The sequence below is a fragment of the Euprymna scolopes genome, chromosome 39 (assembly GCF_053919585.1).
Source record: "Euprymna scolopes isolate OS-2025 chromosome 39, ASM5391958v1, whole genome shotgun sequence".
NCBI lineage: Eukaryota > Metazoa > Mollusca > Cephalopoda > Sepiida > Sepiolidae > Euprymna > Euprymna scolopes.
In genome coordinates, this window is record NC_136520.1 from 26,733,133 (window position 1) to 26,805,221 (window position 72,089).

The following is a 72,089-nucleotide window of genomic DNA, read 5'->3' on the forward strand; positions in this document are numbered from 1 at the left end:
ACACACCCACACACGTACTCGCATACATCCACCGCTAACAATTATTTTTATTTTTTATTTTTTATTTTATATATATATATATATATATATATATATATATATATATATATACTTTTTTTTCCAACCAAAACACGCATGTATATATGCGCTTAATCATTCAGACATACGTACACGCACCCACACACACACAAGTAAGATGGAGAATAGGTAGAAGATATATATACACACACATACACGCACATACACACATATATGTACACACATATATGTATGTGCACATACACTCACAAACATCCACATACTATGTAGGCACACACACATACACACACACATGCACACACACAGACATATGCAGGGGCTCACACATACGCGTATATCCATATCCACACGAACACATTTACCCACTCATACATGTGCATACATATGTATATATATATACATACACACACATACATACGGGTGTGTATACACTCATCCACCCATATATATATATATGGGCACATGCACTCACAATCACACACACACATACATATTCATACATTCCACCTTATGTATATATTGGTTGAAGTTTCCTTTCCAATCCATGCACATATGTATACATGGATTCGGTCACCCAAACATAAGTGCACGTATACATACAAACAAGATGTAGCATAGATAACAGATGATATATAATTATACACACACGCATACACAATCATATGTGCACACCCACGCACACACACATATACACACGCACACACGCGCGCACATACACATACATACGTTTAATTTCTAGTTGTTTGTTTAGTTAAGAGAAATGGTACTGTACTGGGTATGGGCGCGCGCACCCGCGAAAGTGTGCGTGTGCCTTATTGTGCTTTTTTGTCGTTTCGTGTGTGAGGGTGCACACCTACCCAAGCATGCATGCGTGTAAGTGTATTTTGTGTTTTGCCTATTTATGTGTATAATTATGGAGAGATGTTTAAGGCGGGGTTAAACTTTGCTATGAAATTTTTTTCTTGAGTTAGCAAGTAGAAGTAGTTGTCAGTTTGGAAGATGGACATTATCTCGAATCTGCCTCCACTGCATGTGTGTATATGTTGTGATACATGTAGGTGTCTATTTTCCGCGATTTTGATGTTGGATCGGTGTAGGGCTACTCTATTACTAAGGTTTTTTGTAGCGCCTATGTAGGATTTATCGCATGCTGGACATTTTATTACATAGATCACGTTTTTTGAGGTGCAATCTAGGTTTTTTTTTAATTTTGAATGTTTGTATGGGGTTCGTAAATGTGTATGTGTTTCCCTCTAATATTATGTTGCAGACTCCACATCGTTGTTTGTTGCATTTTATGACTCCTTTTGTTGCGTCTTGATTGAGTTTGGATGAGGTAAGAATGCGTTTTAGGTTTTTGGGTTGGCGTTTGCTTTTTATTATTTTTGTTGTTTTAAGGAAATTGTTTAGTTTGCTGTTTTGGTTAAGAAGGACGAGGTTTTTCGTTATCTCTGTGAAAAGCTCTGGGTTGTTTGTGTTGTGTGTGAAGACGTATGTTAGGATTTGTTCTTTGTTTCGTTCTTTAGGGGTTCTCAAATCTTCTACTGGTATATTTGTCGCAAGTTGGATCCCTTTTTCTATAAGTTGTGATGGGTATTTTCTTTTTCTTAAATTTATTCGTAGTTCCTTGAGTCGGATATATGTGTGTGTGCGTGGGTGTGCACATATGATTGTGTATGCGTGTGTGTATAATTATATATCATCTGTTATCTATGCTACATCTTGTTTGTATGTATACGTGCACTTATGTTTGGGTGACCGAATCCATGTATACATATGTGCATGGATTGGAAAGGAAACTTCAACCAATATATACATAAGGTGGAATGTATGAATATGTATGTGTGTGTGTGTGATTGTGAGTGCATGTGCCCATATATATATATATGGGTGGATGAGTGTATACACACCCGTATGTATGTGTGTGTATGTATATATATATACATATGTATGCACATGTATGAGTGGGTAAATGTGTTCGTGTGGATATGGATATACGCGTATGTGTGAGCCCCTGCATATGTCTGTGTGTGTGCATGTGTGTGTGTATGTGTGTGTGCCTACATAGTATGTGGATGTTTGTGAGTGTATGTGCACATACATATATGTGTGTACATATATGTGTGTATGTGCGTGTATGTGTGTGTATATATATCTTCTACCTATTCTCCATCTTACTTGTGTGTGTGTGGGTGCGTGTACGTATGTCTGAATGATACATGCGTGTTTTGGTTGGAAAAAAAAAGTATATATATATATATATATATATATAAAATAAAAAATAAAAAATAAAAATAATTGTTAGCGGTGGATGTATGCGAGTACGTGTGTGGGTGTGTAGGTGGGTATGTATATGTGTATATATGTATGCTCCTACATATATTTCTATGTATGTACGTGTGTGTATGTGTGTGTGCCTGCGTACGTGTGCATGTGCATGTGTACATGTACATGAATGTATATGTATGCGTATGTGATTGTGTGTGAGTGTATGCTATACATGGGGAAAGAAAGTCTTTAAAAAGAACCCTAAAAAAGCCATAAAAACCTTCACCATATGGACTAAAAAACACTCTTTGAAACTAACTTTGACCGGTCACTGTGAACAACTTACAGTTGGAGACAGAATGTCTGAACACTGAACACACGCATCGCATCACTATGAAAAACATATTTAATATCAGCGGAGGCATATCTACAAACTCCCATTTTGAAGAAAAACTTTTTACGAAAATATCTGAAGAGAGCACACCCTAAGCTCGAAACGCGTTATAAAAATATTTTAAAATAAAAATATGATGAAAACCTTTAAAAAAAACCCACAATTGTTGATGGCTACACTCTTTTAAATATACATTTTTTCTCTCGTTGGAACTACACAACCATCACTTTAAATATATATATATATATATATATCTGTCTGACGTAATGAACATTTAAATTAAAATGTTTAAAATTCAACGCTATTTCACACGGTTAATGGTAGCCGAATGGATACGGCCTCCGCTAATCGAGCCAAAGATGTCTAGTGTCGCGGGGTTCGAATCGTTCGACTGGTAGTAATCGTGACACCCTGCACTGAAGAATCCCGAAAGGATGAAACACTAGTGTCTGTAGGTATTTAATTATTATAGTAAAAAAATAATTATAAATAATTATATATATATATGTGTGTGTGTGATAGTGTATGTATATGCATGTTTATTTATTTGTGTATTTTCTATTGTTATTGTTAGTTTTAAAATTATTTTGTATCTCTATCCTAGAGTAAATTTTATCCTGTGAACACAGTTGTTCGCTATTTCTCTCCTACAGTTTAATAGATGTTTAGGTTCTTTAAAGTATTGGATAGCAAATTTTTCGTTAAGGCATAATCTACATGGATCGTCTAGATCTCTACATGTGTTTGCTTGTCTTACTATTTTCCATTCGATTACCGCGAACGTCCGCTTTCCTTGAGTTCCCAATATGTGTTTCCTTGAGTTCCCAATATGTGTTTTCTAGCGTTGTTTTCATACGGTGTTTTTTATTATTGAATGTAGTTTTGTGGAACGGGTCAACCGGAGGTCAAATGGACCTTTATCTTGTAAGTGTCTGCTCATTGGCTGATTAGGAAGGGTGAGGTGGATATTAGAAAGCTGATTGGTTAACAAAAAACTCAATAGAAGGTGCGTATATAAAAACAGAGACAACCACAAAATTCTCGCATAAGCCTGAATAATCCTAGAGTGGATGAAACGCGGAATATTCAGTGTACGAGGGGCGTGCAATAAGTAATGCCCCTGACCCACTTCCAGTTGTCTGATCTAGCTGAAATTTTGCATGTGCAATGATTTATATCTCGACGGGTATGTGTCAAATTACAGCTCTGAACTGATTGTGGTTTCTGTTTTATAGGTGTTTGAACTGAGTCAGGTGTGAAATGGAGCCTGTTGAATGTCGAGCAGTGATCCGGTTTTTGTATTTGGAAGGACGCACACCACAGGAGACTTTTGATGAAATGAAAGAAACTTATGGTGATAATGCCCCATAATATGACCTTGTATATAGCTGGCATCGTGGATTCAAACATGGCCGGAAGTCTGTGGAAACAGGTCCCAGACCTGGTCGCCCCCTACTGACATTGATGAGGCATCTGTCCGTCAAGTTGAGGCTGCCCTTTTGAAAGATCGGTGCATTACTATTCGTCATATAGCCCAAGATGTCAAGATTAGTACAGGGTCTGTGGAAACTATCATTCATTAACATTTGCATATGCATAAGATGTCTGCCAGATGGATTCCCAGGTTGCTCACACCATTCAAGAAGCGAGAACGCGTCGAGTGCTCGAGGATGAATTTGGAGATGTGTCAAAAAAACGAGTCAAAGTTTTTCAAAAGACTGATTACACAGGATGAAACCTGGGTCCATCACTATGATCCAGAGACAAAGTCCAGTCAATGCAGTGGAAGCACTTGGACTCTCCAAAGAAGGCAAGGATGCAGCTCTCCGCTGGCAAGGTCATGCTCACAGTCTTCTGGGACCACGACGGAGTAGTGATGATAGATTTCCTGGCAAAGGGTATCACGATTACAGGAGCCTATTATGCTTCACTTTTGAGGAAATTAAGGGAAGCTATCAGAAGCAAGATCAGCAAAAGTACCCTCCTCCTGCAGGAGAACCCTCCGGTCCACAACTCGCATGTCGCCAGATCAGAAGCACGGGCGTGTGGTTATGAAATCCTTCCCCATCCTCCCTACTCTCCTGACCTTGCACCCTCTGACTTTTACCTCTTCCCGACCATAAAGTTGTTTTTGAACGGAAAGCGTTTCTCAGATGATGCAGCCTTGATTTCTGAAGTCATGTCGTGGCTGGAGGACCAACCGACCAACCTGGGGTGTCCTACAAAAACGGTCTCCAGAGCTGCATCAAACGATGGGAGAAATGCATAACTCTGGGTGGTTCCTATGTAGAGAAAGACTAATAACTGTGCCAAGTTTCGTTGCTCCACTGCTATCGAAAGTGGGTCATGAGCATTACTCTCGTAGCTTGATCGCCATATATATTTTATAACTTATTTTATAACAATATATATATATATATATATAGGTAGTTGCTTGTCTAGCCGCCGCACTGATGAGGTGTGAAACAGCGAAAGAGTACTGTATGTGGATGACTATATATATATATATATATATATATATATATATATATATATATATATATATATATATATATATATTTAAAATAAAAGGACTATCCACTTATTAAGTGTTTCCTTTCAGATTAAATATGTTTTTAACTCTTTTTCAAAGTGTTTTTAACGTGTTTTATTAACTATTTGCTCTTATATATATATATATATATATATATATATATATATATATATATATGTATATATATTGTGTATTTAAGCAGCATGTTTTCATTCAGACAGATATTGTTGAATAGCACAGATTGTTTTTGCTTTTAGCATTTTTTTAATATGTCCAAACTGGAGAATAAAATATATTATACTCATAAAAACTATTTACATTAGGTACGTCGACAATATTTCTATTCTTGCTGACAATAATAACGAAATAGAGAAGCTAAAGGATAATTTTCAAACAAACTTTGGACTTGCTTTCACTTATGAATAAAATATAAACAATAGTATTCCATTTCTTGACATTCTCATAGACTAAAAAAATGAAATCATCACTTCTCCGTTTAAAATGAACATTTGAAAAATGGAAACATTACAAAAAAAGATCATTAAGCAAAAACACTACATGCTATGAAAAAAAAAAAAGATATATATATATATATATATATATATATATATATATATATATATATATATATATATATATATATATATAACTCCTTAATTTACTTACATAAAATTAATATACGAAAGTATAGATTTATGAGTAAACGTTAAGTATTTACTTCAAAAGTGCTCAATACGTAGGTAGAGCAATTTAGTAATTTATAAAATATATATGGCGATTAAGCTACACTGAATATTCTGCGTTTCATTCACTCTAGGGCTCTTCAGGCTTATGCGCATAAGCCTGAAGAGTCATAGAGTGGATGAAACGCGGATTATTCAGTGTAGCTTAATCGCCATATATATTTTATAAATTACTATATATATATATATATATATATATATATATATGTTTATATAATCTGATGTATTTGTTTTAAGTACCTAATGAAATTTTACGAGGTTAATACAAGAGTGCTCAATACCGAAGTAGAGAAGAGTATGCTATTTATTTGTTTTTCCATAAGCAGTAATATTTTGCTATACAGCCATAAGCATGTTTTGGTCAGCTAGTTACCACCTATCTTTTCAGGAGATACAGCTTATACGAAAGCAAAGTATGCAATGAAACTCTCACGTCTTACTCGTAACAGGGAGTTAATATCAGGTTTGTGGATTTGAGTCTGTGTTTAGATGTAGGACTGAATGGGACTCCATTGGGTCTTATTTACGTACAACCGAATTTTATTTTTCAAAACATTTGACGGAACCTCGTGATATTAACTTTCTGTGATGAGGAAGACCTGGTATTGTCATTGCAAACTTTTCTTTCGTATAAGCTGTATCACCTAAAGAGACCACTAATTACTGGTAACTAGCTGACCAGAACATACTCATAACTGTAGCAATATATTACTGCTTATGTAAAAACAAATAACGATTATATATATATATATATATATATATATATATATATATATATATATATATATATATATATATAGTGGAGATGGTAATTAATAAAAACTGGAGAAAATGCTGAATGCTGTTGTAGAGCAAATATGCGTTTTATTTTTTATTACTGTATCTTTCTGTTAAGTTACATTATTGTTTCAGCTATTGGCCGGTTTTTTTTGTCGTCTGTAAAAGTCTGAGGAAGCTACAGACGGCAAAAAGAAACCGGCCGAGTAGCCGAAACAATAATGTAACTTAACAGAAAGATACGGCAATAAAAAATAAAACGCATATATATATATATATATATATATATATATATATATATATATATATATATATATATATATATATGTGCATAAATTAAAATATCATATTTAAGCGTACGTTACGACTGGGCAATGTTGAACAGCGTGTTAATTTCATATAATCAAATCGTTTTATTTGCCCAAAGAAATGTTTCTATTGTCCTCGATAGCCGTGCATCTAAACAACATGACATTAATGTGGATGTGCCTCAGGTATTGATCTTTAGAGTTTTATGAACGACCTTGAAAATTCAATTGTGTTTGAGATGAACTTGCCGATGCTTTATTAACATGTCAGAAACGAATTTAGAAATTGACCTTCAGTCCAATTCAAACATATGCAGATGGCAACATAAAATTCTAAAACAAATTACATTGTCTTTAAGAATTATAAGAAGACTTTTCAATTAACGATTGCCGTGGTTGATGCTACCTTAGTTGAGATTCCTAAATTCATTCACAGATAGTATGAATTAAAACATTTTTTATGTAAATTGCTTGAGACAAGGCAGATAACCACTTGAGCAGAGCCATTCATTAAAATCTCAGTAAAAAAAGTTACACGCTTCGGAATAGCTTAATTGCCATAAATATTTTCAAAACTTATAACCTAGATCTACTCACGTATTGTTGAAATAAATACTGAAAATAAATACATAAAATTATGTAGATACATGAAATACTTTTACTACTACTACTACAAATACTACAAATACTACTACTACTACTACTACTACTACTACTACTATTACTACTACTACTATATATATACATATTTTTATGTGATAATATGTTTCTTTAATTATATTTCACTTTTTATTTATGGCAATCATTTAATTCATGAGGGTCGATATAATTACAGAGAATATAACAAATAAATGACAAAAATCTTAATTTTAAAATGTTGAACATCTTAACATTTATTCCTTTAATAATTGGCATGCACAATTCTTGGCGTAATAAAATGAAATATAAAAAGATAACTTATTTTTCAATTTTCGGATTTTGTAATCACGTCCATGTGGGTTTATTTTATTTTTTTTTTAATTTGATGTGTGCTTTTCCTTCTGGTGAATTAAGGGCGAAATAAATTAATTAATTGATATAATAATTAAAAGAATGATTTTGCCCTACGAAAAAGGTGCTATCACGTATTGTGCATATCAACTCACTTAAAGAAATAAACAGTAAGATGGTCCACATAGAATTTGTCATTTACTTGTTTATATATATATATATATATTTATATATATATATATAGTGATTTATAAAATATATATGGCGATTAAGCTACACTGAATATTCGGCGTTTCATCCACTCTAGGATTCGTCAGACTTATGCGCGAATTCTGTGGTTGTTTATCGTTTTTATATGGTCCTCTTCTGTTGACGATTTTAGTTAGCCAATCAGCTTTCTAGTATCTACCGCGCCCCTTCCTATCAGCCAATGGGCATGCATTTTATCGAACAAAGGATCTGTTTTAAAACTAGTTTAGTGGTTTAAGGCAGACATTTTTTATATAAATATACATATGTGTACATACATATATTCACATATATATACATATATATATACATACATATATTTGTGATCGTTTATGTATATTCATGTTTATTTATTTGTTTATTTTCTATTGTTTTTGTTAGTTTTGAAACTATTTTGTATCGCTATCCTAGAGTAAATTTTATTTTGTGAACAGTTATTTGCTATTTCTCTTCTACAGTTTAATAGATTTTGGGGTTCTTTAAAATACAGAATAGCAAATTTTTCATGAAGGCATAATTTACATGGGTCGTCTAAATGTCTACACGTGGTAGCGTGTCTTATTATTTTCCATTCGACTACCGGCGAATGTTCGCTTTCTTTGAGTTCCCAGTATTTATTCGCTAGTGTTGTTTTTATACGGTGTTTTTTATTGTTGAATGTACTTTTATGGTCATAGTATCGGGTTTTGAAATCTAAGGAAGTCATGCCTACATAATATTTCTTGTTATTCGGGTTTTCTTTCGCAAATATTGTTGCCTGATAAACTATGCTTTTTGTTAGACATTTATTTTGAACTGGGCAAAGTGTGCAGTGTCTACAGTTGCATTTATTTTGTTCGTTATTATTATTATTTTTATTTATCGTATGGTTGTTCTTGTCCGGGGTTGGTTTGTTATTATTATTATTATTATTATTATTATTATTATTATTATTATTATTATTATTATTATTATTTCTGCTAGTGTTAGTTTTATTTTTATCATGGTGTCTACTTTTTTATTATTTATTTTGTTGTTTGTTTACATTGTTTTTATTTAGTATTTTGTTATTATGTGCTTTAATTATCATCTCTAAATTTTCGCAACAACTGTAAGATAACTTCAAGGTATTTTTATTGAAGATTTTGTGTAAGGGGTTGGTTGCGGGAAAGTGTTTTTCAATAAGATCTAGAAATTTCTTGCCAAGTTTTGTTTTTAACATTTGATTGTATTGGGCCGTATACCCGATTATAGTTCTTTTTCTTCTATTTTTAATTTTATTATAGTTATTGGTGTTTTGTTGCTTATATTTGATATCGATATTTTTGTATCCACTATTTCTAGGGCTGTTTCGTAGATATTATTTCGTAGAATTTATTTCACCACATTAAAAATAGATATGGAAAGAGTTAATTTCGAAACATCGCTAAAAACATCCCCACACCCAGCAAGCATAGCTATATTATTAAATTAATCCAAAAAACAAATGAACTAATACGCCGATGGCAAGCTGGAGGTCTTTCTGTGTTGCTCGCTCAAACGCCTACAATGGCAATTGTAGGCCTAGACTTGGCAAAAAAAAATAAATAAAAATAATAAGGTACCAGTCGGGATGATGAAAGGTTCGGCATGTGGTAGCCTAACTCCTCCAGGCATAGCTATCGCTTACCTTTCCTTGTCCACATGATGCACAAGTTTTCGTCCGTGCCAGTAATTTTTTTCTTGACAAAAGTCGAGGACTCCAGTTGGTGTTTTCAGCTGCTCACTTAACGCTGTAAAATTCATGTTTTTTGTTGTTTTTGCCGACTTTAAAGTACGAAATGGTGTGCTTTTTTTTACTAATTTCTTTTCTTTTCTTCCTCTTCCAAATTTTCGTCTGCTGCTTTGAATTTTCAACTCGTGCCCATGCGCGTCGCGTTGAAAACCATCACGCTATATTATCATTGGTTCAGCTTTATATTTCGTTAGACGGCTTAATTTTCTCGGCGACGCTCGGCTTACTCCGGCTGTTGACGTCATGTTCCGAAAAAAACCGGGCGTGCGCTGAGTTACGTCTGGATCACTCTCTGCATGAGTACAAATCTTTTTTATTTTTTTTGTTTAGTTATCCGGGTTTTTTTCCACTGTATTTAGTAGTTTTACGCCGATGTAAAAAAAAAAAAAAAACAATTGGGACGCTGAAAACGTACACAGTAAAACAATACGTTGTAAAATGTTCTTATGGTTGTCAACGGGTTAATGTAGATTTATTTGTAAGAAGATTTCGTTAAAATAACTTAACCGTAATACGGAAATGAACGATGTAAAAAAAAAATGCAGAAAGTATTAACAATTTTATATTTGGATAATTTAAACGCGACTCCCCCCCAAAAAACAACTAGGACCTTGAAAACGTACACAGTAAAACAATACGTTGTCAACGGGTTAAAGTTGATTTATTTGTAAGAAAATTGTGACAGTATAGTTGTAATACAGAATAGTGGCAAAACATCCCCACCCTTCCCATATTGAATAATAATTTCTAAATAATAGCGTTAATATTTTAGTGCGCAGGTCAAATTCTGTAAAAGTAACGATTTATGTTTATTTGTTTACCTTGTTATGGGTTTATGTTTATGTACGCATACGCAACCGGAAGTCGTAAACCGAATGTTGGGTTACAATACCTGTTACAAGGTCATTTGAGTTTTATAATTATATAGATTTAATATAAAATATAATTTTTTTATCATATATGCTATCACATACATCGCTATGGTATAATTATTACCACAAATCGGTATTTTTTTTATTTTGCGACCCCTCGGCATTCACCTTTGAATTGTCGACTTATTGAGGTTTTGGGGGACGCTGAGAACGAATATTGCACTTATTTCTTGCGCAAACGAGTAGTTATTCATAATTGAAGACATTTAGTATCCAACGTAATTACTACAGTTTGGCAAGCAAGATGGCCGCCCGTGCATTTACTAAAAAACACCAAACAGAGCCAAACGAGCCGAAAAAATGACCCCAAGCATCCTTTCACTTTCTCATGATTGGACAAATAATTATTTTTATGATAAAAAAAGGCATTTATTTTCGTTTTTTAATACGAACCGATTTTTTCTTCTGACACCAAATCTGATAATCAAACCCGTCGCAAATTTACCGTTTGCATGGTATGAACTCCTTGACCCTGGGACTTTTTGAAGAAATGTTAGTTTCAATAAAGTGGGGGATCACTTTTGTATGATAATTTAACCTAACATGAGCACCCACACGTTGACCCCCCCCAAACATTTTGTTTATATTGGGGCAGGGGGGGTGTCGGCGGAGGCCGGGGGATGTTGTAATTGTACTATCTAGAAATGTTTCCTTTGAAGGTGTGTTTTGCAATGAGCATAAATAAAAGTCAAGGTCTGATGTATAAAACCTTTGGCGTAGACCTGACATCAGACTTCTTCAGTCACAGCATGTTCTATGTCTCCATCAGCTGGACAGGAAGTTCAGAAAAACTCTACATTCTGACTTCAAATCAAAGAAGCAGAAATGTGGTTTACCACGAGGCTCTTCAATGAAAAGTTCTACAAAAGGATATGATGAAAAACTGATATGATCTGATTGTGGTATGTTTCCAGTATTCAATGTGTTAGATAAGATTTAAGCATCGTGTTGAAATTTACTTCCCTCTTACAACATCCAACATTCACTTACTGGAAAGGTGCCCACAAATCGCGTACCTGAGTGTGCAGCAAAGTCCCGTGCGATGCGCGGGTATCTTTGCTAGTATATATATATATATATATATATATATATATATATATATATATATATATATATATATATATATATATATATATATAGTTCAAATAATAAAAAAACAAAAGAAATGTGAACGCTATATATGCCCACCTACTTTAAAACTACCCAAAATCTATTATCAAACATTTCCTTTAATTTATTAGTAAAAGATAAATCTTTTTATCTAATAGTAAATATAAATTTATAATATAATTTATAAGTTTTTTTTGAAGGTTTATACTCCCGCTTCTTTTCAGAAATCTGTATTCCCACTGTATCTACTGTTAATGTTACTATCAGGAATGCCACTATAATTTTCTTATCTCTTTTCTAATTATCTCCACTTAATCCGTATGAATTCCACATTAAATCTTTATGTACCGAGATTCGTTACAGCACATCACCACTAAAATACTTTATCTGTCATTCTGGTATCTTACTAGTTTTATACTAATCTTTTTTTCCTATTTTTATTCTTTATTTTTATTACTTATCTATTTTTTATTAATTAAATTTAATTATGTAATTCTTTCTGATATATATATTTTTATATAATTTTCTATTTCTGATATTTATATTTTTATATAATTTTCTATTTCTGATATTTATATTTTTATATAATTTTCTATTTCTGATGTTTATATTTTTATATAATTTTCTATTTCTGATGTATATATTTTTATATAATTTTCTATTTCTGATATTTATATTTTTATATAATTTTCTATTTCTGATATTTATATTTTTATATAATTTTCTATTTCTGATGTTTATATTTGTATATAATTTTCTATTTCTGATATTTATATTTTTATATAATTTTTTATTTCTGATGTTTATATTTTTATATAATTTTCTATTTCTGATATTTATATTTTTATATAATTTTCTATTTCTGATGTTTATATTTTTATATAATTTTCTATTTCTGATGTTTATATTTTTATATAATTTTCTATTTCTGATATTTATATTTTTATATAATTTTCTATTTCTGATATTTATATTTTTATATAATTTTCTATTTCTGATGTTTATATTTGTATATAATTTTCTATTTCTGATATTTATATTTTTATATAATTTTCTATTTCTGATATTTATATTTTTATATAATTTTCTATTTCTGATATTTATATTTTTATATAATTTTCTATTTCTGATGTTTATATTTGTATATAATTTTCTATTTCTGATATTTATATTTTTATATAATTTTCTATTTCTGATATTTATATTTTTATGTAATTTTTTATTTCTGATGTTTATATTTTTATATAATTTTCTATTTCTGATATTTATATTTTTATATAATTTTCTATTTCTGATGTTTATATTTTTATATAATTTTCTATTTCTGATGTTTATATTTTTATATAATTTTCTATTTCTGATATTTATATTTTTATATAATTTTCTATTTCTGATGTTTATATTTTTATATAATTTTCTATTTCTGATGTTTATATTTTTATATAATTTTCTATTTCTGATGTTTATATTTGTATATAATTTTCTATTTCTGATATTTATATTTTTATATAATTTTCTATTTCTGATATTTATATTTTTATATAATTTTCTATTTCTGATGTTTATATTTTTATATAATTTTCTATTTCTGATGTTTATATTTTTATATAATTTTCTATTTCTGATGTTTATATTTTTATATAATTTTCTATTTCTGATATTTATATTTTTATATAATTTTAAAAATCATTTTTATTTGATGTTTATTTTATATTTTATTTTATTATTTGTTTATTCATACTCTTATCTTACTTATAGCTTTACTATTTTTCTATTCTTTGCATTCATTTATATATCTACATCATTTATATATCTATATCATATATATATCTATATCATTTACACGTCTGCATATTTACTTTAACTATTTACGCCATTATTATATTATTATAAGTCAATTATTATTTCATATTATTAACGTCCTATCACCTTAAATCAATATGTTCATTATCATTTTTTACAGTTTTGCTTAAAGTTTAAAATTAATATAAATTCCTCTTAGATATAATTGTTTATATGATTCCGAGCCAATTTAAAAAATGTCTTGTTTTATACCTTTTAAATCTAATTAACTTTTAAATTTAAAATCTTCAACTAATGAAATAAAATAAAAATAAAGTCGGTTGAAATACAATAAAATAAAATATAGCATATTAAATATTTACGTTGTTTTATCAGACAGAAAAAAAATGAACATATGAATAAAAATAAAACGCATAGGTTAAATACAACCCTTACTCCTTTATTATAAAAACGAGTAATTTGTAAGCATTAACCTCAATTGTCTCGTCTTGATACACGTGACTATTTAATCTCACGAAAGATCATGTGACATACTGACTCACTTTCTTGCTGTTCTTAACTTATCTCCTATTTATTTTTTTTCATACTTAAACACGTGACTTTTCCAGCTTTCAATGTTTTGCACGTTTGATTATTTTCGTTTTCATATGAGAACATGACGTTTTAATTAAAGATAAAGTGGCGCAGGTTATCTCAATATTCCATAAGAATTTTTCATTTAGTGATAAAAACACCAAAAATTGGCACAAATGACATTCAGAACATACATTTTAAGAAAAGGAGGTTAGCCATCAGAAAATTCAAGATAGCTGCCAGTTTTCAAGATGGCTGCAGAAGCAAACCTGACAAATTTAAATTTTGGTGCTTGCATCACCAAGTGAAAGATTGTTGCAGCAATCTGCCTCACCTTTAAAAAAAAATGTCTGTCGCCTGACGAGAGTCGGTTATCTACTCTTATAATCAATTGGACCGAAACATGATTTTAATAGTGTAGCGACGATAAAATATTTATTTGAATATAGATAAAGGCCACTTTGTTCATACTTATTGAGCACTATATTAAAAACCTCGTCATATTCACTGTCAGGGAATTATATATTATATATATATATATATATATATATATATATATATATATATATATACATTTATATATTATGAAGTAAAAGATGAGAATTAAACGTTAACAAATTTATATCATTAGATCAACAAGTAAAAAGGAAAAATAATCTCATTAGGCCATAACACTTCGAAACTAAATGCTTCTCATCAGAAGAGAATAAAAAGACAGAAAGAAAAAAATTATATTCGTATATATATATATATATATATATATATATATATATATATATATATCATATGTAAATATATTTTACGACCCGGCAACACCGTGCAGTCTGCTAGTATATGCAATAGAAATTATATATATAGGGTGACCCCCCCCCCAAAAAAAAACGGGCACCGTGTACACTTTATGTGATATTTCCATTATTTATTCACCGATTGCTCTTATTTTACAGGACATGGCAGAATCAACAACCGTGAGTACACCAAGACCCCAGTGGGAGAAGGGACAAAGAATACGCTGTGTTAAATTTTACTACAAGACAGGATCGTTTAAAAAAACCCAGGACAGTTTTATGCGTCTGTTCGAATGTGAAAAGGCTCCACCCAAAAGCAGAATTCAGAACTGGGTGGACCACTTCGAGAAGTATGGGTCCGTGGAGAACCTTAACGCTGCCAGAGAGAACCGTCCAAGCCACTCGGGACGTCCCAAGAAGCGAACAGCCGAGCTGGTCGAAAGAGTGAGTGAGTCTCTCCAGCAGAGTCCGAAACGCTCTGTGCGTAAGCGAAGTCAGTCCTTCGATATGTTCCATGAAACTTGCAGGAGAGTGCTGGTGAACGATATCAGGGCTTAGCCATACAGAATACAGACGCTGCAGACCTTTACAGCCTCAGACAAGAAGCAGAGGAGGGCTATGGCAGTCAAGATGCTCGAGAAGATCGAGGAGGCACCAAGTTTCCTTAACTTCCTTTGGACCTCAGATGAAGCCCACTTCCATCTTGATGGAAAGACGAACTCCTAGATAAATGTCTTCTGGGGGTCCTCCAGACCATATGAAGTAGCCACCAAGCCCCATGCACTCTCCTAAGTGCACGGTGTGGGATTTAATCTCGGCCAGAGGAATCATCGGACCAATCTTCATCGAAGAATCTAGCGCAGCAGTGACAGTCACCAAGGAGCGGTAAGCGGAGGTCCTCAAAACCTTCAAGAGTGAGCTCCAGACCATCTACCCGTCGTTCATGAGCAAGTTCTGGTTCCAGCAGGACGGAGCAAGTTCTCACACCCCAAACCTCTCGAGATTATCTGAAAGGCCGAGTGATCAGTCTCAAGACTGATTTTAAGTGGGCATCCCATAGCCCGGACCTAAGCCCCCCCCCCCCGATTTTTTTCTTTGGGGCTATCTTAAGGACAGATTCTAAGCAGGGAAACCCAGAACCATCACGGAACTCAAGAAAGCCACCAGGGATGAGGTGAGAGCCATTCCCAATTCGGTCTGTAAGAACGTCATGGACAACTTCGTGCTGCGCCTCAAGAAATGCACGGAGCTAAATGGAGGCCATCTAGAACATATGCTGTAGAACGGAGAAAAAAAGGCCAAAGATCCGAGTGTTTTGATGCGATGTTTTGGATATAATAAACTAGTTATGACCAAAGTTTCATTTCATTCGGATAAAACCCTAAGAAAACGGGGCCTAATTAGAGTTGGGACCCGTTTTTTTTTTGGTTACCCTATATATATATATATATATATATATATATTAGTAGTGGGACGATTATTCTGAATTAGAATCGGGAATCGGAAAAATCGCAACTTTTTTGGGTATTGGAATCGGGAAAATTATAGTCTAATTTCCGATTCCAAACCGATTATTTAAAATTTTCAAATAAAAAATAAAACATGCGCATTTTTTTTTTTATTAGAAGTTGTTCCAGAATGAGTTATAAATCTCATTTACCGATTAAACATTGATTAGCAGAGTTTAATTTATTTTATTTATTGGTAATTTATTAAGAGATAACTTGCCTATTGCCTTTGTAATCGTTTTGCATCTATTCGCTAAAATATCTATGTGCCCTCATCCGAGGGAGTTTATATGATTATTAAAAAGTTGTCAATGCTCTGGGCGTCGGGGGGGGGGTTACATTTCTTTGGCGCCAGCTGTACATTGTAGTGTCTATCGTCGGCTTCTTCTGAAATAAGTAAAATTTTATGGCACCTCTTTGGACACAAGGAAATCCTTCGCGGCTGTAGCAATTGTTATTTCAAGCATATTTGAAAGCCCATTCCCAGATGTAGACTCTCTAAACCTAATTTAAGCAGAGTAAATATTTTGAGTTCACTTGCCTATTCAATATCACAGATTTTATTAAGCTTTTCGTATTTGATAAATGGCCATACTGTGTCTATTAGAGACAAACTTTAGACATTAGACATCCAAACATTAATATCAAAGATTCAACATGCTTGGATTTTTTTTCTGGCGCTGGTTTTGTCTGATAACCACATTCTTTGAAATATTTCATGTTTTCTTATATTTTCTTTGGTTTTGGCACAAGTGAAAATATACATGAAAATCTTACAAGTTTATCAAAACTTTGGAAGAGCAAACACTGTGAAGTTTGTTAACTTAAAAAAAACTTTCATTTACATTTAAAATACCCAAAACATATTAGATTCTACTTTTTTAAGCGATTGTGTTAGCACACTGAAACGTTATTTAGAATTTAGAATGGGTGTTCAGTGATGCATATAAATATAATGTAAACTGATCCTATTTCGGTACATTATAACTTTTTAAGCAGTTAAGTAATTTTTTGCCGATAAATTCTAAGGCCGATCAGCAAAATTGTAAAATCACATGTAATTTCTATATTTTTCGTGTTGCCACCCGTACTTATGGTTAGTAATAGGAAAGGAGCGTGGTTTTTATGACTTTTAACAATACTATATATCAATACGATAGCGTGTGTGTTATTTATTTTGTGTGTCACGATTACATCCGAGTGACTGCTGTTTAATTGTTATAGATTCCCATTTCTGACAATAAATAACTTTATCAAGAATTCTTCATAAGTTTTGTTTTCAGTTTAAATTATAGCTGATGACACTTAAGTCATCTATTTTGTTTATAAATAATTTTACCAAGAATTTTTCATAAATTTTGGTTTCGATTTCGATTATAGCTGATGGAACCCCAATTATCCATTTATTTTTATAAATAATTTTATCAAGAATTCTTCATAAATTTTGGTTTCGGTTTCGATTATAGCTGAACGAACTCAAGCTGATGCACCCAAGTCATATGGGTATATTTTATTTTTGAAATCGCAGCTTTATAATTTATAAAAATCGATAGAAGATTAACTCTAATATAATATATACGAAATCTGCAAGAATTAAATTATCATATTTAAGCGTACTTTACGACCTGGCTACGCCGGGCGTCCCTGCTAGCTTAGATAAATACTCTTGCAGTTTTAACAAAAGTTACAACATCGAAGCATCTCTACGCCATGAATACCAAGATTAATATATTACATATGGATGAGTCTCCTTTGGAAGTTCAACAGGTTCCGCGAGTTGTTATTATTATTTGCATCTCGTTTTTTTTTTTTTTTTTTTTTTTTTACTGCAAAGCAAATCAATATAATAGCCCACCAAATTTATATAATTAAAATAAAATTTAAACATACATAAAAGGAGGGTACATAGTAGTTAACGAAACCCAACGCCCTCTCCATGTTAAAAATGGTTTTCTAAATAGTAACATTTTTATTTAGAAACTCGTTCGTAACAATATTTTGTTCTTACATCGTTTTTTCATTTTACCTACCAATCTTCGACTATTTTCAACTGTTTATGAAAACATTCAAGTAGCATGTTATACACTAACGACGAACTGATACAATTTGGCTTTGTTTAAAATCAAAATAAACGTTTTATTGTCTTTTAATTTGCAATACATTTCAAGGAAAACATTTGAGAAAAAATATATCTGGAAATTATCTGGTTTTTATGCAATAATTTAAAAATTTACAAAAAAAAAAAAAAGAAAAAAGAAAAGAAAAAGAAACAAACTAAAAAAAACCCCAATAAATCTCTAATTAAATATTTATAAATATTAAAAGAATCAGAATTAGAATCGGTAATCTAGAACAGAAGCGGTAATTGGATCGGAATCGTGAAAATTTTTGGAATCGTCCCATCACTGATATATATATATATGTGTGTGTGTGTGTGTGTATGCATATATATATATATATATATATATATATATATATATATATATATATATATATATATATATATATATAAGTGAACGCGTCTGTGTGTCTGTGTGTCTGTGTGCATTTCCCTACGCAATAACTATCAATTTTTAGTCTACAGACTCGAAATTTGATATACAGGGTACTGAGATTTGGGAGAATCGATGTGATTGGTTTTTGGCCAGAAATTTGGCGATTAAGGGGTCAAAGTTCAACGATTTGACCTTTGAGAACTCTACCAAACTCCTCCGACAATTTTTGGTCTACGCAGTTGAAATTTTAGATATAGGTTCCTTGGACATGGATCTCACTTAATAACTTGATTTGAGCCCAAAACAATAAGTTTTAAGGGGTCATAATAGGGGTCAAATTTAAAAAATTGACCTCTGCGGTCTCTTCCAAATTATTCAGACAATTTCTGGTCTAAATATTTGAAATTTTACATAAAAGATATTCAGAGATAGGGCAAGCTTTTTCATCAGTTTGGGTCGAAAATTTTCAGTTACCAATATATAAATGTATGTATGTATGCATGTATGCCTGTTTGCATGTCTGCCTTAAACTTTCAATAGAGGCAACGGATTTTACCAAGATCAGTATCGTTTGAAAGTTCGACCTTTCATACGACAAATATCGAAAAATTGGCTAAAAACATTTATATCTTCCCCTTCAACTAGGCACTTTTCTACAGGGGGGGGGCCACCTTTTTCGCCGATATTTTAAAAAGTTATCCTCTCCTTTAGATTGTCTAGTCTTAATTTTAAACAATGTCGCTTCCGGTTTGGCGGTGGTCGTAACAGCATACACGTTATGTTTTACCCTGTTCTTTTCCTCCTTTGCGGCATGGGTTCGAACCTGCCTTCCTACTACCACTTTTTTTTTTTTTTTGCTCAACATACACATCCAAACACCCGGGCAACGCCGGGCGCCCATGCTAGTATATAATATATCTGTCTATGATAGACATTTTATGTAATATATATAATATAATATAATATAATATAATATAATATAATATATATATTTATTTAATATGTATCATATATATTATATATAATATATAAAAGACTATATGTATGTCTGTTTGTCCATCTCTCTCTCTATATATTTCCAAATCTATCTCCCCCGAAACTTAAAGTCGCTGAGCGGCCCTAGTTGTATCCAATAATTGGATATTTTTCGGAGCGTTTTTTTATGGGTTTTTGCCAGTTAAAATAGTTTTTAATAAGTAAAAATGAGTCATAATTGGAAAAAGCGTTATGCATTTTGTACATCATAATAGTTTATTTTTAATTTTTAATTTTTAATCAGTTCCCATGTGTACCAAGGTGGTACAATTGCAGTTTCGATTCTGGCTGATGGTACCCAAATACTTTTTTTTTATTTTTGTAATCACGACATTAATATAATATATAACAAAATCTGGACACATTAAAATATCATATTTAAATGTATTTTACGCCTGGAAAATTCGGGCACCCCTTTTTCCCGGATAGTATATATATATATATATATATATATATATATATATATATATATATATATTATATTTAGCTAATTGTATATAGAATATGGATGATGGGATAAGATAAACGAAATGTATTCTTCTACTTATAATCTATTTCTTCATCTTTACTTACCAGCCGAGATGAATGCCGAAGTAAATGTAATCTAATAATGTCTGTGACTTTCCCCAAGCCAGACGGAGATGCTCTATTCAATGATTCGGTTAGAGGATAAGTGGAGGGAACAGGAAGAGGAGACGAAAGCGAGGAAGGTGGAGCGAGAAACCGCCCGCTTTTCGCAGTTTATTACAACTGGGAGTAAACGGTAATAAGAATGAAACAAAATGTCAGATGATATGCGAATTGTGACAATCGAAACCGAATTGTTTCATTGTTGACAATAGCGATTAGAACAGAACGGGTGGCGGTGTTGTGTGCGACATGGGGTGGTTTCAATTGATCTGTATTAAGGATTAGCTAACTTACATATCTACGCTGGGTGATCCCTACACGCCAAAATGCTTTCCCCGCGTTTCCGATGTAAAAACAATTTTTCTTCCTTTAGTATTAAATATACAATATGCTTTCTGTGAAGACAATCACCAGTAATTGGATGATTTCATTAGCGGAACTTGTAGAAATTCCACAGTGGACAACCTCACGATTTATTGTACTACATTTGATCAGACTAAAACATACTTATCTTTCTGAATTTTTTAGATGAGTCCGCAAAGACCCGTGACGCAGTGATTAGGGTGATTGGGAAAATCAATTGTAAAAGTGATATCCTGAAAGTTGAAGGTATGGGCGACCGAAAACTACAATTGCGAATTACTCAGAACCTCTATCTAATCATGGCTGACAGAACGAGAACATTCTACTCCCAATAAAATAATGAAATACTGAGAGAGAAGAGCAATTACAGAAAAAAGATAGATAGAGCCTTGATTCCTACGAGTTTTGTCGAATAGCAAAATATGGTACTTAACAAATTTCTAGTATCGGAACTAACCCATGCATCAAAGATGAACTCTTCCGAACTGTATAAATTATCTGAGAGTTATGACTCTCAGTGTGGTCAGCGTACTTTCACAGTCTGCCATCTTGGCGGTACTTACTACGACGTTGCTCTTTTTATATACTGTTTTTGTATCTATATATTTATCTTTTCTAACTCATCTCCGTGTCTGTGTTTTCCTTAGTGACCCTTCAAGGGCTACAACATATACCAACCATTATCAACGGACCAGAAGTGTTTTCCTCAGCATCCGATAAAGCGGATAATTCTACATTAAATTGAACCCTTTTCGTTCACGGCCTATCTCCTTACTTTCTTCTTAAGACTAGAGAGAGATAAAGTGAGGAGAAAAAAAAAAGAATGAAAGAAAGAAGATAAAAGAAGAAAAGAAAGAAAAAGAGACAGAGAGAACAAGACAAAGAAAGAGAGAAAGAGGGAAAGAGAGGAAGAAAGAGAGAAAAAGAGGGAGAGAAGGAAAGCGAGAGGTAAAGAGAGAGAGAGAAAGAGAAGAAAATAGAGAAAAAGAGATAAAGAGAGAAATAGAGAGAAAGAGAGAGAGAGAGAGAGAGAGAGCGAGAGATAGATAGATAGAGAGATAGATAGAGAAAGAAACAACTAGGAGCGAGAGAAAGAGAGAGCGAAAAAAGAAAGAAACAGAACGAAAGAGTGAGAGGAAGATAGCGAAATAGATAGAAATGAATAAATAGAAAAAAAGTAGAAAAAGGGAGAAAGAGAGCGAATTATGTGTGTGTAAAACTAATATGTAAAACTATATGATGAGTGCTGCGTAAACTGACGTAAAGATAAATGAATGGATGAAGGCGAAGTGAAAAGAAAACGAGTTGGCTGAAGCGAAATCGATAAACGTAGTTTACTAAGACAAAATCAGTGAAGGATGTTTGAATAAATGTCTGAAGTATAAGAAACGTTAATGTAGCGACCGGAAGTGAATCCTTGAACAACACTGACGTATCATTATTTCCCTTCGTATCGTGCGTTCGACGTTAAGAGACTCTCAATATACTATTTGGACATTTGTGTGTGTGTGCGTGTGTGTGTGTGTGTGTGTGTGTGTGCACGCGTGTAGTCCTGGGAACATGTTTACCAGAAAGAACAATTGGAAATAAGTCATACACCAATCACTAAGACTATGCAATTCCTAGATCTACCAACTTAGAAAACGGAACTGTTAAACCTGACAGTTAAAGGAGACAAGAATGAAAAAAAATCAACCGTAGCAGAAGTTAATGTCTCCAATTATGTTGGGCTGAACAGGACTGAGCGGGAGAAGGTTACGGGGTGCCAGAGTCTTGTGTACAACATGAGGAGAGACTGGAATCTTAGGAAGATTTCCATCGTTCCAGTTATCATAGGAGCAACCAGGCCCATGAAAAAGAATGTAAAAACTACTTAGCAAAGATACCCGGTCGACCAAGTGCAAGAAAGTTACAAACAATTGCACAGAAAGGACAGTTAGAATTTTAAAAACATTCCTCGATTTGAGTGTGTGAAACAGTCGGCCAGTCAATGACAAACATCGGTAGGATTCCCCATCCCCAGCAAAAATAAAAAATATAAATCGAATGTATATCTTCTCTATATATCTATCCGTATAAAATTATGGCGATTTTTAAGAGCCGATAATGAACTAAGATAGCACAATGTTAGATTTACAAGAGTGTATTTATAGCAGCGCAGAACATTATGGGACACGAAGTCTACGTCCGATACTGTGGCTATGATTCCACCAAAGACTCTCACCATGACTGCTACTACACTTCGTCGTAACTCTATTCTTAATCTTGTAAAGAGCCCATCTGCTCCCCCAAAAGAGTAGATCACCATCACACCGTAACATGCCTCTTTTATTGTCTTGTTCCACATAGAACCAACATTTTCTTCTTTTCGGGTTTATTTTAATGAAGTTCGAAATCTTACGATTTCTTCTTGAGGTGAGATCTTAAATTATTATTATTTTTTTTTTTTTGCAAATGGCGCTAATGAAACATCATTCTTTTTAGAAATTGTTAGAATATATATTTTAAGCAAATTTGTTAGTCATATTTTGTATCAGGAAAAACACTTCCAAATAGTTTTGTTTTATTTTTTTCTTTGTACCTTAGCATTTAAAGTTTTTATATTTTTACAGAAAAAATGTGTACATCCTATAATTTAACCTTTTCCATTCACATCCGTTCCGAAAGGTAACTTGAGTTCTTCACAACTATTTTCAGTTAAAAGATTTTTCCCGTAATATAACTAGTTATTAGCTCTCTTTTTTTTTTTTTAAATTTGTAATCATAGTTAGTTTTCTAATCTTTTTTTTTACGTTTGAAGATTTATGATCGACAAATCTGATTCCGAATCACATTGCATTTATATATTTTCTATTCAATATTCTGCTTTCATAAATTTTCTAATATTTTTACTTTGTCGCTTTCAGCGATTCTAATAAAGTCTTTTACATTTTTTTAAAACTTTTTTTTTTACTTCAGTCGAAGTTCATCAGAAATCAAGAAGGCCACTACCACTTTAACTCTATATGAGATACATAAATATTCGAATATTCCAATAAAGTTAAAGTTCTTTCAAATACAGAGTTAATAAAAAATTTGAGAACATAATTTTCCTCTCCCCAATTAACCATTTTCATGTGTTGCAGTATATCTTTCATCTTCGTCCCTTGGTCTTACTGGATTCCAGGACAAGAATTTATCTAGTCTGGTGGAGTATCCAGTTTCGTACTGTTACTTGAAGTAACATCACTTGGAGAAGGTGCACCATTCCTTGTAAAAGCTAATGGAAGTTAGCCGTAGTGAGGAGATCTTATTTGGGCAGCGAATACTGAATGTGATTTTAAATATTTGGTCAGGGTTTACTTTTAGAAAAAGTATCCTCATGGCAGGTTGTTTTGACAAACCCCTGTACAGAGAGACCTTAGACACTCGAGGAAAGTGTCTAGTAGATATTATTATCGAGTTGGTCTAATTCACACATCTGTATTATAAATATATTCATATCGCCTAAAATACGAAGCGAACCTAATCTCGTTTTCAAATTCGTAATTAAAATTATCAGTAGTGTTTTAAATAGTATTTTGTGAAAATGCATTTTAATTTTTATAATTTTGATGATTATTCGATAATTAATTTTATATTCCTGTTGAAGAAACATTTTAAAAAATTGTTTTAGTTGTTGCAGCTTTTTTGTAATTATTTTCTTCTTTCCACTTGTCCTTTCAGATATTTCATTTTTTCTATCCAGATATTCTTGAAATATTCTATTTTTTTTTTGTTGTTCACAGTCTTTCATTCTTATAGTGTCTCCTACAATTGGTTTCTGCTTTGTGGAAGCAAACACGCTGGCTTGCTTCCTTACACGAACCATGTAATTAATTACAGAAACGAATGATTTATTCGAGTTACCATTTAGTATCGCAACATCAGCCATAACTATTATCACTTCGTGTCAGTAGAAAAAACGAAAGAAGGGAAGACAACAAAAAGAGCAATTAAAATCGGGTTAACGAATTAATCATATTCCAATATTTTAACAGATGTACGAAAAGACAATATCCGATATCTCTAGAAAGTCACTATTCGCTCACCCATGCAGTATTATTGCCACATCTGGATTGGTCCATAAAAAGTAGTCTCTCTCTATCAGACGGGTTCCAAAAAATGATGAGCCTTATTTAATAGATCCTACACCGTCAACCAAGCTTCAGCCCCTGTCCCATCGACATAATGTGGTATCACTAAGCTTGTTTTATGAGCACTTCAATTGAATGTGTTCCGACCAACTCATAGTACTCGTGACTCTCGACGTAAATATCATAGACTAACACGACGAGCAGTACGTTTCTACTCCTTCGTTGTTGAGGTCCTCAGATGGAATTCCCTTACTGCGTCCTGCTTTACTGATTATACTAACATATAGAAACTTAAATATACTGTAAACACACATTTTGCTGCACAACTGATTATTTAAAGAACACGAATAAAATCTGTTTAAAGAAACATTTGTAAATAAAACTATAAAAATAAAACTGTAGTGTTGTTTTCTTTAGGGCGAGAATTTTATCGTTCAACACTGTTTAAAAATCTATAAGTTGAAACATTTTAAAAATATCTTAGAAAAGAATAAAACGAACAAAACCAATGCAGACAGTAATGCTAATAATGCGGTTTTGTTCGGTGAAGAAAAGTGCTCATGCCAATACATGTTTCTCTGTATGAAGACGTACATCGTTTCCAACTGATCGCGAGGACAAACCCATCAATTAAATGAATGCTGATATTGTTTTCAAAATTAATTACCTGATTGGACTTTGTTCATTTAAGAAAATGTGTTTTGTTGAAGATCTAATTTCAAGCGTGGAGAGATCTTTAATTAAAATCATTGTAGAATTTTATGATCGAAAAAACATAGCGTTGTGGCAATCAGGATTTTATAAAAATACGGGTAGCAGTGCCCGGCATTTTTCGGTCATAAAATACGCTTAAATATGATATTTTAATTTAATCAAATCTCGTATTTATTATTATAGAGTCAATTATTTCATATTACATTGTACTATATATATAAGCATGCTTTTAAAAATAGAAAAAAAAAATGATTTCAGTGCCATCAGCTAGAATCGAAACCAAAATCAAAACCTAAGACACAGTTTTATGATCGAAAGTATGCCTACAAGTTAAGCAAAGAGTGAAGTTTATTTTTATTCAATATTGTTGAACTGTGGAAAGGAGTGTGCGTTTTATTAAATACAAGCTTGTTTCCATGACAAAAACTTTTTAAAAATCCAGGTGGGTCCTAATGATTGAACGTCCAAACATGATTTTATTATTGGTGTGCCTCAAGAGTATATCATTCCTGATATTAATAAATAACCACCCGGATAAAATTGTTCCGAGATGGGTATATTTGATGATATTTTATAATGGGCATGGGTATATTTGATGATATTTTATAATGGGCATGGGGGAAAAAGGAATATACACATATCCAATTAAAATTACCATTGGTTGTTACAATAAATGTATTGTTTCAATCTAAAAAGATTTTATCAGGCAATCGAAGCCTTTGATCTTCATCAAAGCCAATATTTTAATTTTAATGAAAGTAAAAGACTGGCTTTGATGAAGATCGGAGTTTTCTGTTGAAATCTATTTAGATAGAAAGAATAGATTTATTTTCGCGATTAATGATAGTTTTCTTTTTACCTAAATTGAATAAAATAATATTTTACTCTTTTCATTGAGCACTGTCGATAACCTCATTAAATTGATTGTTTTCTTTTACTTTTGGAATCTCTCTCTCTCTCTCTTTCTCTCTTTCTCCCATATATATATATATATATATATATATATATATATATATATATATATAGAGAGAGAGAGAGAGAGAGAGAGAGAGAGAGAGAGAGAGAGAGCGGGAGAGATTTGCATCTAGAAACAAAATAGGTTTAAGGTTTCTAAAATTCGTGCTAGTAGTGTTCGCAAGAACCCGTAGCGCAGTGGATAGAGTACTTGCTAAAATTCAATTGGAAAAGTTACACTTTTCTGGAAGCTTAAGGTACAATTTGACAACACTTAAAATACAATAAGGAATTACTTAGGAGTTCAGACGAAATGGCAGCAATCTACCCTTGTGGATTAAATAAAGGGTTCGATATTCCATACAGATTTCCGATTACGGCAGAATGATCCGTGAGTCTAACAAGACACATTAGAAGCAAATCGGCGGTTACATCGACCGAAACATTGTGAAAATAACAATCAAGATGAGAACAATAGTTCGAATGATACGAATACTCAATCCTCATCTTGAAAAATCAGAACCGCAAAACTTTTCTATTTTCGCAAGCATTTTGCTCATTGCTCTTGAATCGAAAGTACTCGAGATATATTTGTAAAGCATTAACACATTACTGCACACACACACACACACACACACACACACATGTGTGTGTATATATATATATTTATACACCCCCCCACACACACACATATATATATATATATATATATATATATATATATATATATATATTCAAAACCAAATTGCCTCTTCCCTTGAGGCTTGCATTTACGAACATCCGTGGGCTTAGAACTAATTTAAATGATGTTGAAGCATTTCTCCAAAAAACACCCCGGATATCTTAGCACTAAGTGAGACTAACCTACACTTCTCCATCCCCTCTAACTACTTTAACATACCCGGATATTTCCCACTCTGCCGTAAGAACTCTGACAGACATATGCACGGGCGCGGAGTCTATATTAAAAACACCCTCCCCTTGACTAGAGAAACAAAACTAGAATTGGACGGTCAAGCCTTTATGTGCTTTAAACATAACATGCAATATAACATTAGTTACTTTCATTTTCTCTACCGCTCCCCCTCGATCAAGGACTGTATCTTAATAAACAAAGTCTCTGACAGCATAGATACAGCACTTTCCCTCGACACTAGCGCACAAGTGCATGTGTTTGGTGACTTCAATGTCCACCACAACAACTGGCTTGGATTTTCTACTCACACAAACGCAGCTGATAGCACAACGCGTAGCTTCTGTATATCTCATTCTCTATTACAGATGGTTACGTTTCCAACCCGTTTCCCTGACCAGCAAGAAATACACGCATCACTTTTAGATCTGTTTCTGACCACAGTTCCTGATGATTGTGTTACGAATGACCACAGCCTAGTTGGGATTGCTGATAATGTAGTAATAATAGTTGAAATCGACCTAAACTCTAGAGCCAAAATGGAAGAGCCATTGGTCAAAACAACGAGATATTATAAAAAGGCTGACTGGGAAGCCATCAGGGATCCCATCAGAGACGCCCCATGGCGAAATATCCTTTCACTTCCTACTGAACAGTGCGCAAATGAGACCACTAAATGGTTCAAAACAACAATTGAAGCACATGTTCCCACGCGGAAGTTTTATAGCAATCCCCGCTCTCCTCAATGGTTTACTTCTACTTGTGCACTGCCATCGCACAAAGGCAGCATGCGCACCGCAGATTTAACCGACATAAGTCCAGTTCAAACAGACAGAAGTACATAGAATCCAGAAATAACTGTAAGAAAGAAATAGCGACAGTTAAGATAGAATTTACTGAAACCACTAAAAAAAAAAAAAAAAAAAAAAACGCATCGAAGCACAGAAATTAGGAACCCGTGACTTCTGGAAAATCTACAACAGTGTAGTAAATAATAGGCAATCAACAATTCCCCCACTATCCAACAACCATGTCATTGTTTGCTCAGCAACCGAGAAGGTTAACATGCTTTCCAGTCGGTTTGCCTCCAACTCCTACTGGACCCTGCTAATTATCCCTTCCATGACTTTCCTTTGCGGACAGATGCCACACTAGACGATCTGAGAATCACCCCTTCTCAGGTGCATGCTATCATAAAAATTTTGACACTTCAAAAGCATGTAGACCTGATCTCATCTCGGAAGTGCTATTAATAAAGTGCTCCTCGAATGGAAAATAATAAGACAAGCTACCACGTGTAGGGACCTAGACGACTCATGTAGATTATGCCTTCATGAAAAATTTGCTATCCTGTACTTTAAAGAACCCCAACATCTATTAAACTGCAGAAGAGAAATAAACAACTGTGTTCACAAGATAAAATTTACTCTAGGATAGCGATACAAAATAGTTTTAAAACTAACAAAAATAATAGAAAATAAACAAATAAATAAATTAAATAAAGATGAATATACATAAACGATCACACATATATGTATGTATGCATATATATATATATGCATATATATGTGCATATATGTATCTATATATATATATTTATATATAAACTAACATTAAAAAAAACCTAACCTAGATTGAAAACAGATCAAGAAACTAGATATCAAGGCTAAATAGAGCACACACAAAGGAACAGGTCAACCAGAGGTCCAATAAGTGCATGCTCATTGGCTGATAGGAAGGGCGCGGTGGATACTAGAAAGCTGATTGGCTAACTAAAATCTCAATAGAAGATGCGTATATAAAAACGACAAACAACCACAAAATTCGCGCATAAGCCTGAAGAGTCATAGAGTGGGTGAAACGTGGAATATTCAGTGTAGCCTAATCGCCATATATATTTTATAACTTACTATATATATATATATATATATATATATATATATATATATATACGTTTGTGTTCCCCCAAATTTCCTTCTACACGCCTAGCACTGAAAGCTACCGACCTTCCAAATTTCATCTCAGTCTGAGCTGTTGTCACTCAGATACCCAACACCACCTCCGCTGAGAAAAAGACAAACTGGTTGATGTAGAGGCTCTGCTCACTTTTGCATGTCCAATAAATGCCTGTCGTGTTCTAGATGAACAACAAGCTCTCCGTCAAGGCATGCAAGAAACCCTGACCTCACTGACAACTGCGTCCTGTCAGTGAAGAATTGAATGACGATGATTATCCAGATGATTTATGCTGATGCACACGTCAGTGCAGAATGATTAAGAAACAATGTAAGTGCAGTGAAACTGTCTTGTTTCTTAAACTTTTAAAATGTTTACAGACAATAATAACATATTTCTTTATCACTGTTCTCACAATAATCATCATTACGTCACAACTATCATCATCGTTGAAATGACACATGTTTCATCGTCTACGACTCATTAGAATGGCTCTGATAAGTCGTAGACGACGAAACACGTGTCAGCGGATAATTATATTTTAAAAACAATATATATGACGCTCACCATTTAGGGGGGTACCAAATTGATAAAAGGGAAAATTATTCCCAACTCGCATTTAGGTAAAATGCACTTTCGTATAAATAATTGAATTCATTCAAAACGTATCACAAAAACAAATAAAATAACACACACACACACACACAAACACACACACACACACACACATATATATAAATTCTGAATTAAATCATATAGAATTGAAACAATTAAATCATATAGAATTTTTGCTTGGGATTGTATTATAAATATCGATACTAATATTCATTTGGACTTTATGTTTACAGTATTTTACATTCTGTAATCCTACAGCATTTCAGTATTTCATATATAAGTCATGTTTCATGTGATTAAGTGAAAGTTAATTCCGACTAGACATCTAATTTTCTTAATGAAGTCTTCATAGCTCAAACGCGTGTAGAAATATTGAAGATTCAAAACGTTTTTTTATATAATTACTCCAATAAGATTAATAATCTCTAATTTATCTTGTTGATAACAGCCATTTTGATTATGTTCCCAAGTTCTAAAAAATGATGATAAAAGTCCAAATCTAAATTCTTTCAAGGTTTAGCAAGACTTGCAAACGAGCCATTTTGTTAAAAAAAAATAAAGGGAGGTAAGTAAAATAATAAAACAATAAAGGGAGGTAAGTAAACTTATATCAGGTTTCTAGATTTTTTGAGATGTGGACTATTTGTATTAGTTGTATATTTCCAACTACTGTTCTCATGTTGAGTATAAATAATAGCTGATAATATGTACTGATATAAACTGATACGTAGTAAGATTGCACATCTTAACGATAAAGAAGTTCTTAATATTTTATACTAAAATTGTCCGCAAAGACCCGTGGTGTAATGGATAAAGTACTTGATAAACACTTGTTACACTCTTCTAGGGGTTGCATGGTCAATTCTGAATTCTGCAATCAGAATATAATTACGAATTACTCGGTACTTCTACACAATCATGGCTGACGGAACGAGAACATGCTAAATCCGTATATTAAATAAACAGCCCCGTTCGATTACCGTGCAGATTTAAGAGTTTCAAAAAATACGCGTGAAGAAGGTCGGAGGTTATAATATATTGCACTGTAAAAATGACACTCATGATGAGATAAGTAGTCCGAAGAATCCAAATAATACTATGTTACATGTTTAAAAAAAAAATATTTGGCGAAGAACAACTATTAGTAAATAACATAGTTACTATAAATATAAGCTATAATATATTTCTTTAGGTGAATTTGTTCAGGTGTTCGACAACAAATCACAATAACGTTACGGATTAGACCCTATCAGGCAATAAGCTCGTAAAAATAATAATGTGAGAGAAGTGACGTCATATATTGATAAATGAATAATTGTTACTGTATGTACTTCCGCCCCTCTCTCTCCTCCCTGTCTCTCAACAGTTGAAGTAAATAAAAAAAAAGATAACAAGAATTGGAATATTGCATTATACTTATCTCATGAAGTCTCTTCTTTCTAGCGCTTCAAACACTTTTCTCATACCTCAAGCTCTTCTCTATTTCTGTAAATCTACTATCAGACGTTGTATGGTGTACTATTTCCATTTTCGGATTGCTGAATCTCTTCCCATTTTAGGGTTCTTGATCAATCTCTCTTCCTTGCAACTTCTTCCCACACAGATGTTGCGACCTTGTCTCTGCTCTATCGTAATTTTCATAGCAAGTGTTCGTCTGAGCTCCAATATATGCTCCCTTGCCAAACTTTCACGAAAAACACTCCTCTAGCTGAAAACACTATCAATAATTCCCCCATTCTTTATCTGTGCCTAAAATTAAACGTAGATTCCATGAACAAAACTTCTTTCTTAGAACTGCACGCCTGTGGAATTCATTTTCGTTTCCTTGCTTTCCAGCTGACTACAAATGGTCGTTTTCAAGTCCAACATAAACAAGTTCTTGATGAGCCGCCCCCTTAAGTAATCCAATTTACTAAATTTCGACAACCAACGATTACTATAACATTGTTCCATTGACTACCGCACACTCATTAACCCTTATCCTCGATTGACCTCCAGGCCTTAATAAGTGGTAACCCTCTTGTAAAAAAATCGCAGTATCATGTTTCTAGTATAGTTGGTCCTAACTTTTGTTTTATTTTCTTTGTACTTTTCTCTCAGAGACGTGATGTTGCTAGTCTCAGTGTTTTCAATAAATATTATTATGTGTTTCATAATTGTTTTATTTATTCACTGCTTTTTTCAGATTATTTGACTCGTGTTTCTAGTTTTTTCATCAATTCACATTTTTTTTTTATAGTTTATTATAATGCAGTTTAATATTTTAGAAGCTTTTTTCAAGAACTGAATGATTGCGGAATTCCTTTCCTTCTGAATGTGTTCCTCCCGCCCATTATAATAGACATATTCTGATTTTGCCACAATAATATCTCGTTCTTTTTCGTTCCTTACATCAAGTGACTACATGTCTTGTTTGGAACGAATTCAATAAAAAAAAAATTCTCCAGATTTTGAATGACTTCGTTTCGTGTAATAAAGCTTATATATATATATATATATATATATATATATATATATATATATATATATATATATATATATATATATAATTTTCAGGATGTGAGAGATTGTATATAATAAATTCCACAGCCAAACAACGTCGCAGCTCACAAGAGCCATGACAGTCAACGAACCGGAAGTCCAAGTCTCGAGTTTCGCCCTCATTTGGGCTCATCAGTTAGACACATCTGAACTCAGGATTCGAAACCCGAGCCTCTTGCATGCGAGGCAAGCACTCTACCATCTGAGCAAACGCACCGCACACAAGAATTTCTATTAACCAACACAGATCAAGCAAACCGCGCCGAAATCCGACTGTGAAATGAACCTACTTTGTCTCGACAAGGGACGTGGCCATCCAACCAGTCAATCAAAAAAAGTGTAAAGAGACTTTTAAAAATTTAATTATGTACTTATATATGAAACGCCACAGGAGTTTTCTTTTTCATTTGACATATTGCCACACGGATTCGGCATGTAGCGATAATAGAGACGGCTATGTAAGAATTGCATAAGTATGGTTAATTTCCACTTAAAATTAGATGAAGCTGAAATTTTTAATTGAAATTAGAAGGCGACGGGTCCTCGCTGTGACGTCACTGGCACAGGAAACGGGTAAGTGGAGGTGGGGGATTAGTAGAGATGATTGGCCCGTTTCAAATGAACCAGCAAAGAGCGCAGTTGGGTTTTGGACAGCTGTTGTTAGCTTCCCCCTCCATGGCGGACGGGGTCTTGGGTTGTTTAATATGTATACATGTATACTCTGAATTACGTTTACAATCCGCAAAAGATTTTTTTAATGTTTCTTTAAAAAAATTTTTTTTTTAAAATAAATGTGTCTATTAAGAAAAACGACAGTAAGGAAGACGAAATGAAAATTTTGACTGCCACATAAATATTAGTTACAATATATAGGGTCATCAGTGTTTATCATTACAACTTAAAGAGGTTGTATTTAGGAAATTAAATAAAATTTAGAATTTTTGCAAATGTATTATTGTAGAAACAGCAATAGAAAGTTAAAACACAAAATATTATTCAATATGTCTGTGAGACTAACCGTAGCCCTCGGCGCAAGAGGGTCCGTGTGTGCCTGGCGTGCGGGGTGGTGGCTGATCCTGTGGTCGGGGCAGCGGAAGAAAGAGTTCCAAGATGGCGCCTGCCTGCTTTTATTAGAGACAGAATCTCGCAGGATCGCGCGAGATCTCGCGGGGATGCAAATTAGCTAGGCCATCTTGAGGAATAAAAATCGGTCCATTGGAGGTGCGAGGCAGTCGGGTTCTGACGTTCGTGGCGATCAGTACAGTGACCGTTGGGTTCCGTTAGTGACCGTTGGGTTCCGTTTCTATTCGTGCAGTCAGCTGAGCTTTGTTAATTACCTTCGCGCCGTGGCTGTCATTGTTTGTTGGTTCGCTGTGTGTTGCCGTGGTTCTTCAGTGAAAACGCTTCGTCGCCCACGACGAGACTCCCCGTCTCCTACACGTCGGAAACTACAAAAGATACTCTTACAAGCTATTTCGGCGAGGTTGTAGTCCGAGGTGACGAGCACTACGCCTAAGGACGCCGTGACTGGCGGCAGTGCGCCCGCTGATGCGATTCATCACTACCACGTGCGCGTCAAGGACGTTGAAGTGTGTCTACCCGACCAACGAGAACCCCAGGGGACGTACCAAGTGGGAGACACCGTCTGGGTGAAGCCACCCGGCGGCCGGTGCACCAGCAGCTTTTCGAGGGGGCGGGTCACCGGCGTCATCAGTGAACAGGCCATACTAGTCGATGATACTCCGCGCCACGTAAGGGATGTCCGGCCCGCTCTAAGCGCTGACCAATTGGCGAGCAGTGGAAGTAGCGAGTCATCCGACGATGAGCGATGGATCCAACCCGTGCCCCACGAACCTGGTGACTCAACTGCGAGCAGTGGAAGGAGCGAGTCATCCGACGATGAGCGATGGATCCAGCCTGTGCCCCACGAACCTAATGACTCAACTGCGAGCTCTAATGCTGATGCTGATGCTTCCGATGCCACTTCTGAGAGCTCCGATGAGGAAGTCCCGGCAATACCCCTCCGCAGGAGTGCTCGAATCAAACGGCCACGTCCGCCGTGTCACATATGTGATCTGGAGACCAGGGGGGAGTGTGAGACTAACCGTAGCCCTCGGCGCAAGAGGGTCCGTGTGTGCCTAGCGTGCGGGGTGGTGGCTGATCCTGTGGTCGAGGCAGCGGAAGAAAAAGTTCCAAGATGCGCCTGCCTGCTTTTATTAGAGACAGAATCTCGCAGGATCGCGCGAGATCTCGCGGGGATGCAAATTAGCTAGGCCATCTTGAGGAATAAAAATCGGTCCATTGGAGGTGCGAGGCAGTCGGGTTCTGACGTTCGTGGCGATCAGTACAGTGACCGTTGGGTTCCGTTAGTGACCGTTGGGTTCCGTTTCTATTCGTGCAGTCAACTGAGCTTTGTTAATTACCTTCGCGCCGTGGCTGTCATTGTTTGTTGGTTCGCTGTGTGTTGCCGTGGTTCTTCAGTGAAAACGCTTCGTCGCCCACGACGAGACTCCCCGTCTCCTACACGTCGGAAACTACACAAGATACTCTTACAATGTCCACCATCTGCGTCAATAACTAGTTGAAGACGTTTAGGAAAAGACTTACATGTGTCACGAATTACTTTCTGAGTGACTTTGGCTCACTTCTTCTGCAGTTTGACCTTCAGAGCTTCCAAATTTTGATGGTGAGTGACCGAGACCTTGCTTTCAAGGTATGACCAGATCCCAAAATCAAGGGGATTCAGATCGGAAGAAGATGGGGGCCATTCCTCTTTGGGAATGAAGTGCGGGACATTCTCGGAAAGCCACTCCTGAGTCTTTTTGGCCCCATGTGATCGTGCCGAGTCGTGCTGAAAAGACCAGGGACGTTTTTTGAAGAGCTTCTGTACCCAGGGCAGCAATGCGCCAACGAGGATGTCATCTTGATAGTTTTTCTGGTTCAATTTCACCCCCTGGTCAACAAAAAAGAGGGGACTTTTACCGGACTGTCACGACTACCCAGACCATCACTGAGGCAGCACATTTTTTCCTTGTCACCACTCGAGATCCTTCGTCCCCATCCCTCGACTAAACCCGATCATTTTGAGTGTTAAAGTGGTGTTCAACATCAAATTTCTTCTCATCATTGAAAACGAGATTTAGTAGCGTGCCATCCTGAATGCGGGAAAGAATCTGGGATCTTTGGAGTCGATTATCAACAACTTGAGCAGAAAGGTGTTGTTTCTTGACATGCTTGAATGGAGAAATCTTCAGGTCCTTTCGGAGTACAGTTGACATGATCCCATACGACACTCTCGACTCTTTAGCCAGATTCTGGATGTATCTCTTAGGATTCCCCCTGATCTTTTCTCTGATGGATTTAACAAGTGTAGGGGTTCTAGCTGTTCGAGGGCGATCTTGTCCTAACCTATTCTGAATGTCTTCAGTCTCCTCAAAACGTTTTAAAGTCCTCCACACCAGCATTCTGTTCACTTTCAGGCTCTTACAGATATCCTTCATGAAGTGTCCTGCTTTAAACAGCTCAACAATTGCAATCCGCTTGTCTAAAATACTACTAATGGTTATATTCTTGTGTCTGAACGTATAAAGATTCATGAATAAGTGTCAAAATAGAGGAATACCGAGAAAAATGATTAAAATTATAGTTTGAAATAGACTGTAACGCTAATTATTAATGACCCTGTATTTATTCATGTGGACCTGGCCTCGTCAGGTTATATTCTAGATAGAGGGTTACAGTTATGTTGCGGGGTCAATCGAACGTAATGGACAAACCGCGGAGATTGAATAAGAACGTAGGGTGATTCCAAGGACACATACCCAGTAAATTTTTATGGAAATTCTTTTGGACAAAACATGAAACTACTTGATGTAAACAGCTATAAACTATATTACTTTAAAGTAAAAAAAAAATGCCCACGATAAGTGTTAGATAGAGTATAGTCCAGAGAACAGAAATTCTCACTGCCTCTTTTGTCAAAAACGTCACTCATGAATTGTGAGGACTAAAGGACAAAAGTTATACTATATATTTTATTTTGCGCTATTGACATGTATAATACCAAGCAAACTAATTTTGAAGCTAATTCCCTTTTTTTAGTGGATATTTCCCCAGACAAGACATGAAGCAACTTGATGTAAAGAGCTTAAAAATAAAAATAAATACATTAACATACTTCAACGACAAAAAGTATCGATGGTATGATTTTGATCAGAAAACAGAATTTCTTTTCACTTTGCCAGAAACATCACTCATGGAATGTGAGGACTAAAAGACAAAATAAGGAAAGTGTGAGTTATTAAGCTGTCGAAAGTAAATACAAGATCCACTTTCTGTTTTACTATTTACACTTTCTTTTTTTTACTGCCCCCCCCCCAAACGGTACAATGCCACTTGGACGTAAGGGGCACTGTTTGGGACCAAATTTGCAGGGCATTATGTAGGGGGTTGAAATATAAGATGCCTGTTCACATTACACTTCTGCATGTCAGTACAGTAAGGGAAGCAGGGGCCTGAGAGGAAATTCAAAAGTTTAGCAGTTCAAGGGAATAAATTATTTGAGTAGAAGGTTTTCCGGCATCTAGGGATTTCTACAGTGTTGGGGTGTGATTTTGCTGCTTGTCGGGTTTGTCAAGAAAGTACAAGTGCTTGCAGTTTGTCGGAGTATTTTCCATTAAAATATTTGTAAAATAGGCGCAAGTATGCAATATTTCGTTGATGGGTCAGTGGTTTAAGTTTGATTAGCAGTGCGGGACTTATTAGACTGAGGACTCTTTTTTGAAATCTGGCCAGGAGTGAGAGATAGATGGACCAGACCAGATGTCTCTTTCATCTATCTATCTATCTATCTATCTATCTATCTATCTATCTATCTATCTATCTATCTATCTATCTAACTAACTAACTAACTATATATCTATCTTACTACCTATGTATGTATGTATGTATGTATGTATGTATGTATGTATGTATGTATCTATCTATCTATCTATCTATCTACCTATCTATCTATCTAACTAACTAACTATATATCTATCTTACTACCTATGTATGTATGTATGTATGTATCTATCTATCTATCTATCTATCTATCTATCTATCTAACTATCTATCTATCTATCTATCTATCTATCTATCTATCTATCTATCTATCTAAATAACTAAAGCTGAGTTAGTCAATATTTGTTTTAGTAAGTTTTTTTCATAAATATTTTAATCACATAAAATACATGCTAAAATATTCATCAGTTTTGGAAATGATAAATGTTTCTACTCTCCTTAAATCATTGTGTCAATATAAACTGAGTGTTTTTTTAGAAGCCAGCTTGAAAAACAAAATAGAGTACAATTAGGGAAGAAACTGGTCGGTTTATTCTCTTTTGGGTCAACCAGCGGGAGTAATTAACATTAATCACGAATTCGTTTGGCGTTCATCCAATGGACGGCGGTATTTAAAAGAACGCCCACAACGACTGCAACCACGATGACGACCACTCTGACAAATGTGTACTTAGAGCAGCCAGATTATTCTAGCTGCCACAGTCTATCATAAAACTGTCAATATTTTTCCAGCTGAGAAATTAGTTGGACGATGGAGATAAAAGGCGCCAAAATGAAATATAACGACGCAATGCGACGATTAGAAGAAGCATCTTATACTAGTTTCATATTTCAGACTAATTTTCATTTCAATTATTGCAATTTTCACAACGTTTCGGTTGATGTACTCTCCGGCCTTCGCAGATGACATTACCTTTTTTATGTTAATAACATTATTTAACTTCTTACCAAGAAAGTAGACACAAGACGAGATGTGATTTTGAAAAGTCAGAACACCATGACCTACGAAAAATGCCTGATCATCTCCGTTGACATTCCCCGGAAGGAGTGCCATGGGCGATTAACAATAAACTAACTCCTTATAAGAGAAAAGGTAGTTTTGGAGGTTTTACCCTTTAGAACTGTACAAAATCTTACCTTAGTTCGACAGCAATATAGCCACTGTTAGACTAGAATAAACGCACTTTAACCTACAAAAATGCTTGAGCAGCCCCTTCGACAGTTCGACAGCAATAAAGTTACAGAGGTTGATCTTAATGGTTACAACGAGATATCGACCTTCGACATTCTCTTAAATAGGGAAGCATTCAACGCAATTCGCTACTATCTAAATGCAGGGGAAGATAAACTCTCTATTGTAGTTACCGAAAGGCCGCCGGCTTATTAGTTTTATGGGGAAATGGCGTACTTCACCTTCTATAGCTCCAGTCCAACCAAACCCCAAGAATCGGGTTCTTGAACATTCTAAAGCAAAAATTAAACAACCAATTTCAAATAAGACGACTGCCGCAACTTCCTTCTTAAAGTTACACATCCAGCCTCCGCAAACCAAATGACTTTTAAAAATTATGTATTTTTGGTGGACGAAAGAAAAATTAACACTGTTCTCGATTTCACTATTTCCGAACCCCCCCCCCCAAGAAATTAGCTTCCTCTTTAAAATCTGACGCCCCCAAACTCTACCTCTCCGTTACAACTGCCTCACCAAAAACGAAAAATATGACAATACTTGGACCCCCTCCTCGAAAACAAACCAAAAAAATCATTGAAACCGTCTCCATTTAACAGTCCTTGCCAAACACCCGAAGTACACCCCCTCCTTCTTCAATGAAAGCTGACATGCTGCCTCCTCCATGGTGGTGGTAGCAAATACGTGTTGACAAATACATTCCGTCCTCTTTCCTTCAAAATTAAGAGGAGACAATTTCTGGGAGGATGGTATCATGACGAACGAACATATATTACACTACATCCCCAGAGGGAGAAAAGCATGATCTCATAACAATAGAACATTACCCCCTCCGCACTTACATTGAATGGAGCATTAAATATAATACTCTAATCTGAAATATCTTGTCGGTATAAAAATGTTTTTTGCCGGTTTCTTGAATCGGTTTTTGAAACCATTGTATTTTATTATTTTTGCAGATTGCTATTTAACATATCGCAAATTTATAAATTCCTCTTCCAGATTATTAAAGCATCATCGATATTTTCCTGCAACATTCTTACCGATGTTCCTCCCAAAACACAGTACTACTGTCCAAAGATCTTCTAAGAGAATTTGGTTTGGGAATCTTGCCACATCCGGCATATTTTCCTGATCTAACTCCCTCAGAAATCTATCACTCTGAAAAAAAATTTCAACGAGAGTTGTTATAGTCTTTTAGGTCATCAGAAATGACAATAATACTTTATATATAATAAAATAAATTACTGACATAATTCTATTATTTTATATGTCTATTAGTGCAAACACCGACGGAACATAATTATTTTCTGTCATTTTTGACAGAGGCTTACATTAGTAATATACAATCTCAGAACATCGGAGGGTACAGCAATCTCGTCTAAATAGGAATCACCTAAAAAAGTATAATAAAACTATTACAAGAAGCCGCAAGTACACCGATCAAAATATTATAGAAATGACCATAATCCAGTTAACAGTTCAAAATATGTAAATATCACCAAAAAAATAGCCATCTCGCAATAAACAAAATAATTAAAAATAATTGATCAACCTGTGTGCAACATCTATTACTGATAAAGATTTTGTATTTGTCTGCCTAAAGCCAACATTATATTATCAAGTTGGTGCAAATGTTTATGACGATTTTGAAAATTAATTTATTTTATTGCTATTATTCTTACCTTTTCAGTTGTGGTTTCACGACGTTTCGGCCACCTATTCCTCTGGCCTTCGTCAGGTGGTAAACGACGTTTCGGCCAACTATTCCTCTGGCCTTCGTCAGGTGGTAAACGCGACGGGATAGGAACTCCGAATCTCCTAACTGCATCCTCGGCAATTACTGCCATCATTAGTTGTTGTCGTCTCATAACGTTTTTTGGCCATGTAAGCCTCTCGCTGGCTTTAGGTAGGATTCGCTATCTTCAGGCAATGCTCACCTAGAACCGTAGAGATTCAACATATCTATCCACTGCGCCACGGGCCCTGGAGGGCGGTCAAGGTTGGATTTTTGGTCTTATAAATCCACGTTTATTGTAATATCTGATTTTCCATGATCAAGTCCGTACCGAATGGTATATATATTATTTAATTGGAATTTATAATGAGATGAGTATTATTTATTAATGTATTTTTATTGTGGACTATTATCCTCATCTTTTTAGTTGTTGTTTCAACTATTCATCTGAGGATGCAGTTATGAGATTCGGAATTCCTATCCCGTCGCGGTTACCACCTGACGAAACACTAAAACGTCACACACACATGCACACACACGCAGACATTAATTTATATATAGATAAGAAAAAAGTTGAATTTATTGAATAAATATAAATCAAGAGTCTTGTTTGAAAATAATTTTTAGTTAAATTATATATAATATTATATATAATTTAATATTATATATAATTTAATATTATATATAATATAATATTAAGTGCGCATTGATTCGTTTCAGTTCAAAATGCGCTTAATAATTAATAGATTATACAAACCAGAGCTTTTATTTATTAACTAACATGGGTGCCCGGCGTTGCCCGGGTGTTTGGAGGTGTGTGTTGAGGAAAAAAAAGTGGTAGTAGGAAGGCAACCTGTACCACGAAGGAGGAAAAGAACGGGGGGAAAACGTGACGGCTTTGCTGTTACAACCACCGCCAAATCGGAAGTGACGTAGGTTTAAATTAAGGCTAGACAATCGAAAAGAGGGGATGACTTTCGAAAATATCATTGAAAAAAAGGCGACCCCTCCTTGTGGGAAAGTGCCCAGTTGAGGCTGAAGATATTAATCTTTTTAGCCAATTGTTAGGTATTTGTCGTCTGAACGGTCGAGTCTCAAAACGATACTGATCTTCTGAAAATCCGTCGCCTTTGTCGACAGTTTTAGGCAGACATGCAAGCATACATACATACATACATTTATATATTTGTAGCTCAAATTTTCGACCTAAACCGATTAAAAAGCTTGCCCTATCTCTGAATACCCTTTATGCAAAATTTCAAATGTGTAGACCAGAAATTGTCTGAGTAATTTGGTAGAGACCGCAAACGTAAATTAAAAAAAAAACTGACCTCTATTATGACCCCTTAACATTTATTGTTTTGGACTCAAATCAAGTTATTAAGTTAAAAATCGTTGAACTTTGACTCCTTAACAGCCAAATTTCTGGCTGAAAACGGATTACAAAGATTTTTCCAAATCTCCATACCCTGTATATAAAATTTCGTTATGTAGACTGAAAATTGACAGAGCTATTATGTCGGGAAATGTACACACACAGACGCACACACAAACAGATGGACCGACACTTTCACTTTTATAGATATATAGATTGGTTACATTTCCAAACTTCCAAACATATAAAATATTTGAATCACATTCCAGAAATAAATATTTAACAACGTTACTCTATATGTACACGCGTTTTGAAACAACTTTTATTAGCAAAACGACATTTAATTCAGTTGTGACATTTTCTTTTCTCGAGGGTGAAGTTTAAATCCTCGGGTTGGGCGATACGACGAATGCAACTGCGATTTACTTAAGACTTCTACCCGGTCTGTTGGCTAACGGAACGATAGTATGCTAACCGGGTGGATTAAATAAAAGGTTCCCTTTGAAATTTTGTCAGAAACATTCCCAAGTTCTACAAACCACACCAGGAGAAGGCCAGAAATGACATTGTCCGAAACATTGCGAGAATAATATCCAATGTGAGAGCCGTAGTCGAAATAATACGAATCATCAAATCATTAATCTTCATCTAAAAAAATCAGGAACAAAAGAATTCTTGTTTTAAAAAATACCTGCTAGCTATAAATCTGAGAATATTGGACGTGATACGACGTTGAATTTTGAAGTGGAATTGTAGAATGTGTATAACTGAAGATGAGTGGTTTTTCGACTGTTACATTTTCTTCTTGAATTCAATTGGACACGTTTCAATCGTGCCGGCCTGGTCGGTAAAATGGTTTTCCGGGAATGACGTAGCCGGCGGGCAGAACACATTAGCGATTGTAAGCTTTTCATTGGTGTCTCTCGTAGACTGGCAGACCATTGAAGTTGTGTCAAAACAAAGGGAATCAAACCACAGAAAACAACAGCAAACATTATTCCAGATGCATACGTTCATTTTTTTCAATTTGTTTTACCAAAAGCAGTTTTGAAACTTAGATTTAATTAGAGAAAAGATTTATAGTGAACATCTTAAATGGGGAGCTATGCAGCGAGAGGTTTGTTCACATTACATTTAGTTTTCTACTTATTGGTAGGTTCGGGAAATAGGGAACAGCGAGGTAATTCCTAAGACAAGCGTCTATGGAAAGGAGCTATTTGAATATGACCTTTTTCGACATCATATGACATCTGCAATGAAGGAGATCAATTTTGCTGTTTATCTGATTCAAAACAGTAACCGGAAAGCGTAATAAAAATGTTATTTTAAAAACTAACATGACAGACCAATAAAAATGCTATTTCAATGTTTATTCTGACAGACGTGCGAAAATTCTATTTTATTGTCTATTTTTACAGACATATGATAATGATATTTCAATGTTTATTCTGAGAAACATGCTAAAATGATATTTCAATGTTTATTCTGACAGATATATGATAATAATATTTAAATGTTTATTCTGAAAGATAAACAGAAATGTTTATTTCAATGTTTATTCTGACAGACTGATATTTTAATGTTCATTTTGACAGACATACGAAAATTATATTTCAATGCTTTTTCTGAAATGCTATTTCAAAGTTTATTCTGACTAACATATGAAAAATATTTTAATGTTTATTCTGAAAGACATATAAAAATGATATTTCAATATTTAATCTGACAGACATACGACAATGATATTTAAATGTTTATTCTGACAAACATGCGAAATACTATTTCAAAGTTTATCCTGACAAACATATAAAAAATGATATTTGAATGTTTATTTTGACAGACATACGAAAATGATATTTGAATGTTTATTCTGACAGACATACGAAATTATATTTTTATATTATTCTGACAGACATTCGAAAATGATATTTTAATGGTTAATCTGACAGACTACGAAAATGCTTTTTCAATGTTTATTCTGACAGACATATAATAATGATATTTAAATGTTTATTCTGACAGACATAGGAAAATGATGTTTTAATGTTTATTCTGACAGACATAGGAAAATGATGTTTTAATGTTTATTCTGACAGACATAGGAAAATGATGTTTTAATGTTTATTCTGACAGACATACGAAAATCCTATTACAAACTAAAATATGATTTAGGAATATTTTAGTTTTATATGCTCTCCGAGTAATACGGCTTTATTGTCGGCTTTTGTTGTTGTTGGCATCGGTTCTTTCGAGTCTCTTTTGAACATGTCATTATCATGGCTGCTGCTCATCGGTTGATAATTGTGTTTAGTATCTACTGATACACATCGATGGGTGAGCACGTAGCTAACAAGCATGATCCTAGCCTTGCATTTCGCAATTGGCACAGTTCTACTTATTTTCTACTGAAATTCCACATAGCGGTGAGTGTTGAGAATCGATATTGTAATGAAGCCATTTACACGTATGTAACATCAGCGGTATATCACGTATACGAATGACCAAGTCGTAGCGTTAGGTGACGGTACAGCGAAGGAAGAGAAAACAGAAAAAGAAAAAGAGAGAAAAAAGCACGTGTCGTGACAGGAGTTTTTTTGGTCCCCCGATTTATCGGAGAAGGGCCTATGTTTTCAGTGGCGTCTGTGCTTCCGTGTTTCCACGCATTTGTGCGTCCGTGCGTCCGTGCGTCCGTTAGTCCGGACAATTGCCAGATAACCGTCCATTAGTTTTTCCTGAAATGTTGTCACAAATTCTATTTCATTAAATAGATGTGCACAGTAAAAAATTTTTTTTACCAAAATTCCCGTTGCGCCCCCAGCGGCTCAAAAAAGGTCAAAATGCCTCCAAATGGCCAAAAATACACATTTTGCCCCATAACTTTTGATTCACCCATTAGATTTTTTGAAACTTGGCCAAAATGTGGAGCCCATTGTTCATAATATAAATCCAGTATGGGGGACACTGGCAAAATTCTGGTTCGCGTCCCCGGGGACTTTAGTGCTAAAAACGCTTCTTTTTGTGGCTCTTTTGTCATATTTCTCAACAAAAATTTGATATGTCTGACTATATAGTGTTTTTTTCACGGTGGTCGACTCAAATGTACATGTGTTAAGGCCTGAAACTGCATCGTTATCACATTTACACTGGAATTCGGCGTCCTCAGGGGCTCAAAAGAAGTCAAAAATACCCCAAAATGGCAAAAAATGACACCTTTTGCCCCATAGCGTTTGATCCATCCATTAGATTTTCCTGAAACTTGGCCAAAATGCGATACTAGTTCTTAATATAAATTCACTATGGGTGACCTTGGCAAAATTTTAGTTCGCATCCCTCTGGGACTTTTACGGCTAAAAAACATGCTTATTTTGATCTCTTTTTTTCATATTACTCAAGAACTTGATATGTATACCTATATAGTAGTTTTCCATGGTGTTGAATTAAAATATACATGTCTTAAGGCGTGAAACTGCATCGTTTGTCCGTTTTCATTCGGCGTTCCCAGGAGCTCAAAAGGAGCCACAAATGACCCAAAATTGCAAAAACTGACACTTTTGACCCCATATTGTTTGCTCAATCACTTAGATTGGCCCTTCGCACTGCTCAAAATCATCATTTCTTCACTATTTTTTGTGGCGTCATCTCACATTCAACACAAGAGGGGGACCACGCATGCGCTGCTTGTTAACCATAAGGTGGCACGATAATAACTTTTAAACAAGCTGCAAGACGCACTAATACTCTGGACTTTTGCCAGATTCCTGTGCGATCGTGAATCGTTAAACGAATTACACGCAAAACAACCGTTATAGCTGCAGGCTAAAAAACAAACAAAAAACAAATAAACAAAAAAACAAACAAAAAAAATAAAAACTGTTAATAGACACAGAGAGGGGGAAAAGCAAGAATGTTACAATATTCTTGCTGAAATACGTGTCAGGTGGCTTAGTGTGGACCGGTAATAAATCCCTTTTGTCAAATTTATTTTCCATTTTTGCGAGACTTCCAGATACAACGACGAGTCCGTGTTAAAATCTATCTCCAATAAATTATGGACAATCGACAATTCTCCCACAATCCAACAGCCTTGAGATTGTTTGCACAGCAACTGAAAAGGCAAATCTGCTTTCCCAACGTTTTGCTCTAACTGCTTTAGACACAGCAGGCCATCCGTTCCAAATATCCCTTTTGCGGACAACAGCCACACTCTATCGTTTGTAATGTCATAATAAATATAGATACCTCAAAGGCATGTGTGCCCGATCTTATCCCGGCTGTACAATTAAAAATTGCTCCGCTGAGGTTGATCCAGTTCTCTCCAAACTTTATAGTAAATGCCTTAACGAATCTTTCTTTCCCAACTGTTGGAAAATTACGTCCGTGCTACCAGGTTAGAAGAATTCTAGCGAAAAGACTGATCCACTGAATTATCTCTTCATTAGCTTCCTCCCTCTCTTTGCCAAAATTTTTGAGTCTTTAATCATCAAAGCACTAGTGCGGCACCTCACAGACAATAAATCTTTATGCGACCCACAATATGGATTTAGACAAGCTCGTTCTACTGCAGATATCCTAACTGTAATCTCCGAACGTATATACTAAGCATTGAATAAGGCAGAGGAAACTAAGCCAGGAGCCCTAGACATATCTAAGATATTTGAGAGAGGTTGGCACGATGGTCTTCTCATGAAAATCAAATCGTATAGTATTGCTTGACATATACTCAACATAATCAAATCCTTCTTAAATAAGAGAAAAACCCAGGTCGTACTCGATTATCGTATATCAAAACACGATATAAATTGCTGATGACGCCACACTCTCTAACAAACACGAGCGTAAAACAAATTAACACATATCTAAGAAAATTGCTAAAACTCTAGAGGAAGACGTCTAGTTTGTAGTGGACTGGGGCCGTAACTGGTTTGTAACATTTAATGCTGCCAAGACTAAGCTTATTTCCTTTAATAATTGCAAGAAACTTTCTCAACCATGATTGCCATGGCTAATGATACGCTCCCTCGAACTCCTGGGGTTAACATTCACAGACAACATGAATTGGAACAAGCTCATTGAGATAATTGCCAAGGCTGCCGCGAAGAAGGTGAACTCCCTCTACCGTGCTAGAAGGCTACTCTCACATGATAGTATTATGTATCTCTACAAGGTCACGGTTCACCCATGTATGAAGGATTGTTGCAGCATCTGAGCTCGCACATTTTCTACTAGTCTCTCGCTCCTGGACAGGGTTCAGAAGAGTCGCCAATAGGTCCTGAATTATCAACTAAAATCTAACCTCTGTCCCATCGTCGAAACGTGGCATCCTTGTACCTGTTTTAGAAGTATTTCAATAGCAAGTGCTCTTTCGAACTCCGAGCACTAGTACCTCCACGACGATAATATCCCCAAAACACCCGACAAGCAGTAAAACCCACTCTTACACTGTAGAGATCCCTAGATCCCGTAAAGCTTTCTACTCGAATAGCTTTTTTCCCTCGGACTACTGCCTTTGGAATTCCATCCTGGGCCCTTGCTTACCTGACTGTACTGACATGCAGAAATTCAAGTGAAATGTGAACAGACGTCTCGCTGCGCAACTCCCTAAATAGTATCCATGCAAATCTAGTCCCAATTAGTAGCCCTGTGCCTCTTTTAAGGTGACCAACCCCCAAAGAAATGGCCAGACCCGAACTTAGGTCTTCCATGTATTCATTTCTTTTTGTATTTCTTCGAGTTTGCGTTTTTAGACTTTAAATCTCATTTTTTATTTGGATGTTATTCTTATAGCTTTTGAGCCAATGTAACAGCCGATCTGTGTTTGGTGTATTTAGTCGAACTCGGGAATCTTTATATCGAACTCGGAAACCTGTACGGAATTTTGAATAGACACCATGATTTAATCCTTAGCTTACTTTCGTTTCGCAAGCCATGATCAAGTAGAAGTCTTAAGTAATTGTGAAAAGTCAAAATATTGCGAAAATAACGAAAATAAGTCACCGTAATAATCCTCCTCCCCAATACAAAATTGTGTTTGATTTTCTCGTAGATATTTTGGTTAATTTTGTTGACGTATATAAACGTCTTAAATTATCCATCTAGCATGCTTTATATTGATATTTATTCATTATTATTAATTTGTTTTAGTAGTTCAAGAAACGTTCTATGTGAAATAAAAGTTGTTTTGTCCGTAAAAAGAAATTAAACGCATGTATCTCAGCTGTCACCGGGTGCTTATGTATGTAAAAGAGATGGATGTGTGTGAATTAGTGAGCCTGCTTTGTTAGTGTGTGTGTGTGTGTGTGTGTGTGTGTGTGTGAGAGAAAGAGAGAGAGAGAGAGAGAGAGAGTTTCGGTGGACATATAGAAGAAGTTAGTGTGCGTCTACCGTAACATTGGTCGAGTGTTTTCAACCATGTGCCGTATTAGCTCATACTCATGCGCGCTGGCTCTGAAAGAAACTACCGGAAAGATAGATAGATAGATAGAGAGAGAGAGAGAGAGAGAGAGAGAGAGAGAGAGAGAGAGAGAGAGAGAGAGAGAGAGAGAGAGAGAGTGTGTAAGAGAAAGAAAATGGGAGAAAGAGAGAGAGGGGGGGAGGGGAAGCTGTGTTGAGGTTTTTATAGCATTCTTAAGATTTTGAGTGTGAATATTTTTCCTACTGTAGTTGTTAGAAAAAAAAACTGCTGATTTGGAATTTTCGAACATTGTTCCAACCTGGAATCGATATGCAAGAATAATATTCGCTGTTGCTGTTATGTTTTTCAAAATGTTTCTGTGTTTATTCGTTAACTATAAATGTTTTTTCATTGTTTATTCTTGGGATTGTTGAAAATAGAAAATAAAGGAAAGGAAGAATCGAATTGCATTTCGGTAAATTGATGTTTTATTTAAATTGAAGGAAGCAGTAGTTGACAACTTGTACAAATAAAATAAGACGAATGCGCATGACAAAAAAACAAAAAAAAAAACATCGGAACGTTCCGAGCTGCGACGTTACAAGAACATTATTTTTTGTTTTATAGTTTATATAAATCCATCCGCCATGTTTTGCTATTTGTGTATTTTTCTTTATTAGTATTTCTTCATTTAATGGATTAAAACCAATAAATATAGAATTGAGTCGGGATGCTTGTTGCACATAAAAAGACGAACATTTAAAAGCAGAATAAAACTTATAACAAACCAACTCATCAGCAAAATCATCACCATCGTCGTCATCGTCGTCATCATCAGCATCCTGGTCATCATTTTCGTCGTGGTCTTTAAGTCATCATCATCATCATCATCATCATTTATATTGTCGTAGTAAATCATCATTATACACATCATCATTAGCATAGTCATCGTAATCTTGGTCATCATCATAGTCGTCATTATCGCATCCTTAATGTCGCTAGTCACAACTTCATCATCATCATCATCATCATCATCATCATCATCATCATCATCATCGTTAATGTTGTAAGTCACAACCCCATCATCACCAGCATCCTCATCATTGTCGCATCCTTAATAGCGTCAATCACAACGTTAATAGCGTCAGCCACATCATCATCGTCGTTATCATTATTGCATCTTTAATGTCATTAGCTACAACCCCATCATCATCATCATCATCATCATCATCATCATCATCATCATCATCATCATCATCATCATCATCATGTGGGGTAATGAAGTGTTGCTGTTGAATTGTGGAGTTACAGCCGGTTTCAGTTCTTTCGGTTTCGTGGTATGCCTATGTATATTTTTTGTTCGAGTTTCATTTCGAATTACCTGCGCCTTGTCAGCGTTACCAGGTTATGTGAGTTGGTTTCGGCACGTGAAGATTTTTCTTGATACTTCAATTATTTCCATTACTGCTGTACGTCGTTAATGTTTGTTTTCGTTTCAATTCATCCCAATGTTTTTAATGAGTTTGCAGCACAGTTCCGAGTGTTCCCAACATTGTTGTAACATTTCAATAAACACAGATGAAAAGAGAATTCAATGACGTTCAACAGACAACGTTAAACAAGGAGAGGCATATAGGGATACATTTCACATGTTTCTGCTTGTACAACAGATGCGTACCGCTGTACCTGTGGGTTATTGCCGTTATTAAATTAAAATAAAGTCTGTGTACATATCTGGTTGTCTTCCTTCTTTGAGTCTTACTTCCGATACGATCTGTTAGATTGTTCGGTGGCTTGCTCGTTGTTATTCAAGAGGAATAAAGTTCATGTACGAAAATACAAAGAGGCTGCTGACAGTTTAAAGGCTTTATTTTGGGAGAAGATAGCTCTTTCAAAAGAGGGGAGAGACATACAGATTATTCTTTAGAAAAAGATGGTTAAAAATTTCTTTTTTAACTAATAATATATAAATACAATTAATTATTTCTCATCTGACTAACAGTTTGTCGACGGACGGGCTCGTCCGAGATTCACCCAGATTCTACATGGTTGACACTCGTCTGCCCTGTGGCTCTTTCAAACGTGTATCCGTTGAACACGTGATCCAACTTTTTACATCATGAACACCTATATCTAGCTTGTTTAAACTTTGACTTTTATTTCCTGACTTCTCGGGTACACTGAGTATATTTCAATCGCATCAAGGCCGTAGTGAAAATGTACCTAAATAACACGCTTTTGAAATTTATGCTAGTTGAGCTAATCTATACCTGTTGGCGTAGGGCCATAATATTTAACAGTATTACAGTAATATTCTTGGTGTTTCACGGATTTACTTATTTTTACCCTGGGATTTGCTTTAATCACAAAAATCTACTCTTTGGCAGCGTTTTCCCCTTCTTGAATTTTATTGATTTTTATTACGTTTGATTTTTATTTATTCTTCCATACTTCTAAGGATTTTATGGTTTTCATTATCACCGGCTCCAGATTTTATCGTTTCCATTTATTTGTATTTACAAGCGTTTACACGGTTCCAAGTGGACTGCCTTCTCCGCAGAATCATAGCTGTTTTGGTATTCCTTTTTCTTTTATTAGCTCCCTGCATTCACTAATGATGTGCTTTATTGTTTCGTCTCTTTATCCACAGAAGGTGCATTAACTATTTTTTCTACCCTGTCTTTTATATAGCTTGCCGTAATCACTTTTTTGTGCGGTTGTTGGTAGTTTTGTACACGTCTTTTCGTATGTGTATACCACTATCAGCCGGTCACGGAGGTGTGACCGACAGACGTGTTATAGTAAATGTCTTAAAGCGGTCTCATGAAGACATGAAGATGGGCCAGTCATTAGGGTCTGAGTAACAAGAAGAAAATCATACCTGAGATGTTGGATCTGGGTGTGGCTGCTTTCTTTTCTCAAGATGATCTCTTCACCCTGGTGGCATTCTGGTGGGAATCTTCATCTCCCTGTCCTCAGGGCCGCCTTTCGACTTAAGACATTTATGAAGGAATTCATGGCAGACACAAGAAAAACGACACGCGACACAATTGTAATATACAAAGGTATAACTAACTATTTTATTTTACATTAGAGATACAATATATATTACAAAAAAAACAATTTACAATTAATTTTTACAATAGGCTTTTCGAAGCTAACTAACCTACCCTAACTAGTGTTGAGGGAGGGGGTGCCCCCCCCTCATTTACGGAGAGACAGTCTATGCGTCCTCACATCATGGTGGTCGTGCAGGAAAGAGACAGAAAGATAGCAAGGGGATTATGGGAAGGGGTTTCTTTGTATCTCTACGCTCATGGACAATTTACCACCCGTCCATGCTGCAGAGTGTGTTAGAAACAGTGGCACAATGAAATAGTGCCACATCCCTCCCTATGCTATCCGAAATTTATGAGCATTCATAAATTTCAGAAGTCCATAATTTTCCGTGAATGGTGCGTCAACCGGCCGTCAGCAATCAATGTCTCCATGCTCTACGTTCCATCAGGAACTCAGTGAAGCAAGTTATCTTTTCCACCAGGCTCCTGGTAGGCTGGTATACTGCTTCAAATACCAGAGAGGGTAATCATCCTCGCCCTCCATCGAGGCAATGGCATCACGATTTCAGTTACTGGATTTACACTTTGTTAAGCAACCAGTATAATATTTTTTTAACAAAGCCGGATTTTACGTGAGTTCATCACGCCGACCTATACGTATTTCACTAAGCCGGATTGTACGTGAGTTTATCACGCCGACCTATACGTATTTCACTAAGCCGGATTGTACGTGAGTTTATCACGCCGACCTATACGTATTTCACTAAGCCGGATTGTACGTGAGTTTATCACGCCGACCTATACGTATTTCACTAAGCCGTATTCTACGTGAGTTTATCACGCCGACCTATACGTATTTCACTAAGCCGGATTGTACGTGAGTTTATCACGCCGACCTATACGTATTTCACTAAGCCGGATTGTACGTGAGTTTATCACGCCGACCTATACGTATTTCACTAAGCCGGATTGTACGTGAGTTTATCACGCCGACCTATACGTATTTCACTAAGCCGGATTCTACGTGAGTTTATCACGCCGACCTATACGTATTTCACTAAGCCGGATTCTACGTGAGTTTATCACGCCGACCTATACGTATTTCACTAAGCCGGATTCTACGTGAGTTTATCACGCCGACTTATACGTATTTCACTAAGCCGGATTCTACGTGAGTTTATCACGCCGACCTATACGTATTTCACTAAGCCGGATTCTACGTGAGTTTATCACGCCGACCTATACGTATTTCACTAAGCCGGATTCTACGTGAGTTTATCACGCCGACCTATACGTTTTTTAATTTAGTCTGCATAACATTATTTTCGTAACTGGATTTACGCTCCCTTCAGCAACCAGTATAATGTATTTTAACCAAGTCGGAGTTACGTGACCTCATCACGCCGACCTATATGTATTCCAAGTTATTACTTCAGTTACTGGACTTACGCTCTCTTCAGCAACCAGTATAATGTATTTTAGATAAGTCGGGGTTACGTGACCTCATCACGCCGACCTATATGGATTTAGTAAAACCTTGGTCTTCAGAGGTTCTAATCCAATTAATTCTGTTAGAGCAAGGAGTCTGCCGCCGAGCGACCAATAAAAACTATCCACCACGGAATATTTATTAATTATATAAAGAATTAACTTAAGAAGGGCACTCAGCCTTCATGAGTTAGAATACTCAATTAGGGGGAAAAAATTTCCAAAAATAAACAATTCAGAAACCTGGTATACATTAAATCAATGAAATAGGGTGTTAACAATTTTTTTTCTTAAAAAGAAAACATTTTTAAAAAATCATTTCAGAGCACCTCGGTCACAATTAGAATTTGTTTACACAATGCAAACGCATTTCAGTTATTACATTCATAATTAACTTTTTCCCAAATTTCAGGGTACATTTAAAAAGTATATGTATTTTTTCAAAACTTGATTTACAAAAGATCATTAAAATTTAATTCCAAAATTTAAAAATTATTTCAAGTATTTTGGTTCATCGTTAAAATCAATTTATGTTAATTAACTTCTTTCCAAAGTAATTCATTTATTATTATAAAAACCAATCTTCTCAAAAGGTCATAAACTTCGAATAGACCCATTTTTCGTAATACAATTCAAAAATTATTCCAAACATTTGGTTCATTATTAAAATTAATCTTCCGAAAAGATCATAGACAATTCATTTTGAATCAATTCACCCTTCACAATGAGATTCAGAAACATCCCAAATTTTTTCATTTCGTAATTATTATTTTTAAAATTCAGTGTACATTTAAAGTTATTTAATTGATTCTTAAAAATCATTTCTTCTTATAGGTCATTATCAAGGTCATTTCGAATTCAGAAACATTTCACGTTAATTAACTTTATTTTCCAAAGTAATTATTTTATCATTTAAAAGCAATTCTTTTCCTAAACTCACTAACAAGGATTATTTCGAATTAATAAACTCCCGCCACACCTAGGAGCTACATTAGTTAACGACCAGTTCTGTATAGTTAAAAGCTCGAAAGAATTAAAATTTCAATTAGAGAGAGATCTTTCTAGACTGAGGAAATCTTTTTTTTTCTTAATAATTAATTCAATTTTACGTATATACTCCTCAGTCAATATTTCAGGGACCCCTATCATACGGTCCAATTTCAAATAAACTTTCAATTAAAGAATTTGCTCGAATAATTCTTCCTTAAAATCATCTAGAGTTCAGGAAAATCTCTTTCGTTAGTCAAACAATATTTCCTTAGAAATTATTAAAAATTCAGAGAATATTCGAAATGTAATAGCGTAATTTTTTCTTTAAGAAAAACTATGAACATTTCAGAGAACTCTCAAAAAATGAACGTAATCATGTAACAGTTGGCTTTTCCAAACACTCGAAGACTTCAAAAAAAGTACTTTAAGTGCTGTTTGAATAATCGTCTCAGTTTTTATTTTTAATAAAAAAACAATTGAAGACATCATTTAATGTAATTTAACGAAGCATAAATAATTTTGTTCTTTAAACTTGGTAGAAAAATTAAAAAAAACTCCAAGTTAATTCGTTATTATATGCCCTCCTGCAATCAGCCATGGGGGTTTAGCTATACAATCATTAAAACGCAAGAGTAGAGAAAGAGAATGAGGGGAAAAAGAAGGGGATAGAGGCAGAGCGATGCCATTACACACCCCACCACCCTCATAACACCATTACGTAATAACAAAAAAAAAATCTTCGACGATTTTAAAAGTCACTCTCTCGTCCTCACAGGTAAGGGAATGAGAGAGAGATAGAGAGAAGAAGAGAGAGAGAGAGGCAGATAGCATTGTTCTACCATCCATTCCTCAACACCCTCGCAAACACCATGACGAGGTCATCTTCGCTTATCTTTCCAATGTGCGGCCATTGTTTTAAAAAATGAGTGACAGGTAGACATTAAACATTTCTACGAGTTTAAAACAAATAACTAAATAGAAAAACAATCTTATTTTGAACAATTTTGTAAAATACATTCTAACACAAAACTTTCATATTATCTAACCCCCATTTTTTTTTACCAGTAACATTTTTTTTTTCTTTTTAAACAGACAAACATCAATAAAAGAAACATTATCAATTCAAAAAAAATGTCCCCTTATGTTTCAGCTTTACTGTTACCTAACCTGAAAAATAAACACATCAACTGTTCATGGAATAAAATGTAATGTAAAAGTTCTATTTTTTCAAATCTGAATCTAACACTTGCAAAGTCAAAAGAATTTTTTAAAAAGTCCTATATTTTTATAAACCTGAAATAAAGATCAGATAAAAAATGTTAGGTATCCTTTATTTTATTTCCTTTTTTTTTTTAAAATTTATTTTTCGAGCTTCGTGTTTGAAGGATTTTTTTCTTTTTTTTTTTCTTTCATGTAATAACAAGATGCATAGATATACACACATATCGATATATATCCGGAGAGAGACAGAAAGAGAGAAAGCGTGAGAGAGAAAGAGATATTGCATATTCTAGAGACACTTTTTTCTCGTCTCTGTTTTTTTTTTTTTTTTGTGTGTGTGGGACACATTTCTTACTTTTTTTTCGAAGGGTTACTTTCAATACTCTTTTTTTTTTTTTTTTTTTTTTAAACCGATCTTTTGTAAACTGTTTTTTTTTTGTTTTTTTTTTTTTTGTAGGTGCAAGACAATTTTTTGTTCAGGTTCTGAATTTTCTTTTTTGAGTGCGTTTTTTTTTTTTTTTTTTTTTTTTTTTGTGTGCGCGTGTGTACTGGTCTGCCATTTTTTTTTTTAAATTTTGCCAGAAATAGTTTTTTCCGTTTTTAAAGACCGTGGACCATTTTTTTTTATTCGATTCGTCTAGTGGTCGTTATTTTTGGTTGTGCCGTGGGTTTAAGGGTCGAAATTATTTCCATGCTGGGAAACAATATGTTCTGGTCATAGTGCATCATTTATACTGCGACACAGATGCGACGAGATCCGTCTGGTAATTAACCAGGGTCAATCCTGAGTCTTAAGGCAACCATTTATACCACGATCAGCCGGTCACGGAGGTGTGACCGACAGACGTGTTATAGTAAATGTCTTAAAGCGGTCTCATGAAGACATGAAGATGGGCCAGTCATTAGGGTCTGAGTAACAAGAAGAAAATCATACCTGAGATGTTGGATCTGGGTGTGGCTGCTTTCTTTTCTCAAGATGATCTCTTCACCCTGGTGGCATTCTGGTGGGAATCTTCATCTCCCTGTCCTCAGGGCCGCCTTTCGACTTAAGACATTTATGAAGGAATTCATGGCAGACACAAGAAAAACGACACGCGACACAATTGTAATATACAAAGGTATAACTAACTATTTTATTTTACATTAGAGATACAATATATATTACAAAAAAAACAATTTACAATTAATTTTTACAATAGGCTTTTCGAAGCTAACTAACCTACCCTAACTAGTGTTGAGGGAGGGGGTGCCCCCCCCTCATTTACGGAGAGACAGTCTATGCGTCCTCACATCATGGTGGTCGTGCAGGAAAGAGACAGAAAGATAGCAAGGGGATTATGGGAAGGGGTTTCTTTGTATCTCTACGCTCATGGACAATTTACCACCCGTCCATGCTGCAGAGTGTGTTAGAAACAGTGGCACAATGAAATAGTGCCACATGTGTCTTCTTTAGTCAATCTTAAAACATGCCCCGCTGCTTCATGTATTATTCATATATTATTCATGTATCCATTTTATCAATGCTTCTTGTATCGATAATCAACCTTTATTATTGGGTTATGGATCTAGCCCACCTTCTTCGTAGAAGCCGTGGAAATGCTTTCGATGTATCTGTTCCAACTCACGTTCCCTGTGAACGTTAAGCCGAGGAGGTTGAAATAAGTACTTCAAGCCATAGCTATTAATGGTAGAGAAGGTTTCTTGTAATTATTGAAGGAAACAAGCTTAGTTTTGGCAGTATTGAATGTGACCATACATTTTTGTCCTCATTCCACTACAGATTGGAGGTCTTCCCCAAGTGTTTCTGCCATTGCCTTAGATATGTGTTTCTTCGTTGTACCCTAGACCCTCGAGCGTGGGATCACCAGCAAATATACCGATCTTACGGACAATTTTATCAGGGAGGTAATTTATGAATATTAGGAATAATAAAGGTCTAAAGATCGCCCCCGAGGTACACCCGCATTTATATTATATTATTTAGATGTACGACCCTCGAGAGCAACCTGGATTCTTCTCTTATTTAAGAAGGATTTAATTATGTTAAGTAGTCGTCCAGTGACACTGTATGATCTGATTTTCAGGATTGTGTAAGTCTATATTGTTAGTTGATCAGAAGTTTAACAACTGCAAGGTGATGGGCTAGAGCTTGATTAATTATGGACTTAAATATTTTGGCGCAAAGAGGGATGAGGATAAATCAGCGAATGAGTTGCTGCTTTGAGCAATGGCAGCTGCACAAGTAGAAGTAAACCGCCTGGGAACATGAGCATCAATTGTCTCATTTGCGCAGTGTTCTCCAAGAAGAGCAAAGATATTTCCTCATGGGCATCTCTGATGAGTTCACTGATGGCTATCCAATCAGACTTCTTATAATATTTTATCGTTTTGAGTAATGTCTTTTCAGCTTTGGATCGAGAATTTAGGGCAATTTCCACCATTAACAGACTGTGATCAGCATTCTCGAGTGGACATTCGTTACACAATCATCGGGAACTGTGGTCAAAAATAGTTGTAGAAATAAGGCTTATTGATTTTGCTGGTCTGGGAAACGGTTCGGAAACGTAACTATTTGTGATAGAGAAGCTGTTATGCTACAAGCTGCGTCTGTGTAAGTAGAGAAACCAAGCCAATTACTGTGGTGAACATTATAGTCACCAAATACACGTACTTGCGCACTAGTATCAAGGGAGAGTGCTGTACCTATGCTGACAGAGACTTGGTTGATTAGAGTACAGTCTTGTGTCATGGGAAAGCGGTAAAGAAAATATTATTAGCTAACGCTATCTTGCAGGTTACGTCTAAAGCACATAAAGGCCTGGTCGTCTGATTCTAGTTTTGATTCTCTAGTCAAGGGAAGGGTTTTTCGAATATAGACTCCAAGTCTGTGCATATATTTGTCTGAGTCCTTACGGAAAAGTGGGAGATAACCGGGCATATTAGAGTGGTTAGAGGGAATGGGGGAGTGTAAGTTAGCGTCCAGATATTCGGGGTGTTTGCCATGAGAAATTATTCAACATCATCTACATTAGTTCTAAGCTCGCGGATATTCGTAAATGCAAGCCTCAAGAGAAATTGGTTTTGTTTAAGTTTACGCCTGGGTTGATTGCAATTTTTAATTGAACTGTTATTTTATTTTGTTTAAAAGTTTCAGTTTAAGGGTGAGAGGTGCTGGACAGTGGTTGTGCAGAATGCCAAACATGCAACACAAGTAGACCATCAGTCGATTCTTAATCTACAGGATTGTGGCCTGGGGAAAGCCCTGCGGAGATGGGTGCAGGGTCCTTTTCCATGCGCGACATGGCACTACAACCATCCCGATATTATACAACTAATGATAGAGCAGCCGCTCTAAGCGCTAACAAAGCGTTAGGGATCCTGTACTATCAGTCGGAAACAGTAGCCAGTGAATGTCAAAACGGTACCATCAACCCGTCAGACAAAAATCAATCCAATCCAATTGTATTGGCATATATTGCACTCAAGCACCCTCAAAGTGCCTAATGTTAGCGGATGGGAATGTGGCGGAAGTGGGTAACGGCGTTCATTGCTCCAGTCAGGAAAGAAGGTCAACCATTGGATATCTGGAAATAATTAAATTAAATCACATTTATTTTTCTTAATAAAATGCCGCAAAGATCGACAAGAAAATATATTGGTTTTATAGTAAGAAAGCATTCGATAGCATCGACAATGATAAATAAATAAAAATGAGATTTATTTTACTTTATGTATTAAATGCATATTTTATACTTTCTCTCATTTTTTTTAATAGAAAATTGTCTTCTAAGTCAAGTACAAGTTTGAAAAACTAAAAAGTAATAAAAACTAAAAAGTAATAAAAACTAAAACGTTCAATTTCGTTTTGCTTGTATCTGTGTTTGTGTCACTTTTACTAGTTGAGTCGTAACAATCACAATTCAATTGCAAATTTGTTCACGAAAATGAAAATGAAAATCCTGACGAGAATGAAAATAAAATAGACATTCGACAGCTTTTCATGACCGGTTTGGTTTGCGATGTCAACGAAGACCACAAATATTAAAATATCACACAAATACACATACATACATGCATACATACATACATGCATGCATGCATACTATATCTATATCTATAACAGTCCTTATGTTAAGAATAAGTAAGTTTGAAAACACTTTTTAAGGACAGTGAGTTACGCTGTCCTAATGATTATCGGACTTGACTCACTGTCTTTAGGTTTTGGTTTCGATATCAGCTCGAGTATTTTTTTTTACTTACAAAAAGTAAATTGTTTAGAAAAAACGCAATAACCGCATGCACATGTCTCAGTTACTGTAGGAATTAAAATATAATATTTATGCGTATTTTACGAACAGGCAACGCCAGCTGGTCTGCTAGTATATATATATATATACTTGTTTATTGTTATATAAACATGCTCACATCCCGCTGCTACAAACAGCCACTTGTTTCAATCAAACAACAGATATCATCAGGCAGCGACTTGACTATTCAAAAGTTCAATGAATAAGGTTATTCATTGAACTTTTGAATAGTCAAGTCGCTGCCTGATGATATCTGTTGTTTGATTGAAACAAGTGGCTGTTTGTAGCAGCGGGATGTGAGCATGTTTATATAACAATAAACAAGTATTATCAGCTCTTTTTATTGAGCACTATCTAACAACCTCGTTGAATTCATTAGTCCATTACTTTTGAATATAAAAAAAACCCGAGTATATATATATATATATATATATATATATATATATATATATATATATATATATATATATATATATATATATATATATATAAGTACAGGAATATTTATAGATTACACACGCATAGACACATACATGCAAAGACATATATAAAGACGCACACACATGAACACATTATGGACATATATCGGGTTTTCATACATTGCTTACAAGTTGATATTGTAATGTTAAGATATCATATGTCAGCAATATTCAAATATATTTTTTAAGTCGAACTACTTCAGACCCTACTTGGCTTTATTGATTATAATAGAAAACCTGTAGGAAGATGACCTAAACGTAAACACCACTCGGTAATCAGTTATTCTAACAAATTCAGTGACACGCATAAGTATTGGATTTATGTTAGGGATTCAACCATGAGTTTTTCAGTTCCCTCCACATCCAACAAAAACAACTTTACAAGACATTGCTTAACAAATACCAGGCAGAAATGGCGAACATAAATTAGAACTATGACAGAAAATAATATACATCCAATACTCATGCCTGACACTTTGTATGTGAAGTGTTTTAACAGCCAACTCTCTCCGAAATGTTTTCTATACAGACTGAAGCCACACTTGATAATGTGAAAATAACCACTTCCCATGTCCGCAATATCATAAAAAACTTGCTATATTAATTAAGAAATGCTCAGCTGAGCTAGTCCTGTGCTTTCCAAGCTCTACAATAAATGCTTTGCTGAATCTTGCTTTCCTAATAGCTGGAACCTGTTCCATTTATATGCCTGTTTTGCAAGTATTTTAATAGAATGTGCTTTCATGAACTCATTGCTATTGTGCCCTCCTCGACGTACATATCCCTGATAAACTCGTTTACCAACGAAATCACCCCACTTCACTCTTGAGGTCCCTAAATTCCAGAAAGCTTTCTACTCTAATAGTTTTTTCCTTTAAACAGCTAGACTTTGGACCCTCTTCATCGCGGATCCCTGCTTTCCTGACTGTACTGATATGCAGAAGTTAAAATGTAATGTAAACCAACATCTTGCTAATGTTTCCTAGGCATGGTTCCAAATATTAGCCCCTTAGTTTCAAGTTGCGATATGCCTTGTTAGGGATAAACGTGAGTAAAAAAGTCTTTATACGCTCTGAACGTACATTTCATTTAATCCTCTAATATCCTGAAAGTAGAGAAAGAAAAAAACATTGGAATTTTTCTTAACTCTCAGCGTTATACTTGATCGACTTTTCTCTTCCACAACTCGCTCACTTCTTCGCCCAAGCGGCCATCGTCGTCGTCGTTCTTCTTCTTCTTCTTCTTCTTCTTCTTCTTCTTCTTCTTCTTCTTCTTCTTCTTCTTCTTCTCAACTGACAACAAACTCCCGTGAACGAAATAATGTCAATATTTATTTATACATATTTACAGTACATAAATAAGTACAAAAAGCGACACAAGACCAAAACTGGGGGACGTATTTTAACATTAGTTAACCTAACTAGCTTTTCACCAAAATACCACAATCGCTCTATGAAGCAGCTACTTAAAAAACAGAAAGGACAATATGTATACATGATGTGGGGAGTTGGGAAATAAAAATTTATATACAGCAAAAAGCGAGATAATGTTTCTGCCCCGAAAAAAAACAAACAAACAAAAAGCAAACAAGAAAAACTTCTTTTTAAACGCCTTAATTTGCATGTCTTTTCGTCTTATTATTGTATTGGGCGGGTTCCAGGTTCGAGTGCCAGTCTTTCTCTACAAAGGGCCATATACCAGCCGTGGGCGCTTATTGCCGTGACTCTCCACAACGTTATTTAATTAATTAAGGAAGGATTGTCTTGTTATATTACCTTTAGCACCTCTTTCTATGATTAAAGAATATCCTGCCTTCAATTTTTAAGGAAATGGAAAACTTTCAATTTTCAAATATTTTTTTTAGCTCAGCAATTAAACGACAATCAGTTTTTTTTTGCTATGTTCATAACATCGTATTACTTTTATTGTTTTTAAAGTCTTCTTTCCCATTTCGTCCCCTGATATAGTTGAGAGAAACTGAAATGCTGGAAAACAATTTGAATCAGTGTCTTATGTATGGTTGATATTTTATTAAAATCAAATATTTTTCAAATTTCAAAAGACTAGACAAGACTTTTTCATGAATACATTTATTTATTAAAATTAAATTTGAAATTTTGAAGAGTCACCTTCAGAAAAATCCTAATATATTTTTTCTCATCTTTTCTTACGTGCCATGATGGTGGTAAGGCCTGACACGTTCTCCGATGTTGATGAAAATTAAGGTATTAAACGTCCGATACAGTGTGAAGCGTCGATCGCACGCATGTATGTAAACATAATAGGAAACCCACTGTTTAAAAAGGCCAGATATGTGGATATGGGAATCCAAAAGTCAACATTTAACGCTTTAAACGGTTTACTTCATTGAAGTTATCAAGGGGTCTCTGTCCATATATTAGACACATTAACGTACAGATTCGGAACCATTTCCATTGTCTTCCCCAGCGAATTCTATACGCATAAATTTAAATTTGTATAAAATATGATATATTTAAGCTTTAACGGGTTATGTCCTCTCAATGTCTTAAGAGACAGTTAAGAGACAAAAAAAAAAAAAAAGCAACTTCCTTTGGCTTCCTCGATACATTTTACATGCGAAAACACTTTTAGATTGCATGTAAACTATCAGCTTTTTAGTCGCGTGCAAGCGACTCTATAAGTCACTCCGTCGGTCGGTCCGTAACACTTTTGTGCTTGGCCTTTTTGGTTAAGATCAAAGGTCTGTTGTTAATAGATGCTGTTCTTAGCTTTTTAAGTTTTTCTTGGCCTTTCGGCCAAGATCAAAGTGTACTGTTCCGGTAGATACTGCAAGCAAAGACCGTATGTGGGGGCAACCCCATATATAAGACCTTGGTCAATGTAGGGGAAACCCTTCATACCAATTGTCACTATCCAGCTCCCCTACTTCCCGGGTAATTGGTCCCCATCTCCCCTTCACTCCTCACATTAAAAATCGGCCTTGTGCCTAATTTGCTCGGTTGGGGAGCAAATAAATGCCCATTTTGGCCTTTTGCCCAAGATCAAAGTGTAGTATCTGTCTCACTACATGCTGTACTTATGTTTGTGGGGATCACTTTTCTGTATTAATTTAATGTAAAATGATCACCCACTTTACAACCAGTCAGTCTCAAAGCCATTCAAGTCATTCTCCAGATCATTCAAGTTGTTTTTGAATGATTCCAGTTATTTTTTAAGCATTCAAGTCATTCTTAAGGTCAATCAATTCATTCTTAAGTTCATTAAATCATTCTAAGTCATTTACTTTTTATTTATTTAAATCATTTCAGCTCATCTTTCGGTCATTTTAGTTTATCTTTAAGAATTTCATGTCAATCCTACATTCACGCTTTCATTCATTACACGAGAGCACGCGACTAATGGCTATCGGCCTTGTTTATATAGAGAACACACAGACATTACACACACATACGCGCATATAATTAATTTTATATATAGATCATTTTGATAAAGTATGTATATCTGTTTATATATTTGTATGTACAGGGTTCACACTTAACAGATAATTAGATTATAATATATTTTAAACATATGCTACACGTAAGGCTGTGTAAGGTTGGCTATATTTAGTTGAATGTAATTTAAAATGAGAGCGAACACAAGAGGTGTAGTCCCTTCGTCAAGGTACAGATACCTCTAATATTTGTGAGATCAGAACATTATTAGATACCAGGTGCCTTCAAAAAGTTTTCAGACTTTAACGCATTGATACTTTTATTGATAATACACGTATGAACTTTTATTGATAATACACATATGAACTTTTGTTGATAATACACATATGAACTTTTATTGATAATACACACATGAACTTTTATTGATAATACACATATGAACTTTTATTGATAATACACATATGATCTTTTATTGATAATGCACATATGAACTCTTATTGATAATACACACATGAACTTTTATTGATAATACACATATGAACTTTTATTGATAATACACATATGAACTTTTATTGATAATACACACATGAACTTTTATTGATGATGCACATATGAACTTTTATTGATAATACACATATGAACTTTTATTGATAATACACATATGAACTTTTATTGATAATACACACATGAACTTTTATTGATAATGCACATATGAACTTTTATTGATAATACACATATGAACTTTTATTGATAATACACATATGAACTTTTATTGATAATACACATATGAACTTTTATTGATAATACACATATGAACTTTTATTGATAATGCACATATGAACTTTTATTGATAATGCACATATGAACTTTTATTGATAATACACATATGATCTTTTATTGATAATGCACATATGAACTCTTATTGATAATACACACATGAACTTTTATTGATAATACACATATGAACTTTTATTGATAATACACATATGAACTTTTATTGATAATACACACATGAACTTTTATTGATGATGCACATATGAACTTTTATTGATAATACACATATGAACTTTTATTGATAATACACATATGAACTTTTATTGATAATACACACATGAACTTTTATTGATAATGCACATATGAACTTTTATTGATAATACACATATGAACTTTTATTGATAATACACATATGAACTTTTATTGATAATACACATATGAACTTTTATTGATAATGCACATATGAACTTTTATTGATAATGCACATATGAACTTTTATTGATAATACACGTATGAACTTTTATTGATAATACACATATGAACTTTTGTTGATAATACACATATGAACTTTTATTGATAATACACACATGAACTTTTATTGATAATACACATATGAACTTTTATTGATAATACACATATGATCTTTTATTGATAATGCACATATGAACTCTTATTGATAATACACACATGAACTTTTATTGATAATACACATATGAACTTTTATTGATAATACACATATGAACTTTTATTGATAATACACACATGAACTTTTATTGATAATACACATATGAACTTTTATTGATAATACACATATGAACTTTTATTGATAATACACACATGAACTTTTATTGATAATGCACATATGAACTTTTATTGATAATACACATATGAACTTTTATTGATAATACACATATGAACTTTTATTGATAATACACACATGAACTTTTATTGATAATGCACATATGAACTTTTATTGATAATACACATATGAACTTTTATTGATAATACACATATGAACTTTTATTGATAATACACATATGAACTTTTATTGATAATGCACATATGAACTTTTATTGATAATACACATATGAACTTTTATTAATAATGCACATATGAACTTTTATTGATAATACACATATGAACTTTTATTGATGATACACATATGAACTTTTATTGATAATACACACATGAACTTTTATTGATAATACACATATGAACTTTTATTGATAATACACACATGAACTTTTATTGATAATACACACATGAACTTTTATTGATAATACACATATGAACTTTTATTGATAATGCACATATGAACTTTTATTGATAATACACACATGAACTTTTATTGATAATACACACATGAACTTTTATTGATAATACACACATGAACTTTAATTGATAATACACATATGAACTTTTATTGATAATACACATATGAACTTTTATTGATAATACACATATGAACTTTTATTGATAATACACACATGAACTTTTATTGATAATACACATATGAACTTTTATTGATAATACACACATGAACTTTTATTGATAATACACATATGAACTTTTATTGATAATACACATATGAACTCTTATTGATAATACACACATGAACTTTTATTGATGATACCCATATGAACTTTTATTGATAATGCACATATGAACTTTTATTGATAATACACATATGAACTTTTATTGATAATACACATATGAACTTTTATTGATAATACAAATGTGAACTTTTATTGATAATGCACATATGAACTTTTATTGATAATACAAAAATGAACTTTTATTGATGATACACGTATGAACTTTTATTGATAATACACATATGAACTTTTATTGATAATACACATATGAACTTTTATTGATGATACACATATGAACTTTTATTGATAATACACATATGAACTTTTATTGATGATACACATATGAACTTTTATTGATAATACACATATGAACTTTTATTGATAATACACATATGAACTTTTATTGATAATACACATATGAACTTTTGTTGATAATACACATATTAACTTTTATTGATAATACACATATTAACTTTTATTGATAATACACATATGAACTTTTATTGATAATACACATATGAACTTTTATTGATAATACACATATGAACTTTTATTAATAATACACATATGAACTTTTATTGATAATACACATATGAACTTTAATTGATAATACACATATGAACTTTTATTGATAATACACACATGAACTTTTATTGATAATACACATATGAACTTTTATTGATAATACACACATGAACTTTTATTGATAATACACATATGAACTTTTATTGATAATACACACATGAACTTTTATTGATAATGCACATATGAACTTTTATTGATGATACACATATGAACTTTTATTGATAATACACACATGAACTTTTATTGATAATACACACATGAACTTTTATTGATAATACACATATTAACTTTTATTGATAATACACATATGAACTTTTATAGATAATACACACATGAACTTTTATTGATAATACACATATGAACTTTTATTGATAATACACACATGAACTTTTATTGATAATACACATATGAACTTTTATTGATAATACACATATGAACTTTTATTGATAATGCACATATGAACTTTTATTGATGATACACATATGCACTTTTATTGATAATTCACACATGAACTTTTATTGATAATACACACATGAACTTTTATTGATAATACACATATGAACTTTTATTGATAATACACACATGAACTTTTATTGATAATACACATATGAACTTTTATTGATAATACACACATGAACTTTTATTGATAATGCACATATGAACTTTTATTGATAATACACATATGAACTTTTATTGATAATACACATATGAACTTTTATTGGTAATACACATATGAACTTTTATTGATAATACACACATGAACTTTTATTGATAATACACATATGAACTTTTATTGATAATACACACATGAACTTTTATTGATAATACACATATGAACTTTTATTGATAATACACATATGAACTTTTATTGATAATACACATATGAACTTTTATTGATAATACACATATGAACTTTTATTGATAATACACATATAAACTTTTATTGATAATACACATATGAACTTTTATTGATAATGCACATATGAACTTTTATTGATAATGCACATATGAACTCTTATTGATAATGCACATATGAACTTTTATTGATAATACACATATGAACTTTTATTGATAATACACATATGAACTTTTATTGATAATACACATATGAACTTTTATTGATAATACACATATGAACTTTTATTGATAATACACATATGAACTTTTATTGATAATACACATATGAACTTTTATTGATAATACACATATGAACTTTTATTGATAATGCACATATGAACTCTTATTGATAATGCACATATGAACTTTTATTGATAATGCACATATGAACTTTTATTGATAATACACATATGAACTTTTATTGATAATGCACATAGGAACTTTTATTGATAATACACATATGAACTTTTATTGATAATGCACATATGAACTTTTATTGATAATACACATATGAACTTTTATTGATAATGCACATATGAACTTTTATTGATGATACACATATGAACTTTTATTGATAATACACACATGAACTTTTATTGATAATACACACATGAACTTTAATTGATAATACACATATGAACTTTTATTGATAATACACACATGAACTTTTATTGATAATACACACATGAACTTTTATTGATGATACACATATGAACTTTCATTCATAATACACACATGAACTTTTATTGATAATGCACATATGAACTTTTGTTGATAATACACATATGAACTTTTATTGATAATACACATATGAACTTTTATTGATAATACACATATGAACTTTTATTGATAATACACATATGAACTTTTATTGATAATGCACATATGAACTCTTATTGATAATACACACATGAACTTTTATTGATAATACACATATGAACGTTTATTGATAATACACACATGAACTTTTATTGATAATACACATATGAACTTTTATTGATAATACATATAGGAACTTTTATTGATAATACACATATGAACTTTTATTGATAATGCACATATGAACTTTTATTGATAATACACATATGAACTTTTATTGATAATACACATATGAACTTTTATTGATAATGCACATATGAACTTTTATTGATAATACACACATGAACTTTTATTGATAATACACATATGAACTTTTATTGATAATACACACATCAACTTTTATTGATAATACACATATGAACTTTTATTGATAATACACATATGAACTTTTATTGATAATGCACACATGAACTTTTATTGATAATATACATATGAACTTTTATTGATAATACACATATGAACTTTTATTGATAATACACACATGAACTTTTATTGATAATACACATATGAACTTTTATTGATAATGCACATATGAACTCTTATTGATGATACACATATGAACTTTTATTGATAATACACACATGAACTTTTATTGATAATACACACATGAACTTTTATTGATAATACACATATGAACTTTTATTGATAATACACACATGAACTTTTATTGATAATACACACATGAACTTTTATTGATGATACACATATGAACTTTTGTTGATAATACACACATGAACTTTTATTGATAATGCACATATGAACTTTTGTTGATAATACACATATGAACTTTTATTGATAATACACATATGAACCTTTATTTATAATACACATATGAACTTTTATTGATAATACACACATGAACTTTTATTGATAATGCACATATGAACTCTTATTGATAATACACACATGAACTTTTATTGATAATACACATATGAACTTTTATTGATAATACACACATGAACTTTTATTGATAATACACATATGAACTTTTATTGATAATACACATATGAACTTTTATTGATAATACACATATGAACTTTTATTGATAATGCACATATGAACTTTTATTGATAATACACATATGAACTTTTATTGATAATACACATATGAACTTTTATTGATAATGCACATATGAACTTTTATTGATAATACACACATGAACTTTTATTGATAATACACATATGAACTTTTATTGATAATACACACATGAACTTTTATTGATAATACACACATGAACTTTTATTGATAATACACACATGAACTTTTATTGATAATACACACATGAACTTTTATTGATAATACACATATGAACTTTTATTGATAATACACACATGAACTTTTATTGATAATACACACATGAACTTTTATTGATAATACACATATGAACTTTTATTGATAATACACACATGAACTTTTATTGATAATACACACATGAACTTTTATTGATAATACACACATGAACTTTTATTGATAATACACACATGAACTTTTATTGATAATACACATATGAACTTTTATTGATAATACACACATGAACTTTTATTGATAATACACATATGAACTTTTATTGATAATACACACATGAACTTTTATTGATAATGCACATATGAACTTTTATTGATAATACACATATGAACTTTTATTTATAATACACATATGAACTTTTATTGATAATACACACATGAACTTTTATTGATAATGCACATATGAACTTTTATTAATAATACACATATGAACTTTTATTGATGATACACATATGAACTTTTATTGATAATACACATATGAACTTTTATTGATAATACACATATGAACTTTTATTGATGATACACATATGAACTTTTATTGATAATACACATATGAACTTTTGTTGATGATACACATAAGAACTTTTATTGATAATACACATATGAACTTTTGTTGATAATACACATATGAACTTTTATTGATAATACACATATGAACTTCTAATTGTTTCGAAGTAATCTTATCCAGCTGCAATGCACGGCCCTGTCGGTGGGGCATTAGAATACGCCGACTGCCCCCCTGCAGAGGGTAAAAGTCCCTCAACTGGGGTCCTGGATATGACCTTAAACTATATCCAGTGGTGAGGCCCCAGCTTGTGGGCTTTGGGGAGTGTGGAGCCACCCTTTAATTACCATTGCTCCCAGGTCCACTCTGACCCGGAGTGCTAGTACCTGTTAGGGTCCCAACTATGGGTTAAATAGAAACCGACGTGAAAACAACAAATATTTGTATTAAAAAAAATTTCTTCAAAATCTTTGGATTCGGCATTAAATAACCCGAAAAGGGTTGATATGCCGTAAAACAAAAACAACCAACCAACCAACCATCTGTACCGTACTAACAACTTCTAAAAGGCCCCATGGAAGTCCTCTTGTGTGAACGTATATATAACCCTCATCACAGCCTTTTTCATCACCTGAATTGTCTCATAACGACAGCCTCCAAGTTTTTCCTTGAGCTTAGGGAATAAACAAAAGTCCCAGTGAGCAACGTCTGGGATATAGGGAGGCTGAGGAACTGTTTTGAAGCTCATTTTGGTCAAATAGTCAAGGATGGATTGGCGGACTAGTGCATTGTCCTGGTTATAATGCCGCAGGCTCTATTTGAAGAGTTCATCACGAATAGTTGTGTTCACAGTTCCCACACTGACATCAAACTGTGCACTTACTGTCTCTATAGACACACGACGGTTCTTATCCATAAAATTCTTTATTTGGTGAATCAATTCTGGTATTCTGACTTCTTCACTCCTCCAACACCTTATCAGCCCTCGCAGATTCTCTGACTTCCTTGAATCTCTTATACCAGGTAAAAACTGATGCTCGATTCATGCAAGATGGCCCCAAAGCAGTCTGAAGCTATCCATACGTTTCTATAGCATTTTTCGAGTTTAAAACAAGATTATATTGCATATTGTTCTTGTAAAGTGTCCTCGTGCCTTGAGTTCATTTTTTAAATTCACCAGCTGTAACAATCAGGCTTTAGTAGAGTGTATTCAAATTTATGCCGTAGCTGTTCATTTGAACTTGAAATCATAAAAATTGGTCAGCCATCTTATAAAATGTATAGCAATAATCTACTGCATTTTTAAGAGATTACGACAATTAAAATACCTGTACAAAAAGTCTGAAAAGTTATTTAAGGCACCTCATATGAATTAATAACTATCCACAAATTTCAGTTTGTTTAGGGCATTTTAAAACGTTTTAGAAAAGATTACAGGCGCACAATATCGCATTTAAAAATATATAATTTCGTCACAACGTGGTATTTCAAAATTCAAAATTTGGGCATAACGTCGTATTTAAAAACTCAAAATTTGAGTACAACGTGGTGTTTCAAAATTGAAAATTTGGGCATAACGTCATATTTCAAAACCAAAATTTGAGTACAACGTGGCATTTCAAAATTCAAAATTTGGGCACAACGACGAATTTCAAAATTGAAAATTTGGGCATAACGTCGTATTTAAAATCTCAGAGGTTGAGCAGAACGTGGCATTTAAAAATTCAAAATTTGAGCACAACGTGGCATTTCAAAATTCGAAATTTGAGCACAACGTCATATTTCAAAATTCAAAATTTGGGTATAACGTTATTTGAGCAGAACGTGGCATTTAAAAATTCAAAATTATGGCGTAACGTCGCATTTCAAAATTCAACATTTGGGCATAACGTCGTATTTAAAAGCTCAAAATTTGAGCAGAACGTGGCATTTAAAAATTCAAAATTATGGCGCAAC

General features: G+C 33.9%; 1 protein-coding gene across 1 annotated transcript; it reads right to left on the reverse strand.

Annotated features, from left to right (window-relative positions):
- Positions 1-36,167: 36,167 nt before the first annotated feature.
- On the reverse strand, positions 36,168-36,695 carry LOC145263906 (uncharacterized). Its single transcript, XM_080120986.1, has one exon. The coding sequence runs from the start codon at positions 36,693-36,695 to the stop codon at positions 36,168-36,170; it is 528 nt and encodes a 175-aa protein (XP_079977112.1).
- Between the last annotated feature and the right edge of the window lie 35,394 nt (positions 36,696-72,089).

Excerpts from the sequence above, each read along its gene's own strand:
- LOC145263906 (XM_080120986.1), bottom strand. The coding sequence starts at position 36,695 with ATGAATCTTTATACGTTCAGACACAAGAATATAACCATTAGTAGTATT.